Genomic DNA, 62385 nt, shown 5'->3' with positions numbered 1-62385 from the left:
TGCAAAGAGCAATGTGCAGTTCTGGGATGAATAGTGCAGAGGGCCTAGTCTGTGGATGAATAGTGCAGAGGGCTTAGTCTGTGGATGAATAGTGCAGAGGGCCTAGTCTGTGGATGAATAGTGCAGAGTGCCTAGTCTGTGGATGAATAGTGCAGAGTGCCTAGTCTGTGGATGAATAGTGCAGAGGGCCTAGTCTGTGGATGAATAGTGCAGAGTGCCTAGTCTGTGGATGAATAGTGCAGAGGGCCTAGTCTGTGGATGAATAGTGCAGAGTGCCTAGTCTGTGGATGAATAGTGCAGAGTGCCTAGTCTGTGGATGAATAGTGCAGAGGGCCTAGTCTGTGGATGAATAGTGCAGAGTGCCTAGTCTGTGGATGAATAGTGCAGAGTGCCTAGTCTGTGGATGAATAGTGCAGAGGGCCTAGTCTGTGGATGAATAGTGCAGAGGGCCTAGTCTGTGGATGAATAGTGCAGAGTGCCTAGTCTGTGGATGAATAGTGCAGAGGGCCTAGTCTGTGGATGAATAGTGCAGAGGGCCTAGTCTGTGGATGAATAGTGCAGAGTTCCTAGTCTGTGGATGAATAGTGCAGAGGGCCTAGTCTGTGGATGAATAGTGCAGAGTGCCTAGTCTGTGGATGAATAGTGCAGAGGGCCTAGTCTGTGGATGAATAGTGCAGAGTGCAATGTGATGAGAGGATCATCTTGGACCAGGTGACTGGTTGTTGATGGCCAAGGAACAGTTCAGGTGGCTGGAGGTTTTGGTCATGATTTACCTGAACCATTTGCTAGAGGGGAGTCTGTGAAAGATTGGGTTGGATGTGTCAGCGATGATCTTTCCTGCACGTTTCCTTGCCCCAGAGTTGTGCAGGACCTCGATGGAAGGCAGGTGGAAGCCAAGGACCTGGTCTCAGCAAAGCAGACAATCCATTGCAGTGATGGAGGAGTCTCGTTTAAAACTGAATCAGTACACACACAACATTCAAAGGAGGAGTGAGGACAAAACAACACCATGCACTCTCCAAACATTGCACTGAGGAACACAGATTTGTGTTATAGTCAGTAGCGGATTTAGATAAAGGCGACATGGGCAGCCACCCAGAGCGGCATCTTGCCGGGGGAGGTACGGGGCGCCCACACAAACAAAATTGGAATGGTGACATTTGCGCAATCGGTTTTCTATCTCTCATTTGTACGTCACATCAATGATATCATGTCACCGTGTGGGACTGTGGGTCAAATAACCTTGTCGGAGTGGGCATCCTGATTCTAGTTTGTGAGCTAGGCAGGCTACTGCCTGGGAAGGTCTCTCACTCAGAGGTAAGAGATGGGGAGTGGGACGGGGGTAAGTTGACCTCAGGTCTCCCCACTGGAAGCCCGAGGTAGGGGGAGCGGGGGAATCTATCAAATAGCGCAACTCTAACTTTGTACAGTACTAATGCAATTAGTCAAATCAGTCAAACTAGGAAATGCTACCAAATAAACCACAATTCATTCATAATACTGTATATAGTTTCACAGACATATTGTTGCATTTTTTCTGGTTTGTGTGAAATGGTTAAGAATAATATAAAACCAGTCTGCACACCACCAAGGTGAATTGGTTTAGTCTCGACTCTTAGTTGACAGTGTTGGGGGATGGGTAATGTATTGATGCTCCAGTGCCAAATCAACACATTTGTTTCTATTTGTCTTTGTTGCTTCTTTTTGATATTTATGAGTCTTATTTTTGTATATATATTTATATTTATATAGTTTTAAATGTTGTGATTATTTATTTGCGTTGTTCCAAATGTCTGGGGGTGGGGCGCTGAATGGGGGGGTTCGCCCAGGGAGCCATACAAGTTAGAACCGCCACTGGTTATAGTAATTGTCTGATTGGGAACTACCATCGTCTATCAATTAGACGGTCCCGTGTGGCTCAGTTGGTAGAGCATGGCGCTTGCAACGCCACGGTTGTGGGTTCATTCCCCACGGGGGGACCAGGATGAATATGTATGAACATTCCAATTTGTAAGTCGCTCTGGATAAGAGCGTCTGCTAAATGACATAAATGTAATTACAGAATCTCCAATTATTTCCATTTGGCATTGGAAGTTTTATACAGTCAATAATACGGGAGTCAATAATACAGGGGGCTCTATTTTCAGCTGGCGTTAAAGCGGCGCTAGTGTCAAACACACGTGTTAGTTTGCAATTTTACATCATGTAAAAACTGCTGCAGTGGCATTTTCCAGCCCTAACGCAAGGTTCGGCAATTTACCTGTCTAACACTAGCACGCTCGCGCTCAGATGGGTGGATATATTTGAGGTGTGTCCTGAAAAACATGATCCAAAGTGCTAATTTCTGGCAGTTAGAGATATTTAAGACCAACCAAAAGCTTGTTTTAGTGGTAATGCAGTTGGTTATGGCATTAATTTTGACAGCGGAAACGCAGCCTATCCAGCCGTGACGCACACTGTCCATATGCGCATGGGACAAGATGTGTTTTTGGTGCCTGTATACTTTGTATTTAGAAACATAAAACACTCATATTTTTTGATTTATTTGATATAAATATTTTTAAAAGCATAGCTTCCCCTCCTCTCAATGAAGGTAATTTTCATTTTGTCCTGCCCAATTTAATTAAGTAGGCTAGTCAAGACCATCAATAAAGTGTTTGGCCAAAGCTTTATAAAAAAAAAATCTAGTTTGAGAAGATCAAAACAGCGAGCTGACATTCCATTTGTATCTATGTATTGTAAGCAGGCCTACATTAGACCCCCTCCATGATGTAGGCCACATGTGTCCGTGCCCATTTTAGAAGTAGTTTTCCTGTAACAATTGTTTCCGTTTCATATTTTTAATGCCCAAGCCCTCCTGAGGCTACCCTTACCCTAGGCCTACTATAAAGAAAGCGGGTTCAGCAACAATGCCGTGTGTCTTTTTTTTACGCTGCCGATTTTACAATATCATTACATTTGACATGTATTTATTGTTGTATGGTGAAAACATCTGTAGCGCGCATGTAACGTAACTTCTAGAGTACGATCTATAGGATGGTGCCAATATGTACTGTATATAAAACATTATATTTGGGAACAATGTAACTGTGGACATTCTCCCTTTCTCTTTATATCGGACCTTTGTCCAGCTACTGTTTAAAGTTTGGATGTGCGTAAAACCCTCCATAGTCTGTGTTGGTTTAATATTATATGCCCACGGGAAGCAATGATGGTGCCTGTAAGGATATTTAGATATTGCCTATTTAAAACAAGTTGTTGTTTCGTTTTGTTTAGAATTTTATTTGAATTATTCGTGCTCTTTTCAGGCATTATCAATAATGGAATTGAATATTGTTTATTGACAACATTTGGCATGTCCATGCTCAGCCATAATGCAATTTACATTAGGTCTAGCCCCTATATCAGTGTGAATGCTATGTACACTGTATATTTAATTAAGCATTGACGCGCATATTTAGCCATGGAGCACATTCTGATTGGCCAGTGATGGGCCAAGCCTTGACACACCCACAACTTCGCAACCCACAAATTCATCAAAATCAAGCACTTTCGCACAAACGCCAGCAAATGCACCGATAACTGTGGTTGTGAAAATAGCTAAAATATTTCTGACACACCCCCGAACCAATAGCGCTACTGCCAGCGGGTAGATTTACCAGCATTAGGTTTGTGGACCGGACCCTTTATTTCAATTTTCGCCTAAAATGACATACCCAAATCTAAGACCTGAAGCAAGGATATGCATATTCTTGATACCATTTGAAAGGAAACACTTTTGAAGTGTGTAGAAATGTGAAAGTAATGTAGGAGAATAGAACACATTAGATCTGGTAAAAGATAATACAATGAAAAAACATGTTTTATTTTAATTTTATTTTTTTCATCTTTGAAATGCAAGAGAAAGGCCATAATGTATTATTGCAGTTTAGGCGCAATTTAGATTTTGGCCACTAGATGGCAGCAGTGTATGTGCAAAGTTTTAGACTGATCCAATGAACCACATCATTACTGTTCATAATGTTGTCTCAAGTCTGCCCAAATGTGCCTAATTTGTTTATTGATACATTTTCAAGTACATAACTGTGCACTCTCCTCAAACAATAGCATGGTATTCTTTCACTGTAATAGCTACTGTAAATTAGACAGTGCAGTTAGATTAACAAGAATTTAACCTTTCTGCCCATATCAAATATGTCTATGTCCTGGGAAAAGTTCTTGTTACTTAAAACGTTATGCTAATCACATTAGCGCACGTTAGCTCAACTGTCCCTTGGGGGGGGGACCGATCCCGTAGAGGTTTTAAAATAGACCCCAGGGAGTCTCATCAGATCAGATGCTATCAGCAAGCCATAGCCATCTGTGGAAAGAGTAGCACAAGTAGAACAAAGATAAAGTGCAAACAGAATAATAAAAGTATCATTCAACATAACATTCCACCTAAAACAATGATATGAGCTCTGTCCCAATGATCCCTGCTTAACTCCTCACTTCCTCTCTACTCACATCCTTCTCAAAGCCCTTTGGAGGAGGTCTGATGGTCAGTCCTTGCATTCATAGACATTGGTTAAAAGGTAAGGCACTGGAGTTTGACGAAGGCAGAGCGATACATATGTGCCGAGTTGTGTAAGGCGTAAGATGAGTTGGTGACTCACTGGTCCAAACTTGAGGTCCTCTACCTCGTTGGTGTAGTGGTCCAGGACTCCACCTGGTCAAATGTGTTATCTCTACACACACTGACCTGTCTCCTGAGAACAACTGGTGTTGTTCAACCACACAAGATGACCAAAAGAAGATGGCGCTGACAGACACGGTCACCCTTTTTCTAAATTTGCAGTATTATTATAATTTCTTTGTGTTATTTGTTACATTATTTGCTCAGAACGTTTATTGTATTATCAACTGCAGCCAACTGGACATTAGATTGGCGGTCACTCACCAGAAATTAAAGCAGAAATTAGACTTCCCTGACCTGGATCCCCCTCAGGAGGCTGAAAAGATTTGTCATGGGCCCTCAGATCCTCAAAAATTTCTACAGCTGCACCATTGAGAGCATCTTGACTGGCTGCATCACCACTTTGCATCTGACCGCAAGGCGCTACAGAGGGTAGTGTTTACAGCCCAGTACATCACTAGGGCCGAGCTCCCTGCTACTGATGGCAGCATTCGCGCAAAACTGAAAGCGCTAACCACTGCTTTTAATCAGGGCAAGGCGACTGGAAACATGACCAAATACAAACAGTGTAGCTATTCTCGCCGCAAGGCAATCAAACAAGCTAAGCGTCAGTATAGAGATAAAGTAGAGTCGCAATTCAACGGCTCAGACACAAGAGGTATGTGGCAGGGTCTACAGTCAATCACGGACTACAAAAAGAAAACCAGCCTCATCGTGGACCCCGATGTCTTGCTCCCAGACAAACTAAACAACTTCTTTGCTCGCTTTGAGGACAATACAGTGCCACCGACATGGCCCGCTACCAAAACCTGTGGACTCTCCTTCACCGCAGCCAATGTGAGTAAAACATTTAAACGTGTTAACCCTCGCAAGGCTGCTGGCCCAGACGGCATCTCTAGCCGCGTCCTCAGAGCATGCGCAGACCAGCTGGCTGGTGTGTTTACAGACATATTCAATCAATCCCAGTCTGCTGTTCCCACATGCTTCAAGAGGGCCACCATTGTTCCTGTTCCCAAGAAAGCTAAGGTAACTGAGCTAAACGACTATCGCCCCGCAGCACTCACTTCCGTCATCATGAAGTGCTTTGAGAGACTAGTCAAGGATCATATCACCTCCACCCTACCTGACACTCTAGACCCACTCCAATTTGCTTACCGCCCCAATAGGTTCACAGACGACGCAATCCCACTGCACACTGCCCTAACCCATCTGGACAAGAGGAATACCTATGTAAGAATGCTGTTCATCGACTACAGCTCAGCATTTAACACCATAGTATCCTCCAAACTCGTCATTAAGCTCGAGATTCTGGGTCCCGAACCCGCCCTGTGCAACTGGGTCCTGGACTTTCTGATGGGACACCCCCGGGTGGTGAGGGTAGGAAACAACATCTCCACCCCGCTGATCCTCAACACTGGGGCCCCACAAGTGTGCGTTCTCAGCCCTTTCCTGTACTCCCTGTTCAACTCAATCATCAAGTATGCAGACGACACTACAGTGGTAGGCTTGATTACCAACAACGACGAGACGGCCTACAAGGAGGAGATGAGGGCCCTCGGAGTGTGCTGTCAGGAAAATAACCTCACACTCAACGTCAACAAAATAAAGGAGATGATCATGGTCTTCAGGAAACAGCAGAGGGAGCACCCCCCTATCCACATCGACGGGACAGTAGTGGAGAAGGTGGAAAGTTTTAAGTTCCTTGGTGTACACATCACGGACAAACTGAATTGGTCCACCCACACAGACAGTGTGGTGAAGAAGGCGCAACAGCGCCTCTTCAAGCTCAGGAGGCTGAAAAAAAAATTGGCTTGTCACCGAAAACCCTCACAAACTTTTACAGGTGCACAATTGAGAGCATCCTGTTGGGCATCCTGTTGGGCTGTATCACCGCCTGGTACGGCAACTGCACCGCTCTCAACCGCATGGCTCTCCAGTGGGTGGTGCGGTCTGCACAACGCATCACCGGGGGCAAACTACCTGCCCTCCAGGACACCTACAGCACCCGATGTCACAGGAAGGCCATAAAGATCATCAACGACAGCAACCACCCGAGCCACTGCCTGTTCACCCTGCTACCATCCAGAAGGTGAGGTCAGTACAGGTGCATCAAAGCCGGGACCGAGAGACTGAAAAACAGCTTCTATCTCAAGGCCATCAGACTGTTAAACAGCCATCATTATCATTGAGTGGCTGCTGCCAACATACTGACTCAAATTTCTAGCCAATTTAATAATTAAAAATTGGATGTAATAAATGTATCACTAGTCACTTTAAACAATGCTACTTTATATAATGTTTATGTGGCCGATGTGATATGGCTAGCTAGTTAGCGGTGGTGCGCGCTAATAGTGTTTCAATCGGTGACGTCACTCGCTCTGAGACCTAGAAGAAGGTGTTCCCCTTGCTCTGCAAAGGCCGTGGCTTTTGTGGCGCGATGGGTAACGATGCTTCGTGAGTGACTGTGGTTGATGTGTGCAGAGGGTCCCTGGTTCGAGGCCAGGTTGGGGCGAGGAGAGGGACGGAAGCTATACTGTTACATTTACATTCCCTACATTACTCATCTCATATGTATATAACGTACTCTATACCATCTACTGCATCTTGCCTATGCCGTCCGGCCATCGCTCATCCATAAGTTTATATGTACATATTCTTATTCATTCCTTTACACTTGTGTGTATAAGGTAGTTGTTGTGAAATTGTTTGATTACTTGTTAGATATTACTGCATGGTCGGAACTAAAAGCACAAGCATTTCGCTACACTCGCATTAACATCTGATAACCATGTGTATGTGACCAATAACGTTTGATTTGATTTGACCTCTATACCAGGCAGTGTCAGTGGAAAGCCCTACAAGTCATAGACTGCTCTCTCTGCTACCGCATGGCAAACAATACCAATGCATCAGGTCTGAAACCCTGAACAGCCTCTACCCCCAAGTCATAAGACTGCTAAATAGTTAGTCCGGGTAGCTATTTGGTTAACTATTTAACTATCTGCGTTGACCCTTTTTGCACAAACTTTTTTTATTCCTCACATATGCTGCAGTTACTGTTTATTATCTATCCTGTTGCCTATTCACTTTATCACTATCTACAGTGCATTTGGAAAGTATTCAGACCCCTTGACTTTTTCCACATTTTGTTACATTACAGCCTTATTCTAAAATTGATTAAATAAATAAAAAATCTCATCAATCTACACACAATACCCCATAATGACAAAGTGAAAACAGGTTTTTAGACATTTTTGCAATGTATAAAAAATTAAAAACAGAATCTCCTTATTTACATAAGTATTCAGACCCTTTGCTATGAGACCTAAAATTGAGCTCCGGTGCATCCTGTTTCCATTGATCATCCTTGAGATGTTTCTACAACTTGATTGGAGTCCACCTGTGGTAAATTCAATTGATTGAACATGATTTGGAAGGGCACACACCTGTCTATATAAGGTCCCAAAGTTGAGATTGCATGTCAGAGGAAAAACCAAGCCATGAGGTTGAAGGAATTTTCCGTAGAGCTCCGAGACAGGATTGTTTCGAGGCACAGATCTGGGGAAGGGTACCAAAACATGTCTGCAGGTCCCCAAGAACACAGTGGCCTCCATCATTCTTAAATGGAAGAAGTTTGGAACCACTAAGACAAGCTGCTGCTGCCCGGTCAATCGGGCAATCGGGGGAGAAGGGCCTTGGTCAGGGAGGTGTTCATACAGACTCACACACATCCACACACACGTTCATACAGACTCACACACACTCACGCACACACACACATGTTCATACAGACTCACACACACACGAACACACACCCACCTCATGAGTGCTGCTGATTAGTAATGTTTTCAGTGTCAGCTGCTGTTCTCAGCCTCTCCAGAGGACTTTGAGCCTAAAGCTGTGGAGTACAAAGGTATAAGCCACCAAACCAATCCTCAGCACACACACACACACACACACACACACACACACACACACACACACACACACACACACACACACACACACACACACACACACACACACACACACACACACTGTAGGTACCGTCAGTATGAAGCTAGGATCCATTCAACCCTCAACTTGACTTTACAATAAATCTTATTGGAGATAAAAAACTATTTCTAACTTTTAGGTTTTGTCACAGAATGTATTTTTTGACAGGTTGGTTTTTGCTGTCACAGAGTAGCTGTCACTGAGAGTAGCTGTTAAGGAGAGTAGCTGTCACAGAGAGTAGCTGTCACGGAGAGTAGCTGTCACAGAGAGTAGATGTCACTGAGAGTAGATGTCACTGAGAGTAGCTGTCATTGAGAGTAGCTGTCACTGAGAGTAGCTGTTACTGAGAGTAGCTGTTCCTGAGAGTAGCTGTTACTGAGAGTAGCTGTTAATGAGAGTAGCTGTTACTGAGAGTAGCTGTTAATGAGAGTAGCTGTTACTGAGAGTAGCTGTTCCTGAGAGTAGCTGTTAATGAGAGTAGCTGTTACTGAGAGTAATTGTTAATGAGAGTAGCTGTTAATGAGAGGAGCTGTTAATGAGAGTAGCTGCCACAGAGAGTAGCTGTCACTGAGAATAGCTGTCACTGAGAATAGCTGTTAATGAGAGTAGCTGTTACTGAGAGTAGCTGTTAATGAGAGTAGCTGTCACTGAGAATAGCTGTCACTGAGAATAGCTGTTACTGAGAGTAACTGTTAATGAGAGTAGCTGTCACTGAGAATAGCTGTTACTGGGAGTAGCTGTTAATGAGAGTAGATGTCACTGAGAATAGCTGTCACTGAGAATAGCTGTTACTGAGAGTAGCTGTTAATGAGAGTAGCTGTCATTGAGAATAGCTGTCACTGAGAATAGCTGTTAATGGGAATATCTGTCACTGAGAGTAGCTGTCATTGACTATGAAGCAACGCAAACTTTGGCACAGACACAAACACACACACGTTCATACAGACTCACACTCACACACACACGTTCATACAGACTCACGCACGCACGCACACACACACACACACACACACACACGTTCGTACAGACTCACACTCAAAGACACACACACACACGTTCATACAGACTCACACGCACGAACACACACCCACCTCATGAGTGCTGCTGATTAGTAATGTTTTCAGTGTCAGCTGCTGTTCTCAGCCTCTCCAGAGGACTTTGAGCCTAAAGCTGTGGAGTACAAAGGTATAAGCCACCAAACCAATCCTCAGCACACACACACACACACACACACACACACACACACACACACACACACACACACACACACACACACACACACACACACACACACACACACACACACACACACACACACACACACACACACACACACACACACACACACACACACACACACACACACACACACACACACACACACTGTAGGTACCGTCAGCATGAAGCTAGGACCCATTCAACCCTCAACATGACTTTACAAGACATTTTATTGGAGATAAAAAACAATTTCTAACTTCAAACGAAACAGGTTTTGTCACAGAATGCATTTTTTTGACAGGTTGGTTTTTGATAACTTTTGCTGTCACAGAGAGTTGCTGTCACTGAGGGTAGCTGTCACTGAGAATAGCTGTTACTGAGAGTAGCTGTTACTGAGAGTAGCTGTCACTGAGGGTAGCTGTCATTGAGAGTAGCTGCCACTGAGAGTAGCTGTTACTGAGAGTAGCTGTTACTGAGGGTAGCTGCCACTTAGAGTGGCTGTCACTGAGAGTAATTGTCACCGAGAGTTGCTGTCACTGCGAGTAGCTGTCACTGAGAGGCGCTGTCGCTGAGAGTAGCTGTCACTGAGAGTAGCTGTTACTGAGAGTACCTGTCACTGAGAGTAGCTGTCATTGACTGTGAAGCAACACAAACTTTGGCACAGACACAAACATGTTCATACAGACTCACACTCACACACACACATACACACACACACACGTTTATACAGACTCACGCACGCACACACACACACACACACACGTTCATACAGACTCACACTTTTACACACTTTCACACACACACACTCATACAGACTGACACACACACACACACACACACTGTAGGTACCGTCAGCATGAAGCTAGGATCCATTCAACCCTCAACTTGACTTTACAATAAATCTTATTGGAGATAAAAACTATTTCTAACTTCAAATGAAACAGGTTTTGTCACAGAATGCATTTTTTGACAGGTTGGTTTTTGATAACTTTTGCTGTCACTGAGAGTAGCTGTCACAGGGTAGCTGTCACTGAGAGTAGCTGTCACTGAGAGAAGCTGTCACTGAGAGTTGCTGTCACTGAGAGTTGCTGTCACTGAGAATAGCTGAGCGTAGCTGTCACCGAGAGTAGCTGAGGGTAGCTGTCACTGAGAGTAGATGTGAGTAGCTGTCACTGAGAGTAGCCGAGAGTAGCTGTCACTGAGAGTAGCTGTCACCGGGAGTAGCTGAGAGTAGCTGTCACCGAGAGTAGCTGTCACTGAGAGTAGCTGAGAGTAGATGTCACTGAGAGTAGATGTCACTGAGAGTAGCTGAGAGTAGCTGTCACTGAGAGTAGTTGTCACTGAGATTAGCTCTAATCATTTGCATCACTTCCTCCCTGGCCCAAATGCCACCCTATTTCCTATATAGTGCACTACTTTTGACCAGACTGCAATGGGTCCTGGTTAAAAGTAGTGCACTAAGTAGGGAAAATGTTACTATTTGGGACTATCCATGTCGTAAGCCCTGATTTAGATTTAAATCAGGAGGACAACAAAGTCTGGGCTTATCTACTGTGGAACTATTTTTCTCTGGGGATCAGGTGGAGGGGTGGGGGGCTTTTATAATCTGCACAACTGTTTTTCAGGACAATAAATATACACAGTGATTTACTGGAAGATACACAGAGAGGTACACTGATGGAGAGATACTAGTGTGTGTATGTGTGTGTGTGTGTGCGTGTGTACAGTATGTGGAGGTGAGAACCCATTTTACAGGATCTTATTCTCTGAGCTATAAGGATTTATAGTGTGTGTCAGGGGAGGACTGGCCATCTGGCATTTCGGGCAAGTGTCAGATTGGCTGTTCCATTTTTAGCCCAGCGGGCCTGTCTAACTTGGGTTTTAGGCAAAAAGATCATTATCTGTTAAACAATGGGCCGATATGGGGGCGGGTGTGTGATTTATATTTTGGGTCCCAGTCTGCTCCTGGTGTGTGTGTTCTTTCTGAACTTTGCTGTTCTGTTTGTCTTTTCTTCTCTAAAAAACACTGTCTAGTCTAACCAGTTAGATGTCCCTCTCAGCCTCTCCTCGTCAACAGCTTTGTGTGTGTTCCCCTTCAAACATATGTTAACATTGCCCAAGCAAGTGAACTAGATGATAATGCTGTGATAGCACACTGTGGTATTTCACTCAATAGATATGGGAGTTTATCAACATTGGGTTTGTTTTCTAATTCTTTGTGTATTTGTGTAATCTAAGGGAAATGTGTCTCTAGTATGGTCATACTGAAATATCACATTTACATAAGTATTCAGACCCGTTACTCAGTACTTTGTTGAAGCACCTTTGGCAGCGATAACAGCCTCGAGTCTTCTTGGGTATGATGCTACAATTTTGGCACACATGTATTTGGGGAGTTTCTCAATTTATTCTCCCAGTCTGAGGTCCTGAGCGCTCTGGAGCAGGTTTTCATCAAGGATATCTCTGTACTTTGCTCTGTTCATCTTTCCCTCAATCCTGTCGAGCAGTCCCTGTCACTGAAAACATCCCCACAGCATGATGCTGCCACCATGCTTCACCGTAGGAATGGTGCCAGGTTTCCTCCAGACGTGATGCTTGGCATTCAGGCCAAAGAGTTCAATCTTGGTTTCATCACCACTATACCACAAAGGACTGATTGGTGGAGTGCTGCAGAGATAGTTGTCCTTCTGGAAGATTCTCCCATCTCCACAGAGGAACTCTGGATCTCTGTCAGAGTGACCATCAGGTTCTTGGTCTCCTCCCTTCTCTCCCGATTGCTCAGTTTGTCCGGGCAGCCAGCTCTAGGAAGATTATTGGTGGTTCCAAACTTCTTCCATTTGAGAATGATAGAGGCCACTGTGTTGTTGGGGACTTTCAATACTGCAGAAATGTTTTGGTACCCTTCCCCAGATCTGTGCCTCGACACAATCCTGTCTCTGAGCTCTACGGACAATTCCTTCGACCTCATGGCATGGTTTTTGCTCTGACATGCACTGTCAACTGTAGGACCTTATATAGACAGGTGTGTGCCTTTCCAAATCATGTCCAATCAATTGAATTTACCACAGGTGGACTCAATTCAAGTTGTAGAAACAGTTCAAGGATGATCAATGGAAACAGGATGCACCTGAGCAAAATTTTGAGTCTCATAGCAAAGGTTCTGAATACTTATGTAAATAAGGTATTTGTTTTTTATTTTAATCAATTTGCAAACATTTATAAAAACCTGTTTTCACTTTGTCATTATGGGTTATTGTGTGTAGATTGATGAAGAAAAAAAGTAATTTAATACATTTTAGAATAAGGCTATAACGTAACAAAATGTGAAAAAAAGGGAAGGGGTCTGAATACATTCTGAATGCACTGTAATTTACAGTTTATAACAAAAGCTGATCATAGCTGAATTTTAGGACACAGTTGTAGTGTAATAATTTGATCGTTTCTCCAAATATTTTGTTTGATCAGCTTGGTTGCAAACTTGTTTACCACAATACTATCAGCAAAAATGAACTACCTTACCTCGCTAGCAGCACCAGCACATTAATTGCAGTTCAAACATTAAAAAAAGGGTCTCTGATCATTGTTGAGTTTATTTGTATGCAGATCTCAGACCTGTTATTAGATCTTCCCACATTATTTGCTTGTTCTTGCTAGCTAGATAGATGCTAAACCTGATACCACCCATAAAGGTAGAATCTGGGGTCTTGGGATCAGTTCAATGGTAATTTCCCTTCTGTATATACTGAACAAAAATATAAACGCAACATGTAAAGTGTTGGTCCCATTTTTCATGAGCTGAAATGAAAGATTCCAGAAATGTTCCATACACACAAAAAGCTTATTTCTCTAAAAAAAAGTTTGATAATCCATCCACCTGACAGGTGTGGCATATCAAGAATCTGATTAAACAGCATGATCATTCACAGGTGCACCTTGTGCTGGGGACAATAAAAGGCTACTCTAAAATGTGCAGTTTTGTCACACAACACAATGCCAAAGATGTCTCAAGTTTTGAGGGAGTGTGCAATTGACATGCTGACTGCAGGAATGTCCAACAGAGCTGTTGCCAGAGAATTGAATGTTAATTCGTTTTAAACAATTTGGCAGTACATCCAACCGGCCTCACAACCGCAGGCCCCGTGTAACCACGCCAGCCCAGGACTTCCACATCCAGCTTCTTCACTTGTGGGATTGTCTGAGGAGGAGTGCTGAGGAGTATTTCTCTCAAAATGGTCCTTTTGTGGGGAAAAACTCATTCTGATTGGCTGGGCCTGGCTCCCCAGTGGGTACACCTGGCTCCCAAGTTGGTGGGCCTATGCCCTTCTAGGTTAATGCCCTTCTAGGCTATCCGTAGATGCCCTTCTAGGCTATCCGTAGATGCCCTTCTAGGCTATCTGTAGATGCCCTTCTAGGTTAATGCCCTTCTAGGTTAATGCCCTTCTAGGTTAATGCCCTTCTAGGCTATCCGTAGATGCCCTTCTAGGCTATCTGTAGATGCCCTTCTAGGTTAATGCCCTTCTAGGCTATCTGTAGATGCCCTTCTAGGCTATCCGTAGATGCCCTTCTAGGTTAATGCCCTTCTAGGCTATCTGTAGATGCCCTTCTAGGCTATCCGTAGATGCCCTTCTAGGCTATCTGTAGATGCCCTTCTAGGCTATCTGTAGATGCCCTTCTAGGTTAATGCCCTTCTAGGCTATCTGTAGATGCCCTTCTAGGCTATCCGTAGATGCCCTTCTAGGCTATCCGTAGATGCCCTTCTAGGTTAATGCCCTTCTAGGCTATCCGTAGATGCCCTTCTAGGCTATCCGTAGATGCCCTTCTAGGCTATCTGTAGATGCCCTTCTAGGCTATCTGTAGATGCCCTTCTAGGTTAATGCCCTTCTAGGCTATCTGTAGATGCCCTTCTAGGCTATCCGTAGATGCCCTTCTAGGCTATCCGTAGATGCCCTTCTAGGTTAATGCCCTTCTAGGCTATCCGTAGATGCCCTTCTAGGTTATCCGTAGATGCCCTTCTAGGCTATCTGTAGATGCCCTTCTAGGCTATCCGTAGATGCCCTTCTAGGCTATCTGTAGATGCCCTTCTAGGCTATCCGTAGATGCCCTTCTAGGTTAATGCCCTTCTAGGCTATCCGTAGATGCCCTTCTAGGCTATCCGTAGATGCCCTTCTAGGTTAATGCCCTTCTAGGCTATCCGTAGATGCCCTTCTAGGTTAATGCCCTTCTAGGCTATCTGTAGATGCCCTTCTAGGCTATCCGTAGATGCCCTTCTAGGTTAGTGCCCTTCTAGGCTATCCGTAGATGCCCTTCTAGGCTATCTGTAGATGCCCTTCTAGGCTATCTGTAGATACCCTTCTAGGCTATCCGTAGATGCCCTTCTAGGCTATCTGTAGATGCCCTTCTAGGCTATCTGTAGATGCCCTTCTAGGCTATCCGTAGATACCCTTCTAGGCTATCCGTAGATACCCTTCTAGGCTATCTGTAGATGCCCTTCTAGGCTATCTGTAGATGCCCTTCTAGGCTATCTGTAGATGCCCTTCTAGGCTATCTGTAGATGCCCTTCTAGGCTATCCGTAGATACCCTTCTAGGCTATCCGTAGATTAGGTCCTAATGAATTTATTTCGATTGACTGATTTCCATCTATGAAGTGTAAAATCTTTTAAATTGTTGCATGTTGTGCTTATATTTTTGTTTTGTATATTTATGTTCCGTCCCCCCAACCATCCTCTCAAGAAGAAAATCGTCCCGTGGCTGAATGTAGTTGACGATCCCTGACCTAGGTGCTGCTGTAGGCCCTCCTTGGTTGGGGACAGAAACACCAGATCATCAGCAGACATTTGACTTCAGATTCTAGTAGGGTGAGGCCGGGTGCCTCAGACCGTTGATATACAGTATATGTTGAAGAGGGTGGGGCTCATGTCTTCTCTCTTGTTGTTGTTCTGATCAGTCCTGATAAGAGAGAGGTGTACTGAACACGTTCTCCTTCTCACCATACCCAGCCTCATGACACACACACACACACACACACACACACACACACACACACACACACACACACACACACACACACACACACACACACACACACACACAACCTCTCAGGTGTTTCTACTATTCCACTAGGAGATATATGAAGGACAGTCTGAGGAGCGGGGTAGCGAAAGACAATTCTACTTTTCAATTCACATTCCATACTTGCCTTACCTTCCGTTGTGGCTGGCAAAAAAATGCCTCATGATTTGTCAATTTGCGCAATTGGTTTGTGCTTCAGTCTGATCAACTGTAGCCTACTGATAACAACCACAGCTGCAGGTAGCCTAGAGAAGTCTACTGATAACAACCACAGCTGCAGGTAGCCTAGAGAAGTCTACTGATAACAACCACAGCTGCAGGTAGCCTAGAGAAGTCTATGCGCTCTGATCCCATCTGGGCCAGGGGAAGCGTAACGTCATGTTTCTATAGCCTAAGCCTAAAATAGGCCCATTTATTTGTGTTCTGAGAAAACGTGAATGTGATCAAATGTGGTTTATATTCAAACAACAGGTGGCTAGGTTACCTAGGCCTTTTTAATCCCAAATGATTGACTAGAATTAATCGATCAACACAATAGTGATGACATACTGTATGAGTATTTTTTTAATTACAGATACAAAAGGTTTAACGATGCAACCCTGCATACAGCCAGCTCATCCATGTTATTTTTTTTTGACTGTGTCTGTGTAAAGGGTTTTAATGTTTTCATCCTCCCTAGTTTTTCCAACTGTTTAAAAAAAACAAAAAACATATGACCTGATTAGAAAAAGTACGTGGCTCCATCCAGTGGCATGTATTCATGGATGCCAAGGGAAGCCAGGCTTCCCCAAAAATGTATTTAAATAAAGTAATAATAATAATCTTTTGTCTCTCTACGTTTCATAATTTTCCTTCAATTCGCAAGAGGCTGAATGTACTGTATCTCACCAGAGAAAGCATCCAAGTGAGCAAAACAGCGCCCCTCTGTCTCTGTGTCGTCGTCAGACCCACTGGCTCCAGGTCATCTACAAGGCTATGCTAGGTAAAGTGCCGCCTTATCTCAGTTCACTGGTCACGATGGCTACACCCACCCGCAACACGCGCTCCAGCAGGTGTATCTCACTGATCATCCCTAAAGCCAAAACCTCATTTGGACGCCTTTCCTTCCAGTTCTCTGCTGCCTGCGACTGGAACGAATTGCAAAAATCTCTGAAGTTGGAGACTTTTATCTCCCTCAACAACTTTAAAAATCTGCTATCCGAGCAGCTAACCGATCGCTGCAGCTGTACATAGTCCATCTGTAAACTACCCACCCAATTTACCTACCTCACCCCCCATACTGCTTTTATTTATTTACTTTTCTGCTCTTTTGCACACCAGTATCTCTTCTTGCACATGATCATCTGATGATTTATCACTCCAGTGTTAATCTGCTAAATTGTAATTATTCGATTTATTGCCTACCTCATGCCTTTTGCACACATTGTATATAGATTCTCTTTTTTTTCTACCATGTTATTGACTTGTTTATTGTTTACTCCATGTGTAACTCTGTGTTGTCTGTTCACACTGCTATGCTTTATCTTGGCCAGGTCGCAGTTGCAAATGAGAACTTGTTCTCAACTAGCCTACCTGGTTAAATAAAGGTGAAATAAAAATAAAATAAAAATCTATCTGATGAGGTCTGGTCAAAAGAAGTATGACATTTTTGCCGCCCATAGCATTGAATGCAAGGGAAGCCAGCGAGCATTTGGTCTCCCTTGATAAACGTTTTTTATAATAAAAGAATAGCCAATCAGCATTTGGACTTGTGGTTTTACTTAATTCTCCGTTCTGATTAATGTTTATAACGGCGATTCTGATCCAACCATAAATTCATACATTGTGCCTCTAGTCTGAGAAGATGGAAGTTCAGTATGAAGCTAGATGTAGTAGGCTAATGTTAACTAGCTGGCTCATCGTTGCCCATGAAAGGAAGTTAGACTAGAGAGCAAGCATTTTAGTCAGGTAGCCTATGACAACAAAACTAAAAGCATACTGTATGACAGAGTCATAGACCGTTCGTCAACATCACATATGTCAGAGTCAAGGCCCGCGGGCCACATCCGGCCCGCGAGAAGGTTTTTTACGGCCCCTGGGATGATCTTGATTTATTATTAGAACCGGCCCGCAGACCGCAGCAAGCCGGCAGCCCGCAGATCTTTTACACGCACCAATACTACATTTCCCACAATGCAACGGTGACGCACCGAGCAGTAGGCTGCTTCATTTCAATATTTATTGGCACAGCAGTCGTCAGCATCACAGTAAAATTAACTTTCAGATACCCATCAAAAATGGCAAAACGGAAGGTGGACACTGAGAACCGGGGGTTTCAAACAAGGTGGGAGTCGGAGTATATGTTCACGGAGGTAGCTGGAAAACCTGTGTGTCTTCTGTGTGGAGAAAGTGTGGCGGTACTGAAAGAGTATAATCTGAGACGACATTATGAAACGAAACACGCGGACAAAAACAAGAATATGGACATGGAACAAAGGCTACAAAAGGCAGAGGAATTAAAACGAGGCCTCAAATCTCGACAGGCTCTGTTCAAAAAAGCCAAATCACAAGGCCAGGCTGCTGTCAAGGCCAGTTTTATTTTGGCAGAAGAGATCGCTAAATCAGCCCGGCCATTTACGGAGGGGGATTTCATCAAAAACTGCATGATTAAAGTTTGTGACGAAGTTTGCCCAGAAAAAAGGCAACTCTTTTTAAATGTGAGTCTGAGCAGAAACACCATTGCCGAGAGAGTAGACCAGTTGTCCATCAATCTAAAAGAGCAGCTTGTGAAAAAGGGAAAAGATTTCATTGCATATTCCTTGGCTGTGGATGAGAGCACCGACATTTCTGACATTGCCCAGTTGTCAATTTTCATCCGCGGAGTGGACTCCAGCCTAAGCGTGACAGAGGAGTTTTTGGCTTTACGTCCTATGCATGGCACAACTACGGGGCATGATTTGTATGAAGAGGTGTCAAGATGTGTAAATGAGATGGAGCTGCCTTGGGAAAAACTCGTGGGTTTGACAACCGACGGAGCACCTGCGATGTGTGGACACAGGAGCGGACTGGTGGCGAAGATACGGGAAAAGATGCAAGAGGAAAACGCGACAGGTGAGCTGACAGCTTATCATTGTATCATACACCAGGAAGCGTTGTGCGGTAAAGCCTTGAAAATGGAGCATGTAATGAGCATCATCACGCGCACAGTTAACTTTATCAGAGCCAAAGGTTTGAATCACCGCCAGTTCAAGGCATTTCTGACGGAGTTAGAAACGGAGCATGGTGATTTGCCTTATCACACAGAGGTGCGATGGCTAAGCCAGGGAAAGGTGCTTCAAAGATGTTTCGAGCTTCGTGAGGAGATTTGTCTGTTCTTGGACAGCAAAGGGAAAGACACAACACAACTCCGAGACGAAATGTTTCTGTGTGAAATGGCTTTTCTGTGTGACATTACGAGTCATCTGAATGCAATGAACTTGCAGCTGCAGGGTCGGGATCATGTCATCTCTGATATGTACAGTACAGTGAAGGCATTTAAAACCAAACTGACTCTGTGGGAGACGCAGATGCGGAAAGAAAATTTGAGCCACTTTCCCAGCTGCCAGACCATGAAAGAGAAGCTCTCTACCAGTGCGTTCCCGAGCGCACAGTTGGCTGATAAAATAGGTATGCTTGCCGCTGACTTTCGACGCCGATTTGCTGACTTTGAAGCACAAAAAAGCAGGTTGGAACTGCTCGGTAACCCATTTGCTGTTGACGTGGAAAGCTCACCACCAAACCTCCAAATGGAGTTGATAGACCTCCAATGCAATGATGCACTGAGGGCAAAATATGCGGCAGTGGGTGCTGCGGAGTTCGCCCGTTTCCTCCCCGACACAATGCCCCAGCTGCGCATCCAGGCTGCTCAAACGTTGTCTATGTTTGGCAGCACATACCTGTGTGAACAACTGTTTTCTTTGATGAACCTGAACAAAACATCACACAGAAGTCGACTTACTGCTGAACACCTCCACTCAATTCTGAGGATTTCCTCAGCTCAGAGCCTTACCCCGAACATTGATGAACTTGTGGAAAAGATGGGACACCACCAAGTATCACCCTCAACCTCAAACAAGTGAACATTACTGTGCAATCACATATTTAGAGTTTTTACTCAGTTCAAGTTTAAAAGTTAAAGTTTAATATTTGTTTTCACTGCATGTTACTTCTCCTTAAACAAAGTGTTGTTTTTGATTAATAGATTTTTGCACTTTATTTTATTGTATTTCAATCCAATTATATTTTAAAAATATTTCAGTTGAGTGGATGATAGAAAATTGCTATTATTGTTTTTTTCTTTGAAGTAAATTTAGCCCACTTTTGCTAAAATAGAAAATATAGGCTACTGGTGGTGCCTTGAATACCGGTTTCTTTCATTAAATGTTCATGTTATGGGGATTTTTATATAAAGGAAATTTGTCTTTTGTGTCTGTTGAAAATTAAAGATTACTGACAGAGCCATAAGAAAATATTGCTTTATTTATCTGATCATATTGGAATATATTTGTTAGGTTTTCAGTAGGTTCAATTAGGTTCACTAGACTATATGCGTCATTTAAAATTTTTTCAATGAACATTCGAACAGTCCGGCCCTCGGCTTGTAGCTAAATTTTTTATTTGGCCCTCCGTCCATTTGACTTTGACACCCCTGGTCAACATGAAAGAGAGGAGGGTGAATCAACATGTTTTTTTCAACTTGCACGCACGCACGCACACACACGCACACACACGCACACACAAATCAGAACTATCGACAGCCCCATCAAATGTAACTTACGTTGTTTGGAATAAATCGTTTTTGGTATCTTTTAGTTGTCACTGTATTGGACTAAGCAGAGGTGATTAGATGATGTTGAAATGTTGAAGTTGAAATGGTGCTGGAATAGTGGAGGCAGCTCGTGTTTTCTTTGCAACTTGCTGTAACTCTGTGGTTCTAAATCAATATTTGTTTAGTAATCCAGAAATGTCAGAAACATGAACTTGCTTGACCGTGCTGTAGGTTATGTAACTGTTTGTTAAATGACCTACACCGGACAGATGTTGCTCTCCGGTTTTGTGATGAAACAAAGGTGTGGTTGAATTTATTCTGCCACTGTGTCTTCTTATTGTCTCGGCCTCAGACCTATATATCACCGTGTCAACGCATATGAACTAACAGGTTATAGAGCAAACATTGCAATTGTCACAACAATTGGGGGGGGGGGGGGGGGGTGTTGGCTTCCCTAGTGATTTTACCCACCTACCGCTACTGGTCCCATCATAGCCCATATAAAACCTTTTGTACAGCTGATTTATTACTACTAGGTCCGGAGTTGGTTATGTTAGCCTACTATCACCTCTGAAACCATCACAATAATCCCTCCCCCCTCCACACCACTCTGGGACCTGTGGTGCCACCTCTGAAATCAACACAATAATCCCTCCCCCCTCCACACCACTCTGGGACCTGTGGTGTCACCTCTGAAATCAACACAATAATCCCTCCCCCCTCCACACCACTCTGGGACCTGTGGTGCCACCTCTGAAATCAACACAATAATCCCTCCCCCCTCCACACCACTCTGGGACCTGTGGTGTCACCTCTGAAATCAACACAATAATCCCTCCCCCCTCCACACCACTCTGGGACCTGTGGTGCCACCTCTGAAATCAACACAATAATCCCTCCCCCCTCCACACCACTCTGGGACCTGTGGTGCCACCTCTGAAATCAACACAATAATCCCTCCCCCCTCCACACCACTCTGGGACCTGTGGTGCCACCTCTGAAATCAACACAATAATCCCTCCCCCCTCCACACCACTCTGGGACCTATGGTGCCACCTCTGAAATCAACACAATAATCCCTCCCCCCTCCACGCCACTCTGGGACCTGTGGTGTCACCTCTGAAATCAACACAATAATCCCTCCCCCCTCCACGCCACTCTGGGACCTGTGGTGCCACCTCTGAAATCAACACACAATGTTACAAGTGGAGAAAAAAAATCCTATTTGTATGATCTACATTTTACATGTTTTTGGTGGTGAGATGGGCTTCCATAGTTTTACATGGCTCAGTGCAGCTGGCAGCTACTGCGACAATTTCAGAATGTAACAGGATGTTACTGCAATTTCAGGTAAAAACTCAATACAACAAATCTCAAATATAAAATGTCTATACGTTTCAGCTGTTTCAAAAACATTGCTCTGCTACTACTATGTACACTGTAGGAGTGTTGGCTCAAGGAGTCACATCTGGGCTGCTTCAAGGGGGGCAACTGTTGGGTGAGTGTCGTGCATACCGGTCGAGCAACTTGGTCTCAGAGCATTTTGTATTGTTGTGTATGTAAATCTGAGACACTCCATTTACTATGATATGTTACGTTTCGTTTGGTATGTATTAATTTCTGGATGTCCATCATCCATTTCATGTGCCATGTTACAAATTAGAATTCGTATAATATGTTACGAATTTGCAAATGTACAATATGTTACGAATTTGCAAAATGTACAATATATAATGAATTTGCAAAATTTATGATTTTTTTTTAGCTAGGTGGTTAACACTAATGTTAGCTATCTGGCTTGATGTTAGCTAGGTAGGGGTTAGGGTTAAAGTTAGGAGATAAGTTTAAGGTTACTGGAAGGGCTAGATTAAATTGTTAAAGTTAGGGTTAGGGGAAGGGTTAGCTAACATGTGTTTTTGGGTTAGCTAACATTAGTTTTTGCTTCAAGTAACCATACCAAATGTAACATATCATACTAAGTTTCGGTTTCCCAGATTTACGTTTACTATGTTATGTCTAGTCTATGAGACCAGGCTGGGTCGAGACGTAACAAGTACACCAGTTTACGTGAGTAATATGTGTAGCCCATAGTATGTGTATGTGTAGCCCATAGTTACCAAAAGTCTAGTAAAGTGTGAAGAGACTTTTAGACAGGTATCAAATACAGTATATCTCTGTTACATATCTGGGGCGGCAGGTAGCCTAGTGGTTAGAGCGTTGGACTAGTAACCGAAAGGTTGCGAGATTGACTCCCTGAGCTGACAAGGTAAACATCTGTCATTCTGCCCCTGAACAAGGCAGTTAAATAAAGGTAAAATAAATAAAAAATTCTCCCTCTGTTCCTTGTCCCTTACTCTCTCTCTCTCGCTGTTTGTCTGTTTTTATTGTTGACTACTCCCAAAAAACTGGCACAGTAATCCTAGTCAAAAGCAAATGGTTGGAAGAAGCACAGTGGGCTGTCTTGTTCATGTACCAAAGTCACACTGTGCGTTTGTGGTCTCACCTTCTATGCATGACGTCAGTAGTGTTTCCATTGTTATTGTGCAGCCGTAGCTAACCCTGACCACTGCCTCACTAAGTACAGTAAATCTTTACAGTCAGACCAGCCACACGGTCAGCTGTGTTATTACAACAGACCATAAACCCAACCTATGAACGCTCTCTCCTTTCCTCTCTCTAGGACTCCCTCCCTCAGTCATTCTCTCTCTCTCTCCCTCTTTCTCTCTCTCTTTTGCTCTCTCTCTCCCTCCTTCCCTCTCTCATATCATGATGACAGGGCATTTATAAATTGTTTGAGAATGTGACACTTAGGTGTGCTCACACGCACACACACACACACCGAAAGCCTGCAATTTGTGGGTAGGAGAGGTATTTGCTAGGTAGATATCAGGTGGGTTGTGGTTGTCAAGTGGACAGTGATCACTAGCTGTAGCTGTTCATTATGGGATAGATCCATAGGGCTCTACTGTTGAATCCAGAGCTTAGCCCAGTCATAGAGCTGTGTTTGTTGAGTCCCCTCCTGTGGGTACTCAAAGAGTCCTAAGTATGACACCGAGTAACTTCATCAAAAGATTTGAGCCCCTTGGTGTAATGGCTAAGATGTTGGTCTAACAGTCACAGACACCCGGGACCGAGTCCTGGTTATGCTACCCCCGGAATTCACCACACATTTACAGCATCGACAGAGATATTAGTTAAAGCAGGTGTTTTCAAACTTCTCCTTAGACATTTCACAATATTGTTGTAGCCCTGAACTAGCTCAGCTAATTCAGCTAATCAAGTGCCAGCAAGGACAATTAGTTGACAATTGCAAATCGGTGGTGATACCTATGGACTAGCTCAAATACATGGAATCGTTGGGGGTCCCCGAGGAGAAGTTTTAAGGGTTTAAGAACCACAGGGCAAAAGAACAAAGTGATCTCATACCAGCTCACGAAGCAGTTAATAAAACCACCCACTGGACACACCCACATCATTTCAAAATGTGGGTGATATTTGGTAGAGACGTTGATCAATGAGATTTCAACCTTTATTCACCCACTCCAAAAAAGTCAGCCAGAAGTTAGTTGTATTCCCAATGTGTTATCACTATGCTTTCAACCTCATGAAAGCACAACCAAATTCCAATGGAAAAACAATGTCTGATTTCTGGTAAAGTTGTGATCTAAATGTGTTATCACTGTCCTTTCAATCATTTTAAAAAGCACAACAAAGTTCAAAATGGGAAAAATCAATGTGAAATATTTTGTATTTATACAACAATAAAATGTGCTCTCACCGTGCTTTATCTTATAGCAGAACCAAATGAACTAGATTACAGTTGAGATTACATTAAAAAGTACATGGTGCAAGTGATCAACGCTGTTGGAGATTCTGCACAGATTATTACAGTAATAGTGAAGATCTCCGGCGTTTGCACGTTATCTTGAACATGCACACTTTCTATGATTACATAAGAAGGCGTTTATTGATATGCTACAGTAGGTTAACCTCAATGTGGCCATGGACGTTTTTTTACATTTATTTGATCTTTATTTAACTAGGTAGGTCAGTTAAGAACAAATTCTTAACTGTGGGTTAACTGCCTTGGAACGGTGGGTTAACTGCCTTGGAACGGTGGGTTAACTGCCTTGGAACGGTGGGTTAACTGCCTTGGAACGGTGGGTTAACTGCCTTGGAACGGTGGGTTAACTGCCTTGTTCAGGGGCAGAATGACAGATTTTTACCTTGCCAGCTCGGGGATTTGATCTATGCAACCTTTCGGTTGCTATTCCAACACTATAACCACTAGACTACCTGCCGTTTTAAGGTTGTTACCTATTTTAAGGTTGAATAAATACTGTTACATTAGTAAGATAGTGAATAGCCTAAAGTGAAGGCTATCTTACAAAAGCAATATTACATTTTGTTTGGTTATCAAGACAACCAAATATCAATAATTATTTGATATCTAATGCTTGGATAGTTTCATCTGAGCCACTGGCTTAATCATATTCTTTCACTTTTTATTTTTGGTTTAGTTGGAGACTTGAATCCAATATATCATTTGTTAACTGGTCGACAGGTTAATAGGCTATTTACTGTATTGCAAAAGTGATATTGAGTTGTGTTTGGTTGTCAACGCAACTAAATATCAACATTTGAAGGAGGATGTATCTTTTGTGCCACTGACTTAGTCTGGCTTTAATTTAATTATGTCTGCAAATGAATAATGTGTATGCTGGATTCACATCTCCTTCTTAAATCAAATACTTTATCTAAAAGTGCATTTAAAGTTTGATTAGATGTAGTCCTATTCTTAGATTTTTTGGTTGAGACGGACACGTAAATCTAACATATTAATGATTTACTTGTAGATTCCATTAGAAATCAACCAAAGCTTGAACTCCTAGGCTTATATGTATATGTATTGTCTATTTTTAGATGAATCCTGTGCTGAATTGAAACAATAGCTGTTGATGACTATGCAGATTCTATATAGTCTTGTTGATGTAAAAGTATGGTTCCATTTGATTTGCTTTGTTAAACCTGCCCTTTGGAATGGCTTCCATGGCAACAGGGGATATGTTTAGTTATTAAAGAGATCTCTCAATACTCATTCTCACGACAGCACATTGGTAGTAGTCAGTGACAAATATCAAAGTTAAGCTGGGCTTGGTTAAAAACCCTGGATGGAGGACCAAAGGGGTAGCTGTAGATAGATCAACTCTCCAGTAGGAGGCGCTGTAGATAGATCAACTCTCCAGTAGGAGGCGCTGTAGATAGACCAACTCTCTAGTAGGAGGTGCTGTAGATAGATCAACTCTCCAGTAGGAGGTGCTGTTGATACATCAACTCTCCAGTAGGAGGTGCTGTAGATACATCAACTCTCCAGTAGAAGGTGCTGTAGATAAATCAACTCTCCAGTAGGAGGCGCTGTAGATAGATCAACTCTCCAGTAGGAGGTGCTGTAGATAGATCAACTCTCCAGTAGGAGGTGCTGTAATAGATCAACTCTCCAGTAGGAGGCGCTGTAGATAGATCAACTCTCCAGTAGGAGGCGCTGTAGATAGATCAACTCTCCAGTAGGAGGCGCTGTAGATAGATCAACTCTCCAGTAGGAGGTGCTGTAGGTAGACCAACTCTCCAGTAGGAGGCGCTGTAGATAGATCAACTCTCCAGTAGGAGGTGCTGTAGATACATCAACTCTCCAGTAGAAGGTGCTGTAGATAAATCAACTCTCCAGTAGGAGGCGCTGTAGATAGATCAACTCTCCAGTAGGAGGTGCTGTAGATAGATCAACTCTCCAGTAGGAGGTGCTGTAATAGATCAACTCTCCAGTAGGAGGCGCTGTAGATAGATCAACTCTCCAGTAGGAGGCGCTGTAGATAGATCAACTCTCCAGTAGGAGGTACTGTAATAGATCAACTCTCCAGTAGGAGGCGCTGTAGATAAAACAACTCTCCAGTAGGAGGTGCTGTAGGTAGATCAACTCTCCAGTAGGAGGTGCTGTAGGTAGACCAACTCTCCAGTAGGAGGCGCTGTAGATAGATCAACTCTCCAGTAGGAGGTGCTGTAGATACATCAACTCTCCAGTAGAAGGTGCTGTAGATAAATCAACTCTCCAGTAGGAGGCGCTGTAGATAGATCAACTCTCCAGTAGGAGGTGCTGTAGATAGATCAACTCTCCAGTAGGAGGTGCTGTAATAGATCAACTCTCCAGTAGGAGGCGCTGTAGATAGATCAACTCTCCAGTAGGAGGCGCTGTAGATAGATCAACTCTCCAGTAGGAGGTACTGTAATAGATCAACTCTCCAGTAGGAGGCGCTGTAGATAAAACAACTCTCCAGTAGGAGGTGCTGTAGATAGATCAACTCTCCAGTAGGAGGTGCTGTAGGTAGACCAACTCTCCAGTAGGAGGCGCTGTAGATAGATCAACTCTCCAGTAGGAGGTGCTGCCCAGCCTATTGTTTTTTTCTGAATGTGGATATAACGTTGAAGAATCAGTTTTTTTCAAAGGTACAAATTCAACATATATACAAGGTTTGTTTATGTTGAATATGTGTTACAATGATGACATAATCCTGTGGTTGAAATTTCACCCTCAAAACAACAGTTGATTACTTTTTTCAAATCCAATGTATTTTCGATGTATTTTTCAATGTATTTTCACAATACGTTAACGAATTACGTTTAAACAACTTCGGTTCAACCAGTTTGTGCCCTGTGGGCAGGCTGTCTTTAGCTCCACGCTCTGTAGTGATGTCCCCAAATGACACACTACTTAACCACAGCCCTATAGGCCCCGATCAAACGTAGGGCACTGTATAGTGAAAAGAGTGCCAATATGGACACAGCCATGGAGTTTAGCCCAACAGCTGTCCAACGGTTTTATTGACATTGTGGAACAGCAGCTGAAATGCCGTGAGGGAATCCTACCGAGCCATTTAAACCAGCAGAGCCACTGGATAAACAACAAGCATAATACATCTATAATTAATACAGGGTTGTTGTTGGTCAGTTATGGCATGTGGGGTGAGCAGTGCTTCACACCTCACCACAGTGCTAACCCACTGGGCAAACAACTGGTTTAAATTAACCTTGTTTCCACGGGATTTCAACCCACAGAATCAATGTGACGATCAATGTGATGATCAATGTGATCGATGTGGAAAACTCATTGGATTTGCTAACTGTCATCATCGTAAGGACATGTCCTGTTTTTTTCCCACCCAAATTTGAACCTAAATCCAAAAGACATAGTGAATTTTTTGGGGTTGATTTGACATTGTATTCACATTAGTTGGCAACTCAACTAAGTGTAAATCAAAACTACACGTTGAACTGACGTCTGTTCCCAGTGAGAAAACACTGTGGCATTATGGGATTGATCTGTTAAGCTTCCACAGAACCTGTAACAGCAACAAAACAACACTAAGGTTACATCCCAAATGTGCACCCTATTCCCTACATACTGCACTACTTCTAACCCTATTGCCTATAGGCCCTGGTCAAACGTAGTACACTATATAGGTAAAAGGGTGCCATTTTGGCAGGAAGCCTGTGATAGCCAACACAACACTGACTCACTCAGACAGAAGATTGCGTTATTATGACTACATAGAGATGTCTGTAATTAAACCCAGTCAGTGTTCAACCTATTGATGGTGTCTGTCCATGTAGCGTCACGTGCCAGACTTCTATAGGTTCCTCTGTATTTCCTATGATATGACCTCTGGCTACGTAAGAGTAGTGATTATAAAAACATGAGGGTATGTAAACATATTTGTGTGTGTTTGTCGGGGTGGGTGGGGTTGTCATCAGTGCCGTGTCTGTTACAGTAATCATCACAACTTTCCTAGCTCTAGCAGGGATGTGCGTGTGTGTCAGTCCTGCCCTCTGTGTCCTAGCAACTTTGGCGCCTCACTTCCTGCTTTGGTTTCCATAAGTATAATTTGATTGGCTCTGTGCCAGAACGGGACGGACACACACACACATTCCTATACGAGATAAGGATACCAATCTCATACACAAACACAGTGAGACTTTTCTCTGGCCCTACTTAGTGGGATTTTCCTGTTTCTCATCCACTGCCTCACTTGGCTAGCGACCAGTGATCACCATCAACACATTGTGTTCATAGAGACAGGACATTCAAACCAGGAAAACAAAATGAGATCCCGATGGATTAGACTGTGATGTCATTAAACAGGGAATCTTCAAGATTCTCTAGGAAGTAGATCGCAGGGGATGGCCAAAAGGAATGGAACTCTTAGTGGGAATGTTAGAACTCTTTTATGACAGAATCAGGGAGCAGAAGGCAGGTTGTCTTTATGTCATTTCCTCCTCTGGATCTGACTGATCCCTAACTCAGTTACAGACAGAAACAGATCACTCAGTTCAGCTGACAACACACACACACCTGTCTGTCCTGTCTCTGTCCTGGCTGTGTCCTGTCTTGGGCTGTGGCGGTCATGAAATTTAGTCAGCTGGTGATTGTCAAGCAAATAACTGTTGGTCTCACGGTAATTGACCGTTAATTAACAAACACATTTAGAATCTCCTGGCTTCCACACATAGCCTACAATCAATTCATGCAGACCTTTGGAACATCTACATTTTAAAAAGTCTAATAAATCCATGTAATATAGATTCTGTGTTGAGCGGGTAACAAAGAAACAGGTACTTCTATATGCTTAATTTAGAGTTATTTATGTAACTTTAGTTGTGATAAACGTTGGGTTAAATGTTTCGATTTTTAATACATTCTAAGGCTGCGTGATGCGACTAATGATGATTTGGAAAAAGTCGCTTGAAAGGCATGAGCTCTGCTTAGTTTTTTTGCGCAGGCTGCAAACACTTCATCAGTCTCTCACTCACAATTTGACAAGCACTTGATAATGCCTCGAATTTCACAGTGGCATCCCCGTTGTGGCCGTAATGCACCCTAAAAATAAATCCATGCCTTTTGCATCACGGAGTGCTGCGGTGTGCCCTTCCCCCAGAGTGCTGCACAACCCAAAGTGCCTCACTCACATGGTTCTGAATCACGTGATCGGGTCTCTCTCACAGGCTACAAGTGAAGACAGACACATCGGGGACGCAACTGCGTGCGTCTTCATCCTTATCCAATTCCGAGGTGCATATTGAAGATATTGGAAGAACTCATTTACTTTTCGTCAGCCAACAAGATGAGTAGGTCTAACAAAACAGCAAAAGCACTAGCTTATGTCAATCTACTATTCCCCCATAGTACAAAATTCAACCTATTCTATTCTGTGCAAGAAATAAATATTCCAAACATAGTCTGGGACAGTTGTGGGGTGCAATAGATCCCAAATTAACACAACTACAAGCACAAAAAAAAAACGTTTTTACTTAATGTGGCTGACGCAACAGATCAGAATGTTTAGCTTAAAATGTTGACTAACTATTAAGCTATTTCTTCACATTATAAAACACAGCAAAGCACACATGGTAGGAGGCTATAAGCGCAAATGTTCCTTTAGCAGGAAACCACCATCATCAAAAAGTGACCGCAAATGCAATTATGCATGTAATGCTTTTATTATAAAAGGTGCATTTTTATGGTGAAATGATCTTCCCCAAACTTGAATCTCATGCGCTGCCTATGTATGCCAGTTAGGCTCTAAACCCCTTGTAAAGCGGATTAATGCCCTTCATTTTAAGAAGTTATTTGGCCACTTTAGTTGTGATACAAACCTTATCAAAACATATGTAGCCTAGCCCATAGGCCTATGAGGTGTGCGACTATGATTAGAAAAAGTTGCAAAAAAAAGTCAGTTTCTTATGCTGGGAATCATTCACAAGTGATAATATATAATTCACAAGTGATAGTCTGATGAGTGACAATATCAGCCTACTCTTGATTAAATCTTGTATTTAAATATACACTACACTATACACTAACTTTGGGGTCACTTAGAAAATTCCTTGTTTTTGAAAGAAGAGCAATTTTTTTATCCATTAAAATAACATCAAATTGATCACAAATACAATGGAGACATTGTTAATGACTATTGTAGCTGGAAACTGCAGATTTTTTAATGGAATATCTACATAGGCGTACAGAGGCCCATTATCACCGGACGTGCTACCTGTCCCAGATCTGCTGTTTTTAACTCTCTAGAGACAGCAGGAGCGATAGACATACTCTGAATGATCGGCTATGAAAAGCCAACTGACATTTACTCCTGAGGTGCTGACCTGTTGCACCCTCGACAACCACTGTGATTATTATTATTTGACCATGCTGGTCATCTATGAACATTTGAACATCTTGGCCATGTTCTGTTATAATCTCCACCCGGCACAGCCAGAAGAGGACTGGCCACCCCTCATAGCCTGGTTCCTCTCTAGGTTTCTTCCTAGGCTCAGGCCTTTCTAGGGAGTTTTTCCTAGCCACCGTGCTTCTACACCTGCATTGCTTGCTGTTTGGGGTTTTAGGCTGGGTTACAGTACAGCACTTTGAGATATCAGCTGATGTAAGAAGGGCTTTATAAATACATTTGATGATTTGATCAGCAACCATCACTCCTGTGTTCCAATGGCACGTTGTGTTAGCTAATCCTTCCTCCCTCCCTTGCTTCCGCCCTCCCTCGCTCCCTCCATCACCTCCCTGCATCCATCACATCACACAGAATATCTGTCAACACTTTAATATTCTCGTTTTGATCAATGACAAATGACATGTGAAAACACCAAACAGTGAGGTGACCTAGCTCCTCTAATTCACAACTCTGTACCTGTGCTGTACTAGACTTGGTCTTAGGCCTACTTGACAAACCCATATGACTCTGTCCTAAATGGCTGTATTCCCTATACAGTGCACTACTTGTTGTTCCTATGGGATGGGAGCCGGTCATACGTAAAGCAGTACATAGGCATTAGGGTCCCATTTTGGACTCAGACATACTAGAGCTGTTACTTCTCCAGTGTTCCAAAACTTCAGGCAATAAAAAACACAATGACAAGATTGCATTTTCCTTTTTCACTTAAAACATTCAGGAATGTGAATCATAACGTTCGTACAATTCATATAAATTAAAATTACATTACTAAATAAAGGAATGAGATGAAGTTTAAAAAAAAAACTAAAAATCAGTACCGCCCCAGCCGTAGAGCCTCTTAAGTTGAAGAAGGGTTAGTTAGTGTGTCTCCAGATGAAATATGACACACACATTCGCCTACACACTACTACACTGACTCTTTCTGTGGTACTGGGTTATAAAAACACATAACATCCAACAGTTTAGTGATCAATAATAAACATCTGTGTGAGTCGTGTTCATCAGTGATGATTAACTAGTATACTCGTTACAGTAGCTAAACTAACAAGTATACTCGTTACAGTAGCTAAACTAACAAGTATACTCGTTACAGTAGCTAAACTAACAAGTATACTCGTTACAGTAGCTAAACTAACAAGTATACTCGTTACAGTAGCTAAACTAACAAGTATACTCGTTACAGTAGCTAAACTAACAAGTATACTCGTTACAGTAGCTAAACTAACAAGTATACTCGTTACAGTAGCTAAACTAACAAGTATACTCGTTACAGTAGCTAAACTAACAAGTATACTCGTTACAGTAGCTACACTTACAAGTATACTCGTTACAGTAGCTACACTAACTAGTATACTCGTTACAGTAGCTAAACTTACAAGTATACTCGTTACAGTAGCTAAACTTACAAGTATACTCGTTACAGTAGCTAAACTAACAAGTATACTTATTACAGTAGCTACACTAACTAACTAGTATACTAGTTACAGTAGCTATACTAACTAACTAGTATACTAGTTACAGTAGCTATACTAACTAACTAGTATACTAGTTACAGTAGCTATACTAACTAACTAGTATACTAGTTACAGTAGCTACACTAACTAACTAGTATACTAGTTACAGTAGCTACACTAACTAACTAGTATACTAGTTACAGTAGCTATACTAACTAACTAGTATACTAGTTACAGTAGCTATACTAACTAACTAGTATACTAGTTACAGTAGCTATACTAACTAACTAGTATACTAGTTACAGTAGCTACACTAACTAACTAGTATACTAGTTACAGTAGCTACACTAACTAACTAGTATACTAGTTACAGTAGCTACACTAACTAACTAGTATACTAGTTACAGTAGCTATACTAACTAACTAGTATACTAGTTACAGTAGCTACACTAACTAACTAGTATACTAGTTACAGTAGCTACACTAACTAACTAGTATACTAGTTACAGTAGCTACACTAACTAACTAGTATACTAGTTACAGTAGCTACACTAACTAACTAGTATACTAGTTACAGTAGCTACACTAACTAACTAGTATACTAGTTACAGTAGCTACACTAACTAACTAGTATACTAGTTACAGTAGCTACACTAACTAACTAGTATACTAGTTACAGTAGCTACACTAACTAACTAGTATACTAGTTACAGTAGCTACACTAACTAACTAGTATACTAGTTACAGTAGCTATACTAACTAACTAGTATACTAGTTACAGTAGCTATACTAACTAACTAGTATACTAGTTACAGTAGCTATACTAACTAACTAGTATACTAGTTACAGTAGCTACACTAACTAACTAGTATACTAGTTACAGTAGCTATACTAACTAACTAGTATACTAGTTACAGTAGCTACACTAACTAACTAGTATACTAGTTACAGTAGCTACACTAACTAACTAGTATACTAGTTACAGTAGCTACACTAACTAACTAGTATACTAGTTACAGTAGCTACACTAACTAACTAGTATACTAGTTACAGTAGCTAAACTAACTAACTAGTATACTAGTTACAGTAGCTACACTAACTAACTAGTATACTAGTTACAGTAGCTAAACTAACTAACTAGTATACTAGTTACAGTAGCTACACTAACTAACTAGTATACTAGTTACAGTAGCTACACTAACTAACTAGTATACTAGTTACAGTAGCTACACTAACTAACTAGTATACTAGTTACAGTAGCTACACTAACTAACTAGTATACTAGTTACAGTAGCTACACTAACTAACTAGTATACTAGTTACAGTAGCTACACTAACTAACTAGTATACTAGTTACAGTAGCTACACTAACTAACTAGTATACTAGTTACAGTAGCTATACTAACTAACTAGTATACTAGTTACAGTAGCTACACTAACTAACTAGTATACTAGTTACAGTAGCTAAACTAACTAACTAGTATACTAGTTACAGTAGCTATACTAACTAACTAGTATACTAGTTACAGTAGCTACACTACCTAACTAGTATACTAGTTACAGTAGCTACACTAACTAACTAGTATACTAGTTACAGTAGCTACACTAACTAACTAGTATACTAGTTACAGTAGCTACACTAACTAACTAGTATACTAGTTACAGTAGCTACACTAACTAACTAGTATACTAGTTACAGTAGCTACACTAACTAACTAGTATACTAGTTACAGTAGCTATACTAACTAACTAGTATACTAGTTACAGTAGCTATACTAACTAACTAGTATACTAGTTACAGTAGCTATACTAACTAACTAGTATACTAGTTACAGTAGCTATACTAACTAACTAGTATACTAGTTACAGTAGCTACACTAACTAACTAGTATACTAGTTACAGTAGCTACACTAACTAACTAGTATACTAGTTACAGTAGCTATACTAACTAACTAGTATACTAGTTACAGTAGCTATACTAACTACACTGAACAAAAATATAAACACAACATGTAAAGTGTTGGTCCCATGTTTCATGAGCTGAAATGAAAATCCCAAAAATATTCCATAAGCACGAAAAGCTTATTCTCTCTCTTTGTTTCATCCCTGTTAATGAGCATTTCTCCTTTGCCAAGATAATCCATCCACCTGACAGGTGTGGCATATCAAGAAGCTGATTTAAGAGCATGATCATTACACAGGTGCACCTTGTGCTGGGAACAATAAAAGGCCACTCTAAAATGTGCAGTTTTGTAACACAATGCCACAGATTTTGAGGGAGCGTGCAATTGGCATGCTTACTGCAGGAATGTCTACCAGAGCTGTTGCTAGATAATTTAATGTTCATTTCTTTACCATAAGCTGCCTCCAACGTAATTTGAGAGATTTTGGCAGTACATCCAAACGGTCTCACAACCGCAGACCACATGTATGGCGTTGTGTGGGCGAGCGGTTTGCTGATGTCAACGATGTGAACAGAGTGACCCATTGTGGCGGTGGGGTTATGGTATAGGCAGGCGTAAGATACGGACAACAAACACAATTGCATTTTATCGATGGCAATTTGAATGCACAGAGTTAAACTACCGTTCAACTGTTTGGGCTCACTTAGAAATGTCCTTGTTTTTGAAAGAAAAGCTATTTTTTTTGTCCATTAAAATAACATCAAATTGATCAGAAATACAGTGTAGACATTGTTAATGTTGTAAATGACTATTGTAGCTGGAAACGGCAGATTTTTTATGGAATATCTACATAGGCGTAAAGAGGCCCATTATCAGCAACCATCATTGCTGTGTTCCAATGGCACGTTGTGTTAGTTAATCCACGTTTATCATTTTAAAAGGCTAATTGATCATTAGAAAACCCTTTTTCCATTATTTTAGCATAGCTGAAACTGTTGTGTTGATTAAAGAAACAATAAAACTGGCCTTCTTTAGACTAGTTGAGTATCTGGAACATCAGCATTTGTGTGTTTGATTACAGGCTCGAAATGGTTTCTTCTGAAACTCGTCAGTCTATTCTTGTTCTGACAATTTCTCGCATGGAACAGTCTTAATTTACAAGAATAGACAGTTTCAGCTGTGCTTACCTAATAGCAAAAGGGTTTTCTAATGATCCATTAGCCTTTTAAAATGATAAACTTGGATTCGCTAACACAACGTGCCATTGGAACACAGGAGTGATGGTTGCTGATAATGGGCCTCCATAAGCCTATGTAGATATTCCATAAAAAAATCTGCCGTTTCCAGCTACAATAGTCATTTACAACATTAACAATGTCAACACTGTATTTCAGATCAATTTTATGTTATTTTAAATGGACAAATTATTTAGCTTTTCTTTCAAAAACAAGGACATTTCTAAGTGACCCCAAACTTTTGAACGGTAGTGTACATGATGAGATCCTGAGGCTCATTGTTGTGCCATTCATCCACCGCCATCACCTCATGTTTCAGCATGATCTGTATACAATTTCTGGAGGATGAAAATGTCCCAGTTCTTCCGTAGCTTGCATTCTCAGACATCTCACCCATTGAGCATGTTTGGGATGCTCTGGATCGACATGTACGCATGTTCCAGTTGCAGCTAATATCCAGCACCTTCGCACAGCCATTGAAGAGGAGTGGGACAACATTCAACAGGCCACAACCAACAGCCTGATCAACTCTATGCAAAGGAGATGTGTCGCGCTGCCTGAGGCAAATGGTGGTCACACCAGATACTGACTGGTTCTGATCCACGCCCCTACTTTTTTTTAAAGATATCTGTGATGCCTATCTGTATTCCCAGTCATGTGAAATCCATGTACTAGGGCTTAATGAATTTATTTCAATTGACTGATTTCCTTATATGAACTGTAACTCTGTAAAATCGTAGAAATGGTGTCGTGTTGTGTTTATATTTTTGTTCAGTGTATTATCTACATTTCCAGACACTGTGATAGCTAGGTGGTCAAACGAACAGCTGAACCATTCAACCCAACCTGTTCAGGTACATTTCATCTCCTGGTGAATGTGTGTGGTGATTAGTGTCTGTAGGTGTCCATTCAAGTATCAGTCCAAGGCGTCTGCGAAGAGTTTCACAGACTGCATCCAAAATGGCACCCTATTCCCTATATAGTGCCCTACTTTTGACCAGACCCTTAGTGCACTATATAGGGTATAGGGTATCATTTTAGATGCAGTGACAGACTCCATCTCCACAGACACATAGAGGTGTAGTGAGTGGAGGGAGGGATGGACCAACAGATACAGAGGAAGACAAAGAGATGAAGAGCCAAGGAGATGAAGACAAGGGGACGTAGAGAGGAAGCAACTTTAGACTATTGAGATGTACCCTTTAAATCTCAGCCAAACACTCTAGTCCATTTGTCTCCGCTTTACACACTTCAATCCTCTTGGCTAACACTCTTGGCCTCTAGTTCTTCACCAGTCACAACCTCCTCTAGGTCCTCTACACTTCACATACATGTCTCTTTCTCCTGGTCTTCTCCCACTCCAATCCCCACGGGTCCTCTCCCACTCCAATCCCCACTGGTCCTCTCCCACTCCAATCCCCACTGGTCCTCTCCCACTCTGCTCTCCCCCTCCAATCCCCACTGGTCCTCTCCCACTCTGCTCTCCCCCTCCAATCCCCACGGGTCCTCTCCCACTCCAATCCCCACTGGTCCTCTCCCACTCCAATCCCCACTGGTCCTCTCCCACTCCAATCCCCACTGGTCCTCTCCCACTCTGCTCTCCCACTCCAATCCCCACGGGTCCTCTCCCACTCCAATCCCCACGGGTCCTCTCCCACTCTGCTCTTCCACTCCAATCCCCACTGGTCCTCTCCCCCTCCAATCCCACTGGTCCTCTCCCACTCCAATCCCCCCTCCAATCCCCACTGGTCCTCTCCCCCTCCAATCCCCACTGGTTCTCTCCCCCTCCAATCCCCACTGGTCCTCTCCCCCTCCAATCCCCACTGGTCCTCTCCCCCTCTGCTCTTACAGTCCTTTCTTCCACTCCTGGTGCTGTGTCCTCTCTCTAGACAGATCCAAACTCGTCCATCCAGGCCTGGTACTTCTCCAAGTCGGCAGCGGAGACAGACTTGGAGATCTTCTTCAAGGTGATTGTGAAGTCGTCCATGGTGACAGGCATCTGAAGCTCTTCTTTAGACAGAGCTCTGATCTCCTCTGGAGAGAGGCCCTGGATACGCCGACGCATAGCCATCATAGATGCATCTCTGTGGGGGCAGACACACATGGCACACTCAGAGACAGAGACAGTTTATTTAACGGTAGATGCGTTCTTCATACAGAGCTCTGATCTCAAAACACAAAAAAACATGGATACAGTGCATTTGGAAAGTATTGAGACCCCTTGACTTTTTCCACATTTTATTACGTTACAACCTTATTAAATATTAAATCGTTTTCCCCCCTTATCAATCAACCCAAAATTCCACCTTATACTAAGGAAAAACAGGTTTTTAGAAATGTTTGAACCTTTGGCAGCGATTACAGCCATCTTCATGGGTTTGATGCTACAAGCTAGGCACACCTGTATTTGAGGGGTTTCTCCCATTATTCTCTACAGATCCTCAAAGTCTGTCAGGTTGGATGGGGAGCGTCGCTGCACAGCCATTTTCAGGTCTCTCCAGAGATGTTAGATCGGGTTCAAGTCCGGGCTCTGGCTGGGCCACTCAAGGACATTCAGAGAGTTGTCCCGAAGCCACTCCTGGGTTGTCTAGGCTGTGTGCTTAGAGTCGTTGTCCTGTTGGAAGGTGAACATTTGTCCCAGTCTGAGGTCCTGAGCACTCTGGAGCAGGTTTTCATCAAGGATCTCTGATCATTCCCTCAATCTTGACTAGTCTCTCAGTCCTTGCCGCTGAAAAACACCCCTACAGCATGATGCTGCCACCACCTTGCTTCACCGCAAGGATGGTGCCAGGTTTCCTCCAGACGTGACGCTTGGCATTCAGGTCAAAGAGTTCAATCTTGGTTTCATCAGACCAGAGAATCTTGTTTCTCATGGACAGAGTCTTTTAGGTGCCTTTAGGCAAACTCCAAGCCTTTTACTGAGGAGTGGCTTCCGTCTGGCCACTCTACCATAAAGGCCTGATTGGTGGAGTGCTGCAGAGAGGGTTGTCCTTCTGGAAGATTCTCCCATCTCCACAGAGGAACTCTGGAGCTCTGTCAGAGAGACCATCGGGTTCTTGGTCACCTCCCTGACCAAGGCCCTTCTTCCCCGATTGCTCAGTTTGGCCGGGCGGCCAGATCTAGGAAGAGTCTTGGTGGTTCCAAACTTCTTCCATTTTAGAATGATTGAGGCCACTGAGTTCTTGGGGTCCTTCAATGCTGCAGAAATGTTTTGGTATCCTTCCCCAGATCTGTGCCTCGACACAATCCTGTCGGAGCTCTACGGATAATTCCTTAGATCTCATGGCTTGGTTTTTGCTCTGACATGCACTGCCAACTGTGGGACCATACATAGACAGGTGTGTGCCTTTCCAAATCATGTCCATCAATTGAATTTACCACAGGTGGACTCCATTCAAGTTGTAGAAACAGGATGATCAATGGAAACAGGATACACCTGAGATCAATTTAAAGTCTCATAGCAAAGGGTCTGAATACTTATGTAAATAAGGTATTTTATTTTTAATCCATGTGTAGAAATGTCTAAAAACCTGTTTTTGCTTTGTCATTATGGGTTATTGTGTGTAGATTGATGAGTAATTAAAGACATTTTAGAATAAGGCTGTAACGTAACAAAATGTGGATTACATCAAGGGTTCTTAATACTTTCCGAATGTACGCATAACTAAAATGTAATGCACACATCTAATGGGTCACATACAGAGGCCTGACCTCCTGAGGGCACATTGTTGTCCCTCTCTCTCTCTTCCCCCTCTCCTTTCCCCTTCCCTCTGTGGACTCAACTCTCTCTGTTATATGTTATATAAAGGGTGTGTTCAGGGGATGCCCCTGGCCAAGAGCCATGACTGTGACCTTAGCTTACACACACACACACACACACACACACACACACACACACACACACACACACACACACACACACACACACACACACACACACACACACACACACACACACACACACACACACACACACACACACACGATGCCGCACGACTAGTCACGACTCACAAGGGTCAGTCATGGGAACAGTCTCACAAGAACACTAAAAATGAATTACCATTCAAAATCCTATTGTCATTATGGGTATATGGGAAATGTCCCCACGAGGGAGAATTGTCCTTGTTTTACTGGCCTAAAGTCCCCAAAATGATAGAATAACCCCCCCCCCCCCCCCCCACACACACACACAAAGCTAGACCTGCAGACGTTGGTGATGTCAGCTCCAGAGTATCCGTCTATCTTGTCAGCGATGAGAGCCAGGTCCACATCATCAGCCACATCCACCTCCTTTAGACTGATCCCCAGCAGTTCAGCACGACCCACAGCTACACACACACACAGGAATGGGGGTTAACAACACACCCTACAGCTAAAGACATACAGGTATAACTGTACAACAATGTGAATGTTCTGCACATCAGATACATTTTAAGAATAGGTTAATATGCAAGACATCTGTATGAAACAGGATCTCCGCATCTTAGGTTCAGGGTAAGGGTAGAGGTTAGGGTTGAAAGGTTAAAGGTCACTTGTAGGCAGGGGGATATAGATCAGAGGTTAGGTTTAAAAGGTGAGGGGTCAGAGGTCACCTGTAGGCAGTGGGATGTAGATTCTCTTCTCCAGTCGTCTCCGTAGTGCCTCGTCGATGTCCCAGGGGAAGTTAGTAGCAGCCAGAACCATCACCATCTTAGAGGGATCGTCATTCTCTGAAGCTCCTCCCACACCTGGGCAACAATGGTACAGTCAGATAGCTCTCCCTACATCTGGGTAACAATGGTACAGTCAGATAGCTCTCCCTACATCTGGACAACAATGGTACAGTCAGATAGCTCCCCCCACACCTGGGTAACAATGGTACAGTCAGATAGCTCTCCCTACATCTGGACAACAATGGTACAGTCAGATAGCTCTCCCTACATCTGGACAACAATGGTACAGTCAGATAGCTCTCCCTACATCTGGACAACAATGGTACAGTCAGATACTTTTCCCCAAAAACACACCACAGCAGCCGAGCTAGAAACAACATATTCAGAAATCAGTGAACTCTCTCGCTTTCTCCCATCTCCTTTTTCCTCTCTCCTCCTTCCCTCCAACTTCTCTCACCGTCCATCTGTACCAGTATTTCTGACTTGACTCTGCGGCTGGCTTCGTGTTCGTCCGACTTCCCTCGACTCCCACAGATGGAGTCTATCTCATCTATGAAGATGGTGGTTGGGGCATAGAACCTCGCCTGGACACAAATGGAGAGAAAAGGTTCATTAAAAAAAAAAAAGGTTCATTGAGTATTCCCCAGCAACCAAAGACATATTTCAACCAAACAGACATATTTTCAACGTCTTTTCAACAACAAAAAAACATTCTCATAATGGTCTCTTCTATTAAAACATACCTTTCTATCTTTTACATCTCTATGTCAACATCTTGTAGAACATGGTTCTGAAGAATGTTATTTAAAAAAGCACAAAAACACACCCAGACCCACCTCTTCCTATAAGCAGATTTGTAGGGCCCCGTGTATTCTAGGGCACTCCCCCCACCCCCCCCAAAAAATACAATTTACTGTTGAGAGTTAGAATACACAAGGTGTAATTTCAAAATGTGGTAGAGCATCATCAGTTTTCCACTTGTTCTGTCAGTCACTCAATTATCCCACGTCAGCAAAACATATGGATTGCTAGGTAAGGTAGTCTAGTCAGCTATATAAACCTTGTAGTAGGCCTAATCATCACCATATTACTGACCAGGCACGCAGGAGCATGTGCTCAGGGGCCCTGACCCCCCCCCCCCCCCCCATTGACTTTGTTAGTCAAAATCATTCAGATGTCATATGAACATGGGAAAATGTGTAGAATTGCTGGGAATTTACTTTAACACTGCCAACAAAAAAATAACGCTGCTAAGATAGCACTAAAACGTTTTACCTGCGAGGTGGGGGGGAGGGGGGAGGGGGGGGGCTATTCTCACTTAGGTTCTCCGAAGGTCTAGAGGCGGCACTGCCCACATCATACACTCTCCAACCCAGAACCAGATGAAAATGAGAAAGCTGGCCTCAGAAAGCTCTACGTTTGGTTTTTTTGTCCGTCACAAGAGACCACACACACACACACACACACACACACACAAAGACTCACCATCTCAAAGAGCAGGCGAACCAGTTTCTCAGACTCTCCTCTGTATTTGGAGGTGAGCGTGGAGGAGGACACGTTGAAGAAGGTGGTGCCACACTCTGTAGCCACGGCTTTAGCCAGCATGGTCTTCCCTGTCCCTGGTGGGCCCACCATCAACACACCCTGGTAGAGAGAGAGAGAGAGTGAGAGAGAGGAGACACACACACACCATATATTGCATACAGAGGGGTCGGCGCTGACAGTAGGCCAATCTTTTCCAAACTTCATGAATTTCTACTGTACAACATCACCACTTACAGGCCTGAGTGGTGTATGACAGAGCAACCTCTGAATATCCATCCATACATGTCATCATTCAAAAATGTTCACTGTATTCATTCATTCACTCCCATGTAAGAAACCACGCATTCCTACACTACATGGTCTTCGTGTGACGTATGTGTTTGGTTGTGACACTGAGAGACCAATGAAATATTGACCCCCTTTAATCACGTGATTGGGCCTGAGGGCAAGGGCTCTAAATGAATGTTTTTCCATTGGTAGCACAGGTGCTCCTAACTTTAAAGTTAAAACTTTAAAAAACATTAGCAATATGCCTTATGTTAGGCGCATGCCAGGTTCCTTATATTTGTATTTATTATGGATCCCCATTAGGCGTTTCCAAGGAAGCAGCTACTCTTCCTGGGGTCCAGCAACATTAAGGCAGTTATATACAATTTAAAAAATATTACATGACATTTCATTACACTTTTCACAACACATTAAGTGTGTTCCCTCAAGCAACTACTCTACTACCACATATCATCAATACAAAATCCATGTGTACATGTGTGTAGAGTATGTGTCTTATCATGTTTATGTGTGTCTGTGTCTCTTCACATTCCCCGCTAATCCATAAGGTGTATTTTTATACGTTATTTAAAATCTGATTCTACTGCTTGCATCAGTTACCTGATGTGGAATAGAGTTCCATGTAGTCATGGCTCTACGTAGTACTGTGCGCCTCCCATAGTCTGTTCTGGACTTGGGGACTGTTAAGAGACCTCTGGTGACATGCCTTGTGGGGTATGCATGGGTGTCCGAGCTGTGTGCCAGTAGTTTAAACAGACACCTCCGTTCAATCAGCTTGTCAACACGTCTTACAAAAACAAGTAGTGATGAAGTCAATCTCTCATCCACTTTGAGCCATGAGACTTACAGTGGCAAGAAAAAGTATGTGAACACTTTGGAAATACCTGGATTTCTGCATAAATTGGTCATAAAATTTGATCTGATCTTCATCTAGGCCACAACAATAAAATAAAATCTAATTTGATTGGTCACATACACATGGTTAGCAGATGTGATTGCGAGTGTAGCGAAATGCTTATCAGTGCAGCAGTATCTAACAGGTAATATCTAACAAATTCCACAACAAAACCTAATACACACAATCTAGTAAAGGAACGGGATAAAAATATATACATATAAAATATATGGATGAGCAGTGACAGAGCAGCCAAGACGCAATAGATAGTGAAGGAAACAGTATATACATATGAGATGAGTAATGCGAGACATGTAAACATTCTTAAAAGTGGCATTATTAAAGTGACTAGTGTTCCATTTATTAAAGTGGCCAATGATATCAAGTCTGTAGGTAGGCAGCCGCCTCTCTGTGCTAGTGGTGGCTGTTTAACAATCTGATGGCCTTGAGATTGAAAAACAGCTTCTATCTCTCTGTCCCAGCTTTGATGCACCTGTACTGATCTCGCCTTCTGGATGGAAGCAGGGTGAACAGGTAGTGGCTCGGGTGGTTTTTGTCCTTGATGATCTTTTTGGCCTTCCTGTGACATCGGGTGTTGTAGGTGTCCTGGAGGGCAGGTAGTTTGCCCCCGGTGATGCGTTGTGCAGACCGCACCACCCACTGGAGAGCCATGCGGTTGAGGGCGGTGCAGTTGCCGTACCAGGCGGTGATACAGCCCAACAGGATGCTCTCAATTGTGCACCTGTAAAAGTTAGTGAGGGTTTTCGGTGACAAGACAATTTTTTTTTTCAGCCTCCTGAGGTTGAAGAGGCGCTGTTGCGCCTTCTTCACCACACTTTCTGTGTGGGTGGACCATTTTAGTTCGTCTATGATATGTACACCGAGGAACTTAAACTTTCCTTCTTCTCCACTGCTGTCCTGTCGATGTGGATAGGGGGGTGCTAACTTTGCTGTTTTCTGAAGTCCACGACAAATAGACAGACAAACACAGTCTGCTTAAACTAATAACACAAACAATTATAAGTTTTCATGTCTTTATTGAACACACCGTGTAAACATTCACAGTGCAGGGTGGGGAAAGTATGTGAACCCTTGGATTTAATAACTGGCTGACCCTCCTTTGGCAGCAATAACGTCAACCAAACGTTTTCTGTAGTTGGGGATCAGACCTGCACAACGGTCAGGTTGAATTTTGTATTATTCCTCATTTCAAAACTGTTTCAGTTCAGCAATATTCTTGGGATGTCTGGTGTGAACAGCTCGAGGTCATGCCACAGCATTTCAATCTGGTTGAGGTCAGGACTCTGACTGGGCCACTCCAGAAGGCGTATTTTCTTCTGTTGAAGCCATTCTGTTGTTTATTTACTTCTGTGTTTTGGGTCGTTGTCCTATTGCGTCACCCAACTTCTGTTGAGCTTCAATTGGAGGACAGATAGCCTTACATTCTCCTGCAAAATGTCTTGATAAACTTGGGAATTCATTTTTCCGTCGATGATAGCAAGCTGTCCAGGCCCTGAGGCAGCCCCAAACCATGATGACCCTCCACCATAATTTACAGTTGGGATGAGGTTTTGATGTTAGTGTACTGTGACTTTTTTGCACCACACATAGTGCTGTGTGTTCCTTCCAAACAACTCAACTGTAGTTTCATCTGTCCACAGAATATTTTGCCAGTAGCTCTGTGGAACATCAAGGTGCTCTTTTGCAAACTTCAGACGTGAAGCAATGTTTTTTTTGGACAGCAGTGACTTCTTCCTTGGTGTCCTCCCATGAACACCATTCTTGTTTAGTGTTTTACGTATCGTAGACTTGTCAACTGAGATGTTAGCATGTTCCAGAGATTTCTGTAAGTCTTTAGCTGACACTCTAGGATTCTTCTTAACCTCATTGAGCGTTCTGCTCTGTGCTCTTGCAGTCATCTTTGCAGGACGGCCACTCCTAGGGAGAGTAGCAACAGTCTTGAACTTTCTCCATTTATAGACAATTTGTCTTACTGACTGATGAACATCAAGGCTTTTAGAGATACTTTTGTAACCCTTTCCAGCTTCATGCAAGTCAACAATTCTTAATCTTAGGTCTTCTGAGATCTCTTTTATTCTAGGGAGGGTTCACATCAGGCAATGCTTCTTGTGAATAGCGTTTTTTTATAGGGCAGGGCAGCTCTCACCGACATCTCTAATCTTGTCTCATCGATTGGACTCCAGGTTAGTTGACTCCAGGTTAGTTGACTCCTGACTTCAATTAGCTTTTGGAGAAGTCATTAGCCTAGGGGTTCCAACCTACACTGTGAATGTTTAAATTATGTATTCAATATAGACAAGAAAAATACAATACTTTGTGTCATTAGTATAAGCACACTATGTTTGTCTATTGTTGTGACTTAGATGAAGACCAGATCAAATTTTATGTCAAATGTATGCAGAAATCCAGGTAATTCCAAAGGGTTCACATACTTTTCCCTTGCCACTGTACATGCATATTAGACTAGCTAACTCGCGTTTTGCAGAGAACAAAATACAAAAAAACGAATTGTATAACAGAGAGGGCAAGGTGTAAAGAAGCATTGTTCTTGTTTTGGAAGAATCTGTGTTGAGTGCATGAATTGACAGCATGCTGAGAGAATAAACAGTGTGCTGCCTGCTTGAGTGACAAGGGGTGGGGCATGGTGTGCATAGCCTGGGAACCGGAGGCAAACAGCCGTTGGAGGGAGAAAGAGGACTCGATGACTATGGCACGCGAAGCCTAAATCAATTATTATCTGGGTGATTTTTTATTTCTAGTCACACTGGGTGTTCCCAAATTAAAACTGCAGGTTGCACAGCTAAATATTTTGGGAAGCATGTAGGTATTACAGACTGGGGTCAGGGAGAGGTTGAAAATGTCAGCGAAGACACTTGCCAACTGGTCAGCGCAAGCTCCGAGTACACGTCCTGATTATCCGTCTGGCCCTGCGGCCTTGTGAATGTTGACCTGTTTAAAAAGGTCTTACTCACATCGGCTACAGAGAGGGCAATCACACAGTCGTCCGGAACAGCAGGTGCTTTCATGCATGGTTTAGTTTTCCTAACCTTGAAGCGAGCATAGAAGGCATTTAGATCGTCTGATAGGCTTGTGTCACTGGGCAGCTCTCGGCTGGGTTTCCCTTTGTAATCCGTGATAGTTTGCAAGCCTTGCCACATCCGACGAGTGTCAGAGCAGGTGTAGTAGGATTAGATCATAGTCCTGTATTGACGCTTTGCCTGTTTGATGGTTCGTCGCAGGGCATAGCGGGATTTCTTATAAGCGTTCGGATTAGTGTTCTGCTCTTTGATAGCGGCAGCTCTAGCCTTTAGCTCAGTGCAGATGTTGCATGTAATCTGGTTGGGATATGTACGTACAGTCTGTGGGGACAACGCCGTCGATGCACTTATTAATAAAGCCGGTGACTGATGTGGTAAACTCATCAATGCCATCGAATGAATACCGGAACATATTCCAGTCTGTGCTAGGGAAACAGTCCTGTAGCTTAGCATCCGCTTCATCAGACCACTTCCGTATTGAGCGCATCACTGGTACTTCCTGTTTGAGTTTTTGCTTGTAAGCAGGAATCTAAAGGATAGAGTTATGGTCATATTTACCAAATGGAGGGCGAGCTTGGTACGTGTCTCTCTGTGTGGAGTAAAGGTGACCTAGAGCTTTGTACGTGTCTCTCTGTGTGGAGTAAAGGTGTTCTAGAGTTTTGTATATGTCTCTCTGTGTGGAGTAAAGGTGTTCTAGAAGTTTTTTGCATCTAGTTGCACAGGTGACATGCTGCTAGAAATGAGGTAAGACGGATTTCAGTTTTCCTGCCTCTGGAAGCAACGTCAGCACAAGAACTGTTCGTCAGGAGCTTCGCGTAATGGGTTTCCATGGCCGAGCAGCCGCACACAAGTCTAAGATCACCATGCGCAATGCCAAGCGTCGGCTGGAGTGGTGTAAAGTTCGCCGCCATTGGACTCTGGAGCAGTGGAAACGCATTCTCTGGAGTGTTTAATCACTCTTCAACCATCTGGCAGTCCAACAGACGAATCTGGGTTTGGCACATGCCAGGAGAACGCTACCTGCCCCAATGCATAGTGCCAACTGTAAAGTTTAGTGGAGGAGGAATAATGGTCTGGGATGTTTTTCATGGTTTGCCTCTTAGTTCCAGTGAAGGGAAATAGTAATGCTACAGCATACAATGACACGTTACTGCGGTAAGGGCTTCCTCCATTCTAGACGATGCTATGCTATCCAACTTTGTGGCAACAGTTTGGACAAGGCCCTTTCCCGTTTCAGCATGACAAAGCACCCATGGACAAAGTGAGGTCCACAAAGAAATGGTTTGTTGAGATCGATGTGGAAGAACCTGACTGGCCTGCACAGAGCCCTGACCTCAGTAGTACGCAGCATCAAAAGTTCAACATTCACCTTCTGCTACCGTTTCTGTCAAGCCGTCTACTCATACAGTTTGACGCATACGTTCGATAAACCCAACGTATGGCACCACACAGAACGCACTGCAACTGCCTCCGCAACGCAATGCTGCAAGGACAAACACAGTGTTTTCATTGGAAATGAATGTAATTGTGGTGTATCAAAATGCAATGACGCTGTCAGGGTGTGTTGGAAGCGTTAGACTGGCACACCCTGGGCATCACTCACAAGTTATAATATTCTCACCCGTCAGACTATTCTCAATTGAATCTTGTCTTGTCGTATACTAATATAATAAATCTCTGAAATGAGTTTTGATTTAGAATGGACCATATCATGCACCGGTCAGAACAGGGGCAGGGGGGAAATGCATGTCATCCGTTTGCACTTAAATAGCGAATGGAGGACGCTTTTCCCACAGTTGATATTCATGCCAGCCAGGTAGGCTACTCCGGTTGTAAAGAGAAGCAACGTGATTAATATTATGAGAAATAAATATAGTAGGCCAAGCCTATAGAAAGATGATGGGATCCTCCTCTTTTTAATAGAAACTCTTGTTTTCTCACGCAATTGCATAGCCTATAGAAATGTACCACAATATGGGTTTATAGAAACAGTTATTTCATTCCATGCATCAACCAGCTATGATGATCTGACTCTGGCTAGGCAACAGGTGATCCTATTCCACTCAAACTCTGAATGCCAGGGCTCTCCTGAAGTGTTCATTTATTTAACTTTCATTTCATTTGCATTGGCAGAGTGATTAGAGGGACAATAGAGGGCTGAGTACCAGGCTATTAGCGACTGGCCGTTAACAAGTTTGGTAGACTACTAATGACCATCAGCGGTATCAGACCACAGTTTTGGAGAAGCCTAGTTACCGTGACTCAGCGGTCACGTGGAATTTCCCTGCGGTCATGACTCCTGACTGCCGGTGTGGCGGTTAATACGGTCAAGTTACGGCCCTTAATGACGACGTCACACAAAAGTTCAACATTCACCTTCTGCTACCACACACTACTCCTCAAGGTACTCTTCTCTCATTGCCTTTTAAGTGTGTGTGTGTGTGTGTGTGTGTGTGTGTGTGTTACCTTCCAGGGTCGGCGTATACCCTTGAAGAAGTCTGGCATCCACATGGGCAGAACCACCGCTTCTCTCAACAGCTTCTTAGCATCCTCCAGGTCAGCAATGTCCCCCCTGGAACACACACACACACACACACACACACACACACACACACACACACACACACACACACACACACACACACACACACACACACACACACACACACACACACACACACACACACACACACACACACACACACACACATATCAGCAATGTGTCAGACCTACAGTGATACACACATAGTGAGTGAGTCAGAGTGACACACACACACACAGGTCAGCAAGGTGATGTGTTTAATGTACCAGTGTATGTTGGGGTTGCGGGAGACGATGTCTCTCTCCAGTGCCTCCACTAAGTCACTGTCGTACCCCGAACCATCAAACTTCTTCAGCTCTCCATCCCCTGCTCCCTCTGCTACAGCCTTTTTACCCTACAGGACACACACACGTTTAACACAAGTTGAACTTCCCCACCTTATATACCGGTACTATTTTTTACCCTGGACAACAGACATGCGAGTTTAAGGGCCAGTTTCCCAGACAAAGATCAAGTCTAGTCCTAGACTAAAAAAGTTTAGATAGAGATCGAGCATGATTTTCAGTCCAGGACTTCATGTGTCCAGGAAACCAGCCCTAACAGTATAAGTGTAGTATCTCCAGCTGTACACGGACCTTGTCGTCTCTGACCTTGGTGCCTCGGGGGGCGTCCCTGGGGGCGGGGCGGTCTGTTTTAGGGTTGGTCTGGCCCCTCCCTCCCGGAGCCCCTCTGGGCTGCATACCTGGAGAGTCCTTCCTCTGCTGGGGTTTCACCCCACTGTTAGGACGCTTCACTGCAGTAGGGGCCCTAACACACACATGCATAGGGACACACACAAACACACAGAGACAGGCACACACACAAACAGAGACAGGCAGACACACACAGACATAGACAGGCAGACACACACAGACATAGACAGGCAGACACACACAGACATAGACAGGCAGACACACACAAACAGAGACAGGCAGACACACACAAACAGAGACAGGCAGACACACACAGACATAGACAGGCAGACAGACACACATTTTCCATTAAGCAATCAAAGTCCAAGCAGTGTAGCGAAACAGAACGTCAGTTTGAGAGATCATGGTGGCTGTACGATGCTACAGGGCCTATAGGCTATTTTAGAAAGTCATAAGACACACAGCTAGTGAATGAAACTATGCAGCATGTAACCTTTTTATGATGGTCCTGTCACTGTAATCGCCATGCTATTCAGAAGATGTGTAGCCTACTCTCTGCCATGTGCTGCTGCAGCTGAACATCCAATAGGAAGCAGCAGCTTGTCAACTTCAAGAGGGGATCATTTGGTTAAGTGGCATTTCCTCCTCTCATATCAGTGGATAACAACACACTGATATGTCCACTTCAATGCACACCACACACACACACAGAGTTATTGGAGCTATAACGTTACGGTGTTAACGCTACAATGCTCCACATGATGTTGCCTTAAGATATTAACTTAAAGCTCTGTACTTGTTCTTCGTTAAAAATGAGACCTTACACAGCCAGGTGCTGTTTACTCCGTCAGGTTTCCTCCTCTCCACTCAGTAATGGAGCTGGTTTGGGGGAACCAGGCTCAAGTGATGATTAAGATTGCCTGAGACCTGAAGAATTGTGTTAGGTCTCAGGCACTCCATGTACCTGTGCTCTGCAGGGGTGGGTGGGGGCCACACTGCAGGGTCTCTGGGCCCCTCCTCAGACTGAGGGACGGGGAAGTCAGCTGGCTTGTCCACCTTAAAACTCTCCAGAGTACCCACAATGCCTTTCACCTGCTCATACTCCTCCAACAACTCCTGTCTCACCTAGAGCGAGAGAGAGTGAGAGAGGACATTTCGGTTAGCCAACCGGTACATCACATTAATACTTGTTAAGCGTTCATAATGTCTTATTACCAATGCTTCTATGCTGCAACATGTAGGTGTAATGTATGTGTTTGGGAGAGTCTCACCTGTTGCCACTTGACTTTGAGTGCAGGGTCTCTGAGGGCTTGGCCGTGTTTATGTATCTGCTGGATCACTCCCTGGTAGTAGACCATAGAGGAGTCATAGTTTCCCAGCAGAGCATACTCTCTGCCCTTCTTAGCGTTGTCACAGATCTCTGCCAGGTTCATCTTAAATGGAGGACAATGTCTCTGTGCTGGAACTGTCTGGCAGGGAAACAAAAGAAGGCAACATTAGGATGAAAGTTCTCCTTCGATCTTCGGGTCGAAACGTTGCACAATAAAACTGAAGCAATCATCATCAGTGTGCGGGTATCTCTCTCTTTAGTTGACTTGTTGTACCCTGCACCTGCACGTCACTACTCTGAAACTAAGCTTTATTAGTATGACATGATCTCAGCCCTGAGAATGTAAAAGTGACGCAAGTAAACCAAGATCATGGCATGGCTCACAGGCTTTATTAACAATGGGTACTGTTGTCAAACAGTAGTGAGAGCTCTGGGTTCCCTTTACTTTGCTCTACTGCTGGCTGTGTCAAATGATCCCTTTCTTCAGTGTGTAGAGTTGGCTTGTCAGACTTACTATGTTCGGATTAGCTAGCTGACCAGCTAGCTACATACTATCTGAAATCAATTGACTGTTTGGACAGCCAGGGTTTGCAGATACTAGTTTAAATTGGAGTTAGAGCAAACTCTCTCTCAAAACAAGAGTTAGATATAATAAACTGTATAGACTGGAGGACTAGGTTATCACGCCGTGTGGGCTAGGAGGTTATCACACCGTGAGGGCTAGGAGGTTATCACACCGTGGGGGCTAAGAGATAATCAAACCGTGGGGGCTAAGAGGTTATCAGGACCTAGTTTGGGAAACCTTGTGCTAGACAAGCAGTAGGATCCCGGGTAGCAGCGGTCTAAGGCACTGCATCTCAGTTATTGAGGTGTCACTACAGACACCCTGGTTCGAATACAGGCTGTATCACAACCCGGCCGTGATTGGGAGTCCCATAGGGCAGCGTCGTCCGGGTTTGGCCGGTGTAGGCCGTCATTGTAAATAAGAATTTGTTCTTAACTGACCTGCCTAGATAAATAAAATCTTATCCCGTGGTAAGCAGGATGTCCTATAGTTGATAGCAGTGTCTCTTCATTCCGGTTACACCTACATACCTTTCATTAACTATATGTTCATATTAGCTAAACTAACTACATTAACTTCAAAGCCTATTTAATGTAGCACTACTTAATCCAGATGGGTTTCATAGTTAGCTAAAATAGCTAGCAAACACGATCTTCACAACGTAGCTAGCTAGCTATGGTAAATATGTTAACCATTATCATTACTAATGGGCTAGTATGTGAATCAACAATAATAACATCAGCAGGAAACATTTTCAAAGAATGCACATTAACCATAAAATCTATCTCCGCATATCAGGACCCTGGTCTTGTAGTTCAAACACAGACATCTCTCCATCTATTTTAATCAGCAGTATGTGTAAATGAAACAACATTTCCCATAAACCTCCAGTCAGTTACACCCCAAGCTTAGGCCAGATAACAAAACGGATCGCATGGCAAGAAAATACCCTCTCATTTCGAATAAATTACGTCCGCGCAAGTATGCCACAAAAACCCAAAGACAAACAAATAGCTAGTATTTACAACTATGTGCATGAAGAGAATATGATTGTACCTCAAAGAGAAGCACTTGTTTCTGTTGTTGTCTGCAGTAGTCCGTTAGACGGTGCTGTTACCATGGCCGCGGAGAGACGCCGTGTGGAGAATGACGATCATATGGGTGAAGAGGAGGAAGAGGCGGGGCCGCTGGAGTTCGTGGATGACATCAGTCAACATCAAGAACGGAAAAGACTGTCAAAATATAATGACATGGGTATGCTTACAGAATTTTCACTAAATTGTCTGGATTAAATGGTTTAATCGAAGCTGGAAAGTAAACAATGCATTCTTTATACATCTTTGTTCTAGACTAGAGAGAGAGCAAGACAAAAATAATGGTGTTCCAAAAAAGGTCCAGTTGCCAGAACCACAAATACAAAATTCCATCTAGACACCGTTTCCCTAGAGCTTGGTGAGGTCTGGGTTCCACTCACCAACCAATAATTCACAAAATGGGACAAACACCAGAATTCTGCAAAAATATCCTCTGTGTACAGTGTTAAACACCAAATAATGCATGCAGAGCAGAATTAGGCCGATACCCGCTAATGATCAAAATCCAGAAAAGAGCCATTAAATTCTACAACCACCTAAATGGAAGCGATTCCCAAACCTTCCATAACAAAGCCATCACCTACATAGAGATGAACCTGGAGAAGAGTCCCCTAAGCAAGCTGGTCCTGGGGCTCTGTTCACAAACACAAACAGACCCCACAGAGCCCCAGGACAGCAACACAATTAGACACAACCAAATCATGAGAAAAGATAATTACTTGACACATTGGAAAGAATTAACAAAAAAACAGAGCAAACTAGAATGTTATTTGGCCCTGAACAGAGAGTACACAGTGGCAGAATGCCTGACCACTGTGACTGACCCAAAATTAAGGAAAGCTTTGACTATGTACAGACTCGCCTTGCTATAGAGAAAGGCCGCCATAGGCAGACCTGGCTCTCAAGAGAAGACAGGCTAGGTGCAGGCTGCCCACAAAATGAAGTGGAAACTGAGCTGCACTTCCTAACCTCCTGCCAAATGTATGACCATTTTAGAGACACATATTTCCCTCAGATTACACAGACCCACAAGGAATTCGAAAAACAAATCCTATTTTGATAAACTCCCATATCTATTGGGTGAAATACCACAGTGTGCAATCACAACAGCAAGATATGTGACCTGTTGCCACAAGAAAAGGGCAACCAGTGAAGAACAAACACCAGTGTAAATACAACCCATATTTATGTTTATTTATTTTCCCTTTTTCTTTTTACTTTAACTATTTGAACATCGTTAAAACACTGTATATATGTCACGCCCTGACCTTAGTTCCTTTTTTATGTCTCTATTTTGGTTTGGTCAGGGCGTGAGTTGGGGTGGGCATTCTATGTTTTGTGTTCTATGTTTTCTATTTCTGTGTGTTTGGCCGGGTGTGGTTCTCAATCAGAGGCAGCTGTCTACCGTTGTCTCTGATTGAGAACCATACTTAGGTAGCCTTTTCTCACCTGTGTTTTGTGGGTAGTTATTTTCTGTCTTTGTGTCTGTACCAGACAGGACTGTTTCGTTTCATTCTCGTTATTTTTTGTTTAGTGTTCTGTTTTTTAATAAATTAACATGAACACTTACCACTTTGGTCCGATGACTACTCTTCATCTGACGACGAAAATTGTGACAATATAGACATAATATGACTTTTGTGAGTGTAATGTTACTGTAAATCTTTTATTGTTTATTTCACTTGCATAGGCCATGTAAACATGTTTCCCATGCAAAAAAATACCCTTAAATTGAAATTTAATTGATATGTTGTTCTCTGTGGTTTGACCCTTGGACAGTCATGCAGTGGCCTTATCTAGTTGTTTGAATGTTGATAGTGGATTAGGGTTACCTGCATGTCCTTGAAGGAAAGAAAAAAGCTGTGAAAGAAGGTATGATTTTATTCACATAAAATAAATGTTACCATTTGTCAGAATAATTTCCTGACCTCTATGTCCAACTGATCAGAGAAAAAAAAATGTATGGCCTGATTAGAAGTGATGTGTTCAATCAGTTTATTGTTGTAGTAATTTCACTACGACATTGCTGTGAACACTGACATGGGTTATAATTACAATTGGCATAATCGAAAACACATTAGGAACACGTTGATGTCAGGCCCTTGTCCATTTCAACGATGGAAAGCTGTACAGTAGCCCTCCGCAGTGCTGTGGAGGTAGTTAGTTAGGAGCAAAGAAAACATTATTCTGAATCTGAAATCAAAAACACATTTGGAAATGTGTTTTTGTGACACCATGTGTTTTTGCAGCTGGCTATATAAGTCTGCTTTTTGTGTGTGTCAAGACTCCATGGCTACGTCCCAAATGGCTCCCTATATAGTACCCTACTTTTGTCCAGATCCCTATGGGCCCTGGTCAAAAGTAGTGTACTTTAGGGAATAGGGTGCCATTTGGGAAGTGCACCATCCGAGGTGCCAGCACCAACCGCAGGAGGAAAAAACCACACCTGGCCAAACCACACCACACCACGCCTGGCCATTCTAAAAGGCTTAAAATAGAAAGTTAAATGCTATCAGAGCCAATACAATAACTGCTCATATAACTAGTGTTATATTAACTTTTATTATTCCCACATATTTTATCATCAATACCACAGAGAAAAATCTTTATAATATCTTTGTCAATACTTCTGCAGTTCCACTAAATATCCACTAGAAGTCAATCCAGGCCCATGTATTATGTGCAGTGTGAGTGAACAGCAGGAGGCTGGATTAATGAGGCTTTGAAGCCCTCTGTCTGTTCTGTGGCGCTGTCTGCCTGTCTGTTATGTGGCGCTGTGTGCTGCCTACCTGTCTGTATGTGACTGTGGACTGCTGCTTTCAGACCTAGTCTGTCTACTCTGCGCTAGCAGGATGACAGTCTCACAGAACAGCACAGTGAACTGCAACAGCTGAAAGGGAGCAGACCATTAGTAGGCCACTACACAGAACCAGCACCACACACACTCACACCGCCCTATCCTCTACCACCATTACTATCACTATGAATCCCAATGTATGCCTATTGTACTAGTGGTACCAGGAAATGACAGCAGTGGATGTAAACATTGTAAACACACAGCCATACTTCATTGTTGTTGTTCCATTGTTAATCTCCTCATGGACTGGGAGTGAACTCACTCTCAGCTGCCCATCTACTACTGCTGTTGTTAACCCTCTAACACGCAGAACTCGTGGTAGAACAGGGATGGGCAACTTGCGTCCCAGTGGGCCACTCCCCTTTTGAAGGCCCTTGGATCAATCCCCCCCCCCCAAAAAAAATAACCATATGGTTTAAAGATAGGTACAAAATGGTGTCCTTTTTCAAATCCACAGTCTATCATGAGTCATGATGATATTGATGACGACTCTATGACAACAGTCGGCATTGGCATTCCCATTGTAAATAATCACAGATTGTAAAATAACTCTGAATGGGGAAATCACAATTTGTTTTCATATAGGATCACATGGTATCGCTGTTCTACTTAACTAATTTCTATCTAAACGTTCCGTTCAGTAGCATTGCCTCCTCCTGAATAAACCCCGTCTCTATCCTGTGTGTGTGTGTGTGTGTGTGATTGGTGAGTGACACCGTACATTACATTAAATGAGGCAGTTCTCTTGTTTCACTGTGTTTGTCAAAGCACATAATCCTTCTTATATAAACCGCTGCTGTTTTTCCCCATCCTGGATGGAAGTCAATGAGAGAGAAAGAGAGAGAGAGACAGACAGAGAGAAAGAGAGAGAGGAAAAGGCAGAGAGAAACAGAGGGAAAGAGAGAGAAAGAGAGATAGACATTGAGAGTGAGAGATATAGAGAGAAAGGCAGAGAGAGAAACAGAGAGGGAAAGAGAGATAGACATTGAGAGAGGAAAAGGCAGAGAGAAACAGAGGGAAAGAGAGAGAAAGAGAGATAGACATTGAGAGTGAGAGATAGAGAAAGGCAGAGAGAGAAACAGAGAGGGAAAGAGAGAGAGAAAGAGAGATAGACATTGAGAGAGAGAGGAAAAGGCAGAGAGAAACAGAGAGAGGGAAAGAGAGAGAGACATTGAGAGTGAGAGATAGAGAGAGAAAGGCAGAGAGAAACAGGGAAACAGAGGGAAAGAGAGATAGACATTGAGAGTGAGAGATAGAGAGCGAAAGGCAGAGAGAGAGAATGCCTCAGTATATCTAAATAAAGCAGGGAGAACAGGAGACAGTGGAGCATGGTGTTATCATGCCACGTTGTGTGGCTAAGACATACTAACATCCTCTCTGTAGACTGTTAGCTGTAGCCTAGCCACAGTAACTTCCTCCACCAGGGTTAAGGAGAGGATACAGCAACACCCAGGCTCAAATGTTTATGCACACACACACACACATACACACAGCTATGATGAATCACTCCTCCTTAAAAGGGACAGCATTGTCCACACACTGTCATTAAAAGTACACTTTAATAGTCTGTGTGTACATCCCAAATGACACCCTGCTGGTTACTGCGTTACACCCTGTTGGTTACTGGGTTACACCCTGCTGGTTACTGGGTTACACCCTGCTGGTTACTGGGTTACACCCTGCTGGTTACTGGGTTACACTCTGCTGGTTACTGGGTTACACCCTGCTGGTTACTGGGTTACACTCTGCTGGTTACTGGGTTACACTCTGCTGGTTACTGCGTTACACCCTGCTGATTACTGGGTTACACCCTGCTGGTTACTGGGTTACACCCTGCTGGTTACTGGGTTACACCCTGCTGGTTACTGGGTTACACCCTGCTGGTTACTGGGTTACACCCTGCTGATTACTGGGTTACACCCTGCTGATTACTGGGTTACACCCTGCTGGTTACTGGGTTACACCCTGCTGGTTACTGGGTTACACCCTGCTGATTACTGGGTTACACCCTGCTGGTTACTGGGTTACACCCTGCTGGTTACTGGGTTACACCCTGTTGGTTACTGGGTTACACCCTGCTGGTTACTGGGTTACACCCTGTTGGTTACTGGGTTACACCCTGCTGGTTACTGGTTACACCCTGTTGGTTACTGGGTTACACCCTGTTGGTTACTGGGTTACACCCTGCTGGTTACTGGGTTACACCCTGTTGGTTACTGGGTTACACCCTGTTGGTTACTGGGTTACACCCTGTTGGTTACTGGGTTACACCCTGTTGGTTACTGGGTTACACCCTGCTGGTTACTGGGTTACACCCTGCTGGTTACTGGGTTACACCCTGCTGGTTACTGGGTTACACCCTGTTGGTTACTGGGTTACACCCTGTATACATACAAATTCAAATACAGTGCATTATGGGCCCTGGTCAAATACAGTGCAGTATGGGCCCAGGTCAAATACAGTGCACTATGGGCCCAGGTCAAATACAGTGCACTATGGGCCCAGGTCAAATACAGTGCACTATGGGCCCAGGTCAAATACAGTCCACTATGGGCCCAGGTCAAATACAGTCCACTATGGGCCCAGGTCAAATACAGTGCACTATGGGCCCAGGTCAAATACAGTCCACTATGGGCCCAGGTCAAATACAGTCCACTATGGGCCCAGGTCAAATACAGTCCACTATGGGCCCAGGTCAAATACAGTGCACTATGGGCCCAGGTCAAATACAGTGCACTATGGGCCCTGGTCAAATATAGTGCACTATGGGCCCTGGTCAAATACAGTGCACTATGGGCCCTGGTCAAATACAGTGCACTATGGGCCCTGGTCAAATACAGTGCACTATGGGCCCAGGTCAAATACAGTGCACTATGGGCCCAGGTCAAATACAGTGCACTATGGGCCCAGGTCAAATACAGTTCACTATGGGCCCAGGTCAAATACAGTGCACTATGGGCCCAGGTCAAATACAGTCCACTATGGGCCCAGGTCAAATACAGTGCACTATGGGCCCAGGTCAAATACAGTGCACTATGGGCCCAGGTCAAATACAGTGCACTATGGGCCCAGGTCAAATACAGTTCACTATGGGCCCAGGTCAAATACAGTTCACTATGGGCCCAGGTCAAATACAGTTCACTATGGGCCCAGGTCAAATACAGTGCAGTAAAAGGAAATAGGTCTCCTCTCTCGTTTTAGGTCGAACTGACTAGTCTACACCACAGCAACTAGACAGGGGCACTGCAGGCCTCCTAGACACAGGAGACATTACAGTCAAAACACAATGTGTGTAAAGCTTCTGTAAAGCACTACTCCCAAGCGTGCCTACGTCACTCTTGAGCTACGATTACTCCCCAGATTTGATACTCCCGTCGCGTTCACGTGCTGGACGGAACTAGGAAACTCTGAAATGTCCAACTTGCTAACTGGTTGCAGTGATACACGTGACACATTCAACCACTTACCAAGCCGTAAATGTCAAGAGTTCCGACTAGCACGTGAACACGGCATCACAGCTATGATTATTCCCAGACAGGATAACCCATAAGTATCATTCATGACTGAATGTATTATTGTCTGGTTGTCAATTAAGACACATGTGTTAACAAAGCAGTGAAGATGACTTTCCTCCTGGGAGGAACCCTGTGGATAATATAGTCAATACAGAATCAGTTGGACCTTTACATCAGACAGGTTCATTGATGAGCTTTAGATGCTTTGGCTTCGAGTTACTACTTCCATCCTTGCCCATTCTATTCAAACGACACCGTACGACACAATCAAAGGTTGGAAAACAGTAACAGTATGATAGTGCAACAGCTAATGACTTGTATCTATTAACCATGATAATCATCTAGTGGTGTTCCATCTACAAGAAAACATTTAATTAATAAAAAAATATATATATTTAAAAAAATTTTTTTATTGATGTCAGAAGCAATTCAGAATCAACCAAAACAGATATAATCCTTTCTTATTTTTTGTAATTACAGTGGTATTCAAACAGTACAGTAAAATAACGTTGATAATACGGCATCTAAAATAAGAGAACAAATACACCGGTCATTGAAAACAGAAGAACTTCTAGGACCCCAACGTATAACTAGGTAGTGTGCTGCTGTGCACTGCTACATCGGGAAAATAGACCCACCGGTTTCCCAGACAATTTTACAACCGCTTTAAAACTGTACCAGGCAAGTCTGCATACCAAATGGCAACCCTTTCCCTATATAGTACACTACTTTTGACCAGAGTCTCATAGTGAACTAAATAGGGAATAGGGTTTCATTTGGTATGCAACCAGGGATAATTGGTATAAATAGTACCTACCACTGGAAGAGAAGAACACTAGACAAACACAAATGACACTGTTGTAGAAAAGGAGAAAAAAAACTGTACAGCTTAAAAACGATTCTTATACACAGTGGTTACTTTTTTTTTTTGGTACAGGTTTTTTGTGTCTTTTTTCATTTTTTAAATGTTGTTTTGTTTTCAGTAAGTGTTGTGTACAAGGGGAGTTAAATGCTTTATAAACAAGACATTGTAAGTGCTATACGTAACAACGGTATTCTACTCGTCATCCTCATCATCGTCATCCTCACCATCGTCATCCTCATCATCGTCGTCATCATCGTCGTCATCGTTGTCGTCCTTGGCGGGTGCGGCGGCCTTCGCTGGCATGCTGACCGGCAACTTACCCTTGTTGCGGTACGCAGTGATGTCCTGAGAACAAGGAAGTGGAGGAGATACATTTTATTTATTTTTTTAAACTGTTGCTCTGAATGACACGTGGCTAGTGTTTCAGATGACTGGGGTGTAATCATTACTCCAAACAGTTACAAAATTCTGGCCAATAGAAACGCTAGTTTACGTTGCAAAACAATTACACCCCCGGTGTTAGTAATAGATATTTCGACTGCTGACATTAAGGTATTTCTAATCAAACTGTAGAATATACTGTTGGTCACTTGGGGCCGAACCCCAGGTTGAAATCCACAAGTCTAACTTGAATTGTCACGATATTGATATGAACTACGAGAAAGTCCAAATTAGACACAGCCCTCAGAATACACCTGTCACTCCCGTCTGACTGCACTGTGTTACAGGTCCTCCAAATTGATGAAGGAACAAAAAAAAGGGTTGTTTGTTTACCTTCTCGTACTTCTCCTTCAGCTTGGAAGCTTTCTTCTCATAGGGCACCTTGTCCTCCGCTGTTAGGTTGTTCCACTTCTCTCCCAGCTTCTTGGCCACATCACCGATAGACAGGCCCGGGGTCTCCACCTTCACCTGGGGTCTGAAGTCAGCGCAGAAAATGAAGAACGCAGACCTGGAGGATGGGAGAGAGACGGCGGTAGGGGAGAGAGACGGCGGAAGAAAGGAAAGAGAATTCTTACTAATGTTGTTTGGATATCATGAATTGATTGTTGTTGCCAAAACATGGGATATCCTGATTTTAATTGTAGTGTTAAATGGGTGCATTAAATGCAGTAGTTGTTTTATTCAAATGTAATCCAATTCAAATCACTTTTATTGTTCATTATTTTATTATAGGAAATGTTTCATTAATTTACTTTAGACATGCTTCTCTGAGACATGAGTCATGGGGGGGAGATGACTGTCTTTTTCTGTCAGGCAGTACTCACGATGGTCTCTTGGGGGCGTTGGGGTCCTTGAACCTCTTCTTCTTCTCTCCCTTGGGAGGAATGTAGCTCCTCATCTCCCTCTCATATCGCACCTTGTCCAGTTTGGCCAGATCCTCAAACTTCCCCTTCTCCTTGGCGGACATGGTCTGAGAGAAAAACAACAACATGAAGAAGGTATTTAAGTACATGTAGAAAACACTGGTGGTAAGATGCCAATAGTGATGCGTGTGTTTTGTGTCAGGTAGGGGCAACACACAGTGGTAGAGGAAGACAACGTTTACAAGAGAATGATACACAAGGGGTGGCAAATAAGTATGGAACAACTTAGCTGTGACACCATTCATTTGAAACTAAGTTGTACCAAAGACAACTATCAAGGGATTGATAGTGGTACAGGACAGTTTCAACTAAAGGGGCTCCCAAAATGGCACTATATTCCCTATTTAGTGCACTACTTTTGGCACCCTATTCCCTATTTAGTGCACTACTTTTAACCAGGGGCCCATGGGGTGCTGGTCAAAAGCGGTGTACTAAATTGTGAATAATTTAAAAGGGTGCTAGTCAATCACAGCTGAGATGTGTTCCATACTTACCTTCCATCTCTCAGAGCACTTCTTGGAGAACTCTGAGAAGTTGACGGAAGCTTCCGGGTGTTTCTTCTTGTGCTCCCCTCGACAGGTTTGGACAAAGTAGGCATAGGAGGACATCTTGCCCCTCGGCTTCCTTGGATCTTTCCCCATCTCAATATCTAAAAATGAGATGTTTTAGAAATGAGCAAAACAGCAAAGAAAAAGTTAACAACGTTAAATATTATAAACATTGTAGGTAATTTTATTCAGTATTTTATGACAGAAAAACTATTTACTGTCATTTTTTTTTTTTAAGTGTCACCTAAATGCTTTTCTGCAAACTCTGCACGTGATTGGAGATCGCTGTTTGTTTTCTGTAATGTTCTCCTTCTTTCCGATCGGCCATACCGGCTACAGTTGGCGAACGATCGAGCTATAGTTGATTCGTGGACATTTTCTCCCATCTCAGCCATGGAACTCTGCAGCTCTTTCAAAGAGGCAGTTGGCCTCATGGTGAGTTCTAGAGCTAGAATCCTTTTTGCCCAACTGCTTATTTTGGAAGGCCGTCCTGATCTGGGCAGAGTCTCAGTGGTTCCATACACCTTCCACTTCTTAATGATTGACCTGACTGTACCCAATGGGATACTCAATGTATGGGAAATTTTCTTATAACCTTCCCCTAATCTGTGTCGATCTACAACTTTATCCCTGAACTCTTCTGAAAGCTCTTTGCGCCTCATGGTTTAAATCGCCTACCTGACTGAGGGCCCTCACAGACCCAGGTGTATATTACACGCAGGTGGAAGCTCTTTCTCAACTTATTACAAATATTTGTTGTAACTGAGTTAGTTAGATTTTCTTTGACAAAGGGTTTGAAGACATTAAATAATATAGTATTGGTTATTGATTTTGATTATTCATTTTCTAATCATTTGGATCCCCCTACCAGCCTGCACTAAAGACGGTTTCCTTCTCGCACTCTTGGCATCAGAACTGTTAAACGCGAATAAACACGTCTGGTTCG

General features: G+C 43.2%; 2 protein-coding genes across 5 annotated transcripts in view; both read right to left on the bottom strand.

Annotated features, from left to right (window-relative positions):
- Positions 1 to 37431: 37431 nt before the first annotated feature.
- katnal1 (katanin p60 subunit A-like 1) lies at positions 37432 to 52375 on the bottom strand. Of its 3 annotated transcripts, none has more exons than XM_071364871.1 (11): positions 52253 to 52375; positions 50573 to 50770; positions 50266 to 50426; positions 49260 to 49416; positions 48876 to 49003; positions 48534 to 48639; positions 41766 to 41924; positions 40738 to 40864; positions 40221 to 40355; positions 39830 to 39956; positions 37432 to 37712 (listed from the first exon to the last, which is right to left on the bottom strand). In XM_071364871.1, the coding sequence occupies exons 2-11, from the start codon at positions 50732 to 50734 to the stop codon at positions 37514 to 37516; spliced, it is 1461 nt and encodes a 486-aa protein (XP_071220972.1). In that variant the 5' UTR covers positions 50735 to 50770; positions 52253 to 52375; the 3' UTR covers positions 37432 to 37513. The 3 variants fall into 3 exon arrangements, with proteins under 3 accessions (XP_071220972.1, XP_071220971.1, XP_071220970.1); XM_071364870.1 differs by having other exon boundaries at positions 49245 to 49416; positions 50573 to 50766; XM_071364869.1 differs by having other exon boundaries at positions 49245 to 49416; positions 52253 to 52374.
- A 6677-nt stretch (positions 52376 to 59052) lies between these two features.
- LOC139552816 (high mobility group-T protein) overlaps positions 59053 to 62385 on the bottom strand; it is a 6075-nt gene continuing 2742 nt past the window's right edge. The window contains exons 1-5 of one of the 2 annotated variants that reach the window (XM_071364873.1): positions 61684 to 62385; positions 61386 to 61540; positions 60793 to 60938; positions 60302 to 60476; positions 59053 to 59872 (exon numbers count right to left, since the gene is read on the bottom strand). The exon at positions 61684 to 62385 is cut by the window's right edge and continues 995 nt beyond it. In XM_071364873.1, the coding sequence (XP_071220974.1) occupies positions 59720 to 59872; positions 60302 to 60476; positions 60793 to 60938; positions 61386 to 61540; positions 61684 to 62101 (1047 nt within the window). In that variant the 5' untranslated portion in view covers positions 62102 to 62385 and the 3' untranslated portion in view covers positions 59053 to 59719. The remainder of the gene's footprint in view (positions 59873 to 60301; positions 60477 to 60792; positions 60939 to 61385; positions 61541 to 61683) is intronic. The other variant, XM_071364874.1, reaches the window with a different exon arrangement.

Source organism: Salvelinus alpinus, chromosome 24 (genome assembly GCF_045679555.1).
Source record: "Salvelinus alpinus chromosome 24, SLU_Salpinus.1, whole genome shotgun sequence".
Classification (NCBI taxonomy): Eukaryota; Metazoa; Chordata; class Actinopteri; order Salmoniformes; family Salmonidae; genus Salvelinus; species Salvelinus alpinus.
This window is presented reverse-complemented; position numbering and strand designations above follow the sequence as displayed.

Excerpts from the sequence above, each read along its gene's own strand:
- katnal1 (XM_071364870.1), bottom strand. The coding sequence starts at position 50,734 with ATGAACCTGGCAGAGATCTGTGACAACGCTAAGAAGGGCAGAGAGTAT. Across the intron at positions 41,925-48,533 it reads GTATACGCCGACCCTGGAAG|GGTGTGTTGATGGTGGGCCC; the intron begins GTAACACACACA and ends TCTCTCTACCAG. Across the intron at positions 40,865-41,765 it reads TTCGCCTGCTCTTTGAGATG|GCGAGGTTCTATGCCCCAAC; the intron begins GTGAGTCTTTGT and ends ATTTGTGTCCAG.